Here is a 72,089-nt window from a genome sequence, read left to right as displayed (position 1 = left end):
ATTTGGGTCAGTCATATTCTTCAGGTTGCTTGGAAAAGGGACCAGATAAGCTGGCAGGAGCTCTGTCTTCTAGTGTTTCATATAATCCACTGACTGACACACGCAGTGTAGCTTTTCCATGCCCCCCTCCCCCAGAAGTTTTGTCTTGTGGGTCTGATCCCCAGCACTGCGGCAGGGTAGCAGAAGCCACAGCACAACCACAGATCTGGGAACAGACTAGGTTTCATGGGATAGAGCATAAAGGACAGATTACTTTAGCAACAAGGAGCAGGGCTGAGGAGGTATAATTAAATTCATAAATATAAATGCCAAACACTCACAAGAGTGCCTGTCTTTACAGCCAAGGTAAAAATGCTTCATGTTTGGCATCAAACAATGGATAATTCAGTACTCTCAAGAATAATATCTTTTCTACAGCTTGAACTAAGGAAATCTCTGCTTCAATTGGAGCTTGGTTCACATCCAAAATGGTGCTGGAGCTGTCTGCTCTGCATCAGATTTCCAGCTACAATCTCTTCAGAATTGTAGAATCTGGAGCATTTTGATTGGGAAATGCCAAAGAAAAACATTGTTTAAAAAAAAGGAAAAAAAAAGAAGAAACTTCTAACTTTTAAGTGTTGATCTTTTCTCTGTTTTGAAATGGAAGTCAAAAATGTCATATTTAAAGTTTCTCCTTTCAGAAGAAAACCTGTATAAATAGTGAAAGCTAACATTTTCTGACAAAGAAAAAATATTTCAGCTAGTCTGAAAGAGATGGGGTTTTACAGGGCCAAAATATTTCAACAGCCTTTCCTCTTTGGATGGAAAATGGGGCCTCCTTCCTAAGCCCTAGCCAGCCTAAAAGCCCGTGGCAAACTTAAATTAATTCATCCTTTTGCTAGTGGGGGAAATAAGAGGGGCAAAAGTTCTAAAGGGACATACTTGCAATGAACTAGGGTGTCTGTTGACAGAACTACAGAGATACATGGAAGCTCCAAACCCAAAATCCCTGCCTGGGCACAGGTTCCTCCCTGCAAGATGCCTGGCTGTGAACACCATTGATGCCCAGTAGCTGCACCTGTCTGTCCCTAGCATCCTCCCAGCATAGCAAACTCCTCCAGGCAGAGCAGAGCTGCAGCAGTGGCACAAAAATATTCCAGAGGCTGCCTGCCATAAAACATGCATTAAAATCTGAGTCTGGCAAATCTGCTTGTTTTGCAATTTGGTCGTCCTGACTACATACCCAATGGCTTTTCTTTAACCTCCTTTTCTAAAAGAGAAAGGAAAAAAAGACCAATCCCCATGAAAAATGTTTATTTCATGAAGCCATCCAAACTTTTAATTATCTTTCTTTTTCAGGGAAAACTAATAATGGCAAACCACAGAAAGATACACTACATGGTCTTGTCCTCTCTGATGCTACTGAGAGGAGTGGAACATGAAACTAAATAAAGATGTTTACTGACAGACTAATAAACAAATGGGCCCATTTTGATGTAACCTTGATGAATGGAGCATCCAGGTGTTTTCAATAATGGCAATAAGCACTACAACTCAAAGTATTTCTGATTCAAGTATAATGCATTATTAGGCCATTAGAGGCTGAGTATAGAGGGCCATTTGTGCTCAGCCCTATCAATAATGTTCCTTCCCAGCCTACATTTAGGCCAGGGGAATTAGTCATACGGATATTCTATTTAATAAAAACCTAAAGAAGACGCATCAAGAATCGCATTACATTTTAACAGGGTTACAGTAGTCCAGGAGGACCACAAGTTTAATTTTCATAAGAGCATTCATTCCTCAATTATGTCAAACATGAAAATGTAAATGGCAAATTTAATGCTAACAATATCCCTCAAAGCACATTGGCAGGTAGCAACCATTATGTTGAGTGAATGCTGCCTGCATAACAAGCAGCCCCAAACTAGACAGCAGGGGATTAAAATTGCCAAGCTGAGCTCCACTGATTACAGTTGCACGCTGCCGAAAACACCCTTTGTAAAATGCATGGGAACTAAGGACGGATTCTTTCCTCCCAAAGAATTTGCTGACTGTGCAGGAATCATATTAATATTGACCAAAGGTGGTAGCCACGCGATGTGATAGGAACCACCCTTTGGGTCCTTCCAAGCAAGCACAACGAGCTGCATTCATCCCCAGTGTAATTCCACCAAAGAAGAGGGATTTGCACACACAGATGCACTTTGCTGGCTACTTCCTTTTAAACAGGAATGGCTAAACGGGGAGGAGCAAGAGTGGATGGAGGTTGGATGCTCACATCTGGTTTCAGGGATGCAATCTGCAGCTACCTCAAATGATGCAAGGTGAAAAAGCAATTAAATTATTCTGCAGCTAAGCCAGAGGTGCCTCTGTAATATGTGAAGGAAACTTGTTGCTTTCAACCATACACACCACAGTGATATACAAATGAAGAGGATAACATCATATGTTGCGTGCTGCACCAAACTTCTGTCTCTGTGCAAGCTTCATTGCCATGCCACGAGTAACCTGGGACTCCAGCCCTGTTTCCATGTGAAATAATAACATTGGGAGTCGGATGTGCAGTGCACAAAGTACTGATTCCCTACCAGAGCCTTGAAGGGAAGACACATTCCTTAAAGCACACTGGGCTTTTAAATGGTGCTGCTGAATAAATGCAGCCCCTGCACTTTGTTGACATTCACAGTTCAGAAGAGTGAGCTGCATCCAGGCTCAGCAAAGCGAGCCATGCCAGGCGAGCTCTTTCCAGTTAACATTTCTGCTTGTGGAGTAAAAAGTAGGGTTAGCACTGCAGTTCCTCTTACTGAGGTCTCTAGAAGTATGTTTGTGCATTAACATCACACTGTGCTTATGTTTTTATGTTTTTGTGTGTCCTCTTGTTCACATTAGGGCACGTAAACAGATACGGGTGCATAATCATACATTTAATGAAAATATTAATGTATGTTTTCACACCCATTAATTCAGCCTCATTGCATAGCAAGGAAGACTTTTCATCATTTGCCAAGCAAAACTATATATATTATATTATATTATATTATATTATATTATATTATATTATATTATATTATATTATATTATATTATATTATATTATATTATATTATATTATATTATATTATATTATATTATATTATATTATATTATATTATATTATATTATATTATATTCATTCTAATAATGCATTTATTCAATTTTTTGAGGTAGAAAATGCTACTTTCTCACTTCATCTACCTGACGTCTCCAAACCTACTCAGAAAGCAAGGTTCCACTGAAGCTTAATGAGAACAGGATGCTTAACAACATCATAGTTTTCAGTAGCTCTTTTTTACATAGGTCTGAATAAAAGCTTGGGGGTTTTAGATTTCCCAAGTATCCTTTGGGGTTTTTTCCTCATAAAACTTCTAAAATTTGTGTGGAGGTGCAGATCTGTATTCTACAGAGCCATGCTACTAAAAGTCCAAATGCAGCAATGCTTTAGTTTAGGTGGGAAATCAGTAAATTATCATGTTGCTTGGTTTATACCTAGACACTAATGACCAAAAATCATGTCAGGTAAACCTACTGGCCCCCACTCCCTGTGAGATGGGATCTTACCCTATCCACCAGCAGGCAACAGAGCTGTGACAACTCCAGCTGAATCCTCAGTGGCTTCCAAGATGCCTGGGAAATAACTGGGGTCAGAAAGCAACAAAGAAACTTGGACTCGGCATACCATAGAAGTATATAGGTCACACACACACACACACACACACACACACACACATATATATATATATGTATTTTTTCCTTTTCATCTGCATCTTTATCTATTCTGGCTCTCTCTGTGGTTTTGTGCGGTTTTTTTTTTCTTTTATTAGACAACATTAACTAAATCTCTCCATGGGCCTTTCTTTTGACTTCTTTCCTTCATCCTCTTGATGAAGTCCCTAAATCACTGGGCTCCTGCAATCAACAGAACCTGCACTATCCTTAATCTCCCATCAGAGCTGTGATTCCTCAACAGTTCTCTCCTCCTGCCAAAATTCATTCTTCTACCTCTCCCCTCTTGGGTGGATCTGTAGCACTGTGCTGCTAGAGTCAACCCTGCTCCCAAACCAAAATATTGGCATTAGATGCTTTTGGAATATGAAGGGATGAAGTGGAATTTCCCTAGTCAGATTCTGAAATGCCTACTTGTCTTTTGTTTTCCACTAGCACTCTGGTTGTTGACAAAACATGGACACTTTACCAACCAGCTTGCTGCCCACAGGGAGCAGCAGCAACCCCCATCACACAAAATAAGCTGTCTCATGAGAAAATTGTTTCTAATGCTTAACTGTGGCACAAGAGAGAAATTTGGAATAAGCAAGCTACCAGAAGGATTTAATGTTGGTAGATTTATCTTTTTCACAAGTCAACAATAACAAGGAATGAGGTATAATAGCATAAGCAGGATTTTAGACATGTTAAAATATACACACTCATCTGATTTAACTTCCTTATCTCTTGGATGCCTTCCTGCTAAGAGGAAGAATGAGTCTGCATCTTGGCAAATAGAAATGGCAATGTTTTGCTTTGGATTCTAGCAGCTCAGAAGACAACTTCCAACAAATCTTTCCTCTTGCTACACTGGCATGGACACCCTCAGCATGCATTTAGAATATACTGAATTTCAGAGGTGATTAAAGAGTGGAAACAAAAGGCAAAAAAAATAAAACAGTTGAGAAAGTTAGTGAATGGAAGAATTTTGGAGGCAAATCTTGTTGTACAAGCCAGTCACAAAAAGATAAATTATTTTATATGGAGGCTTCATGAGTGGATATTAAGTTTTGGGAGGCTTCCTCAAATTTCTGGGGCCACAGAGAAATCCACTATATTTTTATTTTTTCTTGGCATAACTGAATATTTGGAGGAAGCTCAGTTTTCTAGCACTATAGAAGAGTTTGAACTGTCTAAACCCCGCAGATGTGTTTTCATGATGATTGGTTCTTGTTATTTCAGTCAATGTGCCCCAGCTTTCCTCAAAGGATCACTGCAGGAACCAGCCCAGAACAAGTGTTTCAGCGTGAGACCCTCTCTAGCCAGAGGCCATTGTGTCAGCACCAGGAAAGACTTGGTTTTCATCAGCCCAAAGTGAGGATCAGCTCCCACTTCACTTGTGAATTTCAGCAAAAAATGGGTTATTCCATGTGCCTTCACCAAATCCCAAAGCAACCAAGTTCTTCAGTACTGGAAGGACTTGCGTGCAAGCTTGCTGAACAAGCACTGCTAAAGACAGGGAGTCCTGGGAGGTCAGCACACCTTGAAACAGTAGGTCAGCAAGGCAAGTCAACACAGCCTTGACTCCCAAACACAAGCACCCACCTCTGAGCTGTTTTCACATACTAGAAATTCATTTGGAGACGGACGTGTTTTCTTTTCTGGGGTGGGTTATTTTAAGCCTATGTCAGATGCTGTCAGTCACCAGCCTAAGAGAACTGCTCAGACCCCTGGTTTGGCTCTCCACATCCCACGAGGAACTTCACAAGCAGCCCACAGCCGTATTGGCATATGGCTATCACCACTCCGCTCCCCAGACGTCTTAGAATAATAAACTGGTAATTGAACGGCGAGTTCAGTGCTGCTGTTTGCAGAGAGCCGTGACCGCTGAATGATTACGACAGCGGGCAGTGCTACGGAGGTGTTGAAAGAGTCTATTAGTCTGCTTAGTCTAGGGCAGTAAGGAGAGTTGATGCAAGCTCTCTGCAAACAAATACCCAGAGCAGGCAACACAAAAAGGGCAGCGAAGGGTGGGGGGGCTGTTTCTTCCATGGGAGTTGTTGTCAGAGATGTGTCATACTTGAACGGGTGAGATATGCACAGAACAAGGTGACCAGGGCTGGAAACAGAGGCAGGGAAGTTGTCCTCACACTCTGGTTGTAGCTCCTGCGACTGGAGCAAGGCAAAAGGAAGACTGTTGCTGTTTACTGCAAGGAGTCACAATTATTCTGTATCATAATGTTACTCTAAAACACACTATCTGGTACTTAAAATGACCCGTTAGATACCCAAGGGCACATGGCATGCTCAGGAAAAGACAAGGATCACCATATTCACAAGACAGAGAAATTTCTTGGCCTGGGCTACACTGAGTCACCCACCAACATTCCCAAGGATGCCCATTTAAGCCCCTGGCCTCAGCAGCCATGAGGCTCACAAAGACATTCCCAGCCAGGGGAGCTGCAAGACCCAGGCCTGACAGACATCCTCACTCCACCAGGGCTTGCAGCGTTGTATGGTGTTTCCAGGAGCTGGTAGTTCACGGCTGGTCCTCAGGACAGCCTTGAGCTCCTGGTGGCACTGCCACACACAGCATGAGGCAGATGGACACAACTCATGGCTCAGTCCCTCAACAATCATCAGGGCTAAAATAAAGTATTGACAGGATGTATCAGATTTGATCATGGATGCCTCTTGATTAATCATGACTTGGACAGACCATGGGTTCCTTTCAATGGCTGTAAGAGCTGCCTGTTGTGGTACAAATCTCCTGCCACTGAAAAGCCCTATTAAAAAACCCATTCATCCTTCCACAAGTACCTAACCCTCAAGCAATCTCTTGTATAATATATTGGAAACATTTGAAATACATTAAAATAACACGAGGGGCTTACTACATCTATTTTGGTGTTTTCAAGTAGATTCTTCTCTCTTCTTCATTTTTCTAATCAGGAGACCTATCTGACATAATTCAAAAGTTTGGGATTGACCTTGTTTGTGCTTATGAGCTCCTCTGTTGCCATGGCTCTAGGAAGGAGTTCAGGTCACCTTGCCCCCAGTTGTTTTGACATGAAAGCAACAAGACACCAAGAACTACTTTAGAAAACAGGGGCTTTAAAATACAACCTTATAAACCAAGGATTGGAAGAGACAGATCCAATGAAATCACATCTATCTCTTCAAGTTAAGATTTTAATTGGGAACTGCAGGTACTCAAAGAAAGGGTAAACCTTTATTGCAAAACCTGAAGTCAAACTCTGTCTGTTTCTGTCTGTGCAAAGAAAGTGTTGTAACTCAGCCCAAGCCAGATTTGACAAAATCACAGCATATCCCCCCATTTTTTCTCATAGGCTTCTCAAGAGCCTTTCACTGCAGTCAGCAGAGAGGTACAAATTTGTTCCAGATGAAGGTTGTCCTTTGAGGCATAATGGAGAGGAAACAAAGGCCAGTGCTGCCCAGTGACTTTCATGAGTGGGGAGGGAATCGAGCTGGCCCCAAACCCCAGGGTCAGCCACACCATCAGGGAGAATGAGCAGCGAGCAGCCAGGGGGATGCCTGGTGATGGTGGCAGCCGCCCAAAGCTGAAGCTGCCTGTAAAGATGGAGCAACATTGCTATGCTTCTTCAGAGAACAAACCATCATGGCTAAAATATGATTTCCCGGTGTAAGGTGCTCAGACATTGTTCCTGAGCGCTGTATCCCTCTCCTTTTTTTTTTTTTTCCTGCCTTGAGATTAGAGGGAAAAGACATCTCAGCCCAGCCCACTACAGAAGTCCCCATGCTACAGGTGCCAGGACAGCAGGCATCTCCAAGTGGGACTGCACAGCAGGCTGGTGCATCTGCTGTGACCCTCCTGGCACAGATGAGGCCCTGTGTTTCTCAAAACACGGGGTAATCCCTTGCTGCCCAAATGCAGCCAAGTCCCTGCCCTCAGGGGCTGCTTCTCCACAGCCTACCCCTCTGCCCGTCAGCCTGTGTTACCGTCCAGCAGGTCTGGTGGGCAGGCTTTAGTGCACTGCCTTGTGATTCAGCCTGCTGAGGATGTCCAGTGCCATAAGCTCATCATATGACTGCATGCTGTGCACATTGGGGTAACCATGTGGAAGAGCTCATTACAAGGCAGGAAATTAGAGCACAAGCTTGGAGGAAGCAATCTTTCAGCACGCAGCAAAGCCAATCACACACACTTTAGCAACTGTACCTGAAGTAGCAAAAAAAGACTGCTGAAGGAGGACCTGGATCAAATCTTTCTCTTCCCCTCTGTGTCCTCTCAACTTCTGCTCTTCTTGTAGAACAGCTCAGTGGAAGTCCAAGCAACGTTGTCCAAGAGGATGGAAATCTCCCTACACTGGGGTGTGGGCTCAAATTTAGGCATGAGGGTGGGTCATCCTACTAACTTCAACAGGATGGCTTGTATGCTTTTTATTAGATGCATGAAGGAGAACTTGGATGAGTCAGATCCAGGAGTTTCATACTTTCTCCAAGATCAAAGGCAGCGCAACAGCTCCCACAGTAGAACCCACATGGCTGCAGTTTATTTGCTTTACACTGACCTGGTTTGAGTGGGCTGAATTGCAGTCTGCAGGCCAAATTAAGCTCTCTACTTCTTGTGTTTCTTTGTGATTTTTTTTCTTTCTTAGCTTGTCAGCTGAACATGCTGATCTCTGACAGTGCAGAGACATGCAGACAAAACTCTGGCATTGTTTGCAAGTTGCTGTTATGCTAAAATACAGAAAAAAGAGAACAACCTGCAGTACAACTAAGGGAGATGTTAAGCGAGTTGAAATGTTTTCATTGGCACCAAGACACACCTCCATGTTCCCCTTCCACATGATTTAGCAAGACGGAGGAACTAACTGCCAGACAGCTGCTCCTTTTGACTAGAGAATCTGCATTTACTACTGCTGCTTGCCTTGAAATCTCTACATTAGTAGGAAAGAATAGTAAAATCTTTCTGAAATATATCAACCCTTGGCCTGCATTTGCAATCCAAATTATCACCAAAGAGTACAAGCATAACCCCCCCAACTGATAGAGAAACACTGGAAATAACATCACTGTCACACTCTACTGTAGATGGCTGCAAATAATAAAATAATATGAGCTTGCTTTTGGCCTACTAATTTTTCCAACACTCTCTAGGTCAAGGGGTGAAAACAGAGCTGTCAGATCAGACAGGGATCTCCATGGATCAGCTGTGACTTGAGGAGAGGATCAAAGAGCTCACAGTCTGCTGCCTAGCATGGAGCTGGGCAGCAGCAGTGCACAGCAGACCGCAACACAAACCTCTAGGAAAGGCACAGTAGCAACCATAGTCAGTGCACAGGCAAAATTTGATATCCCAGGAGCCATACAAGGATCCTGAAGGCTGTGGTGTGTCTCAGGGACAAAGGCAGTACTTGGCAAGTGACACTTTGGTCTCTAGCATCAGTCGGTGGCTGGCCTTCAGACCAGACTTCTGGAGACTGCAGAACTGGAGTCAGTGGAGGACAGTAAAAGAGCTAGAGGCACAGATCTGCCCTGTGAAGGGTGCCAGCAGCACTCAACGTGCAGAAGCACACGCTTATAATACATATTTCGGTTTCAACCCTCATATTAAATTCTTATGCTCTTTGGTACAGGTTGAAAAATAAACAGCAGCTGTATACAACAGGTACCCAGAACGTTTATGAGACATAAAATGATGGTTTTGCTCAGAAATGTTATTAATGAGGAAGAAATCTCTTGTGGGCTTCTTCTCATATCAGCAATTTCTAGTTTAAATTATTTTATTTAACATTCAACAGCCTTTGCACCAGGCTCCCTTACAATGTGAAGTACAAAAACCTCTCAAATGCAGAAGTCAAGCTAGTTTATTTCCAATGAATGTGGCACCTACTTGGGAGCCAAAAAGGCTCAAATGCTTCAAACTAGACCCAAGATCACTGTGAGAACATAACAGAGCAAGAGCTTGTGTCAGTGTGTGATCCCTCACTCCACCACCAGTGCCAGAAGCATTGCAGAATCCAGCTAATCCCCAAACATAACCAGAAGTAAAAACCACACGCTGTATTTTAGACAAAATATCAACAAGGATCAGGTTTGTCAAGTCAAAGGTTGTTGCACTGGTTGGTCACTTTTCCAGCGTTAATTCACTTTAACCTTTATCACCCCTGTTCACACACAGGTCAACTAAATAGCCAGAAACAGGGAAAGTTTTCCACTAACACACCCATAAATGCATTTTTCCTCTGAAGCAATGGAAAACTTTTAAGGCACTTAGATGCCATGATGATGAGCATGGCATTAAAAAATGTAGATAGATAAGATAAGGCAGGGGATTGTCTGGCAGGAGTCAGCAGCTGTAATTTGACATGATGAGAATTTCCCTTGTGCGTGCTGAGATAGGGCAAATGTGGCTGTCACATCTTCCATTAGCAGGGTAACAAATACAAAATATTCCTTTAAGAGAGTCCTGTAAAAATTTAGCTGATGTCTAGAGCCACCAAGAGAGTCAAATACTCCACTCTTAAATGAGAGACTAAGGAGTGAAAGGGACAGCATCAAGTGCTGACAGCTCATCAGAGCTCAGATGCTAAGTGAAAGTGAGATCAGAGCTTGGATTAGGACACTGCAGTAAAAAACACAGCACTGAGGAAGAGGCAAGATCATTAAGCATGAATTTCACAAAGAGGTAGAAGCAAAAATTAATTTTGCTTATGTGTCAGCTTCCTTCTCTCTAGCTATAAAGATTCACAGCAAAGAAAAATCATTGTAAAGTCACCCCTTGAAGCCAATTAACTCAGTTAGTCTCCTACATCACAGGAATATTTTGCTGTTAGGAACTTGGAGCAAAACAAATATATGGAAATAAAGCACAAGTGCAAGGAAAGGAAAGCCATGCTTTTAAAACACATTTGAAATATCCCCTCCTTGCACAGTGCATACATTTCTTGAGGCAGCCCTCTATTCCCATGTAGCACATGGCTGCATTGTCACAAGATAAATTTCACCAGTTAAAAGTGCACAGCCTTTTAAGTGCTTAGGTTAATTAAAATAATTCCAGCAGAGCTTGTTTTTTATGCCCAGGAGTCCCTTCGAGTTTAGTCACCCATAAGCCTGGAGCAAAGTTACCTAAACTATAGAGAATTTATCATAATTTGTTATTATTGTAATTAATAAATGTTGCTATGACCATCGCTGCAAATTTCTATGCCCTTCTCCAATTCATGCATAAGTCTTTTCCCACATATTCTGAAAACACAAACTCATTTTTCTACAATGCTTCTTTAATCACTGAAGAAGCAGCACCTCAGTAGTGACAGCCAGGATCTGTCCAAGAATGCAATTCAGGCAGATTAAAAAAGGATACACTCGTCCCTCAACAATGGGGCTGAGTATAAACACAGAACTAGAACACAGAACACACCAAACTAGAAACACTTTTCTGTTTTTTGTTTCCTATGTAATTTCTGGATAAGGCATTTTCTGTAGACAGTTTACAAGAAGACACGGGACTGTTTTGTTTTAAATGTCTTGAACAGATTTTAAGAGCTATTGCTAGAGCTCAAGTGCAAACAACTATCAGGAGCTTTTTCCTCCACATTACCTTATCATAACACATGTGAGCATGCACACATCACATGTCCTGGCAACTTCTATAGTGAGTGACAATTTTTTCCAACTTTTTCTCTTTGCTTGGTTTTCGACTATGAGGAAGAGCCCTGGACACTTGCAGCAGTGAGTATTTGTGCTCATTTTTCTGGTGCCATCTTGATTAAATGATGTCTTATAGTTTTCTGAGGCTCCAGAAACGGAGAGTGGGGAAGTGCTTACTACCTGGATATAGTGGAAAGCATCTGTGGTGCTTCAGCCAAGCTTCACCCAGGGGCTGCAGCCATCCCTCTGTCTAGAGCAGCCATACACATAGAGTTAAATAGTGAAAATTGTATTGACTTGAAGGGTCTCTAAATAAAACTTTGCCAGAGAACTCCCCCTGGCTGGCATTGGCATCTTAGCACCCAAGATGCTTGCCATTTGAAGCTCCAAACTCACAATAAATACAAATATGCAAAAACAAATACAAATTTATTTTTGTATTTTTGTATTAAAATAGAAATGCTTCCATGACAAAACTGAGGCAGCGTCTACAGTGGAAGCAGAGCGGAATACTAGAAAAAGGCTAAAGCTTTTATTTATTGTACGCATGCATGTATTCATATACATATATATGTAAGCAGTTTACATTAGCTAGAGGTTTTACTATAGAAAAAATAAATCCTATCTTAGTGGGGTAGAAAGGTCAAGGTATTTTAAATTAATTTTTCCACAATTTGTGTCTGACAAACTGATGCTGTCTAGGTAAGTACTGCTATCTTGGATGAGCTCAGGGCCAGCAAAACAAGGTGATAAGGAAGGGACATTGTCTCAAAACCAATAAATCTCCTTTCCAGATGGCATTTTTATCTAAGAGTGCCAAAAGAAGCCAGACAGGAAATTTGTGGACCTATATCATGGTAAACTCATTAAGAGTAAGTGAGTTTCTGAAAGACTAAAAGCAAGTTAATCTGGTGCCTCTGATTAAAAAAGGACCTCAGCACTTCAGCTCCATCAGCCTATTGTTTACAGTGCATAAAATAACTTAATCCACCAGAGCATCAGTCCTGTGAATATCTCTGGAGGAGATAACACAACTAGCTTGCATTTTAAAGAGGTTCCAAAATTATGTGCTAAAACTGATGTATTCAACAGTACAAGCTTTGAGGCTTCCCTGAACAGAATGAGAAGAGTCCTGCTCAGAGGATCTTCAAATAATTCCCAAGTTTAGTTTTAAGGTTAAGACATGAAAGCAAGGGGTGAGAGGGGAATATTAACGCACAGGAAGCTTCTTATAAAGCAGTCCAGTCCTTTTGCTATGCTTCAAAAAATGAGACCTGAAGTGGAGTTTGTCTCATAATAACGGACCAAAACAATACCAGGAATCCATGGAGGACAGAAGATCCCTGCTGTGGCCACAATGTCTACCTGTGTGAGGCTAGCAGGAGGGACACATCCCCCCAGCATGAGATGAGGCTCCTGCTACTGCTCAGGGGCAGGAGGTAGGTGTCACAGCTTAGCCCCAGCTCTCCCAAGAGGGTCAACACATGGAGATACTTCAAGCACTCAATTGCTATTGTAATAGGATCAACCATACCCACCTCTGAGTCTCCCTATTCCCACGGACAGCTATAGCTAGGTTTGACCTCAGCAAAGAAATACTTCAGATACATCACATCCATGCTCCAAATATGTGTTTGCAGCTAAATCAGCTTTTCAACTAGCTTCAGCTCCAAAACTGGTGACATCCAGAGTATGGTCATCACCTTGGTCTCCTCCCATTGCTCAGCTGTGGGATTCTCTTCAGCTCAAACAACATCAGCTCTCTAGCCAGGGCTAGGGAGACCACCAAAGTTAGAGACAACCACACTACAGCGGACATTTGTACCACTGAAACAAATCAGACATGAGCAACCCACCCTCTGATTCTCATAGAGATAAGAGGTTTAAAATTTACTGATACTATCATTGAACAGATTCAAACACTTACGGTAACCACCTTTCAAACTCAAAATCTTTATTTTTTCTTAGAAGAAGAGGATAAGCAAAGGTTTATTTTGCTATATCCTTTTAAGACAATAAAAGCCTTTTCCAAGTACTTTTGCAATTGTAGGCATAATGTATTTGTATAAGAAAGAACATATTGTTGGCATAGGCAGCATATTTTGTTCTTAAAACTAATATTTAGCTAATGCTCAGAAATGCATTTATGTAATCTGTGCTCTGTTACACTGATGTATTAATAATGAAATTGTAGCCCTCTAAGAAAGTAATGAACATTAACAATGGAAGTGGAATCAGAATCCTATAATGCAAGAAATACTGCTTGGTCAGCTGGACACAGAAGGTGCATCAGTGATTCGAGTAAGAACATGAAAGCACCATAAAGATAATAACTCCCATTGCATTTGCATAGTTAGTGCCTTTCAGCCAGACAGTGCTCTCTGGATTTTATAAACTGCAAGCTCTGGAGGTGCCAAGCTCATCATCAAGGATGATGAGCACCAGCAGATTTTGAGACCTCTCTGCTGAGTTAATTGTGTAAGATTTGTCTTTCGGACATAGCAGCAAATCTTCCTCCCAAAAGCCCAGTTCCTTTGGACTCCCGTGAAGCACCCTCATCACAAACAGGCCCATTTTCCAGGTTCTAGTCATTGTCCTGGATGCACAGTTTTGTTACTGCCTCTTTGACATTGGCCCATCCTGGGTGAAAAGTGTTTTTTTCACTCAGGAGCTGGTTCTGGCACGTTGTTCCCACCTACATATTCATAGGGGGTACCACAGAGATCTCTCCGCTGTGCCCCTGCTCCAGGGCAATCATAGGCTCAATGGCTGCACTCTCCCTTTGATGTGCCACTATTTCTTCAGGCTCCTGGTCCCCTCCACTATTCAAGAGCAAGAATTTTTCAGAAAAATTCTACATGATATTTTTCTCTGCAGCTTTGGCTTCTGGGATGTGCTTAGGTTTCCTTCCCATTAAAAAAACAGGGAGGAGAGGGGATCCTTGCTCTACACAAGTGGTTGCAAGCCTATGTACCTCCAAGCATGAAAGCATCTAGCTTAAAGGCTGCAAGAGAGAAGCATATGTTTCATAAAAAATTTAATAAATTAAAAAATTTAAAATAAATTATAAAAATTATAGAAATTTGGGGGTTTAAAACATTATAAGCACTATTCTGTGCTCAGTTGTATTGCTACATGCAGCCTTATAGACAGGGGAGCCCTTTAGTGTCTGACAGAGAAGTCAGAAGAAGAAACTGGAAGTGTAGTTAGCCAGTTAATAGTAGGTTGGAATTTCATTCATCCTTAGTTTTCTTGAGGGCAATATGGGCTTGTAAATAAATATAGTTTGAGAAACATCAATATTTCAACCAACCGCTACTGACCAAGAATTCAAACCACAAACCCTAAATACAGACATTCCTAATTTCCTGCTACAAGAGGTGAGTGGACTGTCTATGTCACAGATCAATAACCAGCAGAGGCATCTTTAAAAACAGTAGTGCTAAGTGAATCTTTCCCTACTGCACATGGTGTCTTGACTACAGTTTTGCAGTAGTCTGGCATTTACTGAAGACTGGGTGATTCCCCTCCCCCTGCCCTGAACAGATTTCAGTCTTCTTTGATTTTCCATGCAAGAGTGGCCAGGCTGAATGAGCAGATCTGTTATCAGCTGCAAGGAGTCTGGGCTTACAGCTGTTGACTGATACTCTCTGCAAGCCCCGCTCCAGTGCACCAGGTCTTGCTTCTCTTTGCTTATGCTCCTCAGAGATCCCAGGCTGAAGTTTTGCTTGAAGGAGCCTCTACCCTGGCGCTTGCCCTTCTCAGCTGCTTCCCCACTCCTGTGCAACAGAGGCAGGGCTCAATGACGCACAAAGCTCTGGGCTACAGTGCTGGATTTTGCCAAGTGAAGATATGGAAGAGTTTTATGTCCTAAGGTAAAACCATCAAAATATCTTTTGCCTGCAAAAACCATCCATGATTTTGAATCTTGTGCCTTTTTTTAGCAAGAACAGTGAGTACACACAACTAATAAAGCAATCAATAATACAGTTTACACTGCCAACATCTCTAGCAGAAGAGCAGTGTGTTTCAGATGTGCAGCCCATGACTTCTCTGAGACAATGCATTGCCTTGGTGGTTTGATTTTCCACATTCAAAAGTCTGTATTTCCAAAACAAAGATCAAGGGAGCAATTCTCTGAGAGAAAGTGCAGTGGTAGGAAGCATCTTGCTCACATACACAAAGCCAAAGCATTTGTTTTGTGTCAGGGGAATAGTTGTCAGCAGAGACCCTAGAGATGGTAAACTGAATTTTCTGTTCTGCATAGACTAATGGGAACTCAGCGTTAAGTCAAATAATGCCCCAAGATGGGGTGAGGTTGAAATGCAAGTTGTTAACAGGGAGAGGGGCTGAGGGTGCTTTCCCATTTGAAACATGCTTTTGCATTTTCCTTCCAGACTTGGAGGATTAGGGTGATAAAGGGATTGGATTTGCCAGGAGTATTTTAGCTGACTAATGCATGGAAACAATGCAGATTGCTCTTATCCAGTTTGTGAATTAATCACCAAGGTTTCTTTTTTCTTTTTTTTTTATTTCCCTATGAAATGGTTGGGAACTGTGCTGGTAAAGAAAATTATACCAATAGTTTTCCCAGAACTGAAGTTACCTATATAACCTTTATACTCAACTTCAGGCACAAGAAGAACAAATCCTCACCTGGCCTTTGGCATACTTGAAAAGTTAGTATTTCAATGCCACCATTTTAACTACATTTTAGTAGTCAAGGTGACAATGAAAAATGAAGTTAGAAATTGCACAACATAACTTATACGCAAACAGTAAGTCATAGAAAGGATATTTATAGATTTCAAAATAGTTCTTTGAAAACAAGAAGTGAAAGTGGTATGCTGATCTTTTAAACAAAGTTCAAATTACACACCACAGGTAGGAAGTGTTCACTATAAAAAAAATTTGACCTGGTCTTACTGAATCCAGTAAAATTTCCACAAGATTCAGAAGGAATGGAAGAATTCTCTTAGCGGTTCCCCTCTATAAATTTTATTGTCTTTGTTCAGTGGATTAGAGCTGATGGTTTGCACTTTGTTTCTCATTTATTTCAAGTTCCATCTCTGAAGCACAAAACACTGCTGCTGTATTGGAGTTGGCAATTATTTATTTCATGAGGAATAACCCACACGGATTGTCCAAAATAAAAGCATGGTCAACCTGGTATAAACCTATTCTGCAATCAGCATAGGTAAAAATATTTCTTTTTAAATGCTATTCCATAAGGGATCACATCTGTAAAACATTGCCACAGAGATGAGAGAGGATGAGCAGGGACCCAACATGTGCTGAGAAAAGGGGACAGCTGCTTCCTAAGCTGCAGCCAGGTCTTCTCATCATCCAGTCTCTGTTGTGCTGCTCTGAAGATCATGCCTTGAGGAAAGCTTCCCATGCTGGTTTAGCAGCATTTCTTGGACTGTTCACCCAACATAAATCCCTAACTTGCTTGTCAGGAGGAAGGCAACGGAAATTAGAGGAATACTGAGAGCCTCAGACCACCTACACTGCAATCAGCAATGCCTGCACAAACAGGGTGATGCAGCTTCTGAGACCCTGCACAGCCACCAATACAGGTGAAAAAGTTTTCTGATTTACAGTCTTCATTCCAACCTTGGAGCTTGGCCAATGGCTATCATATCCAAGAAGTTTGCTTCCAGCCAGGTGCTCATTTCACAGCTCTCCTGTGCTGCAAGAGCTGTCTAGTGTAAAGCTGACTGAACATTTTTTATTTCTTTATAGATAAGGTTTTCCACTCCAACAATATTAATATCATGATCTTCTTTCTTTTCTATTTACAGCCCCATGCTTCATTCTTACATAGCATCTGCAAGGCATTGACATCCAGAGCTTTGCACAGGAAAGAGCCCTCATGATCCATCTGTCTCTTGGGCGCTGTCCTGCAGCTCAATGGGGCCTTTGTGGGTAACATCAGCTAGAGACTACCAGAGAGCCTTGGACTGCAAGCGTTTAACACATCACTGTCCAGAGGACAGCTTTTTCTAGTTCATGCTGAGCCAGCAAAGATCTTTGTGAACAAAAGATGCATAGCAGAGGCTCCTCCAGTTTCCACTGTTGCATTCAGATTTGTGAGAACCACTCTGCTGCCCACCAATCAGTGCTGGAAGTGACATCCATTTTGGGGTTGTCATTGAACACCAGGTAACACACACTTAGAGTGGGAAGAATACTTGTTTTTTCTATCATCTGACCCTTGACCCTCACTAAAAGAACCATAAGTGGCAAAAAAATGCACCCAATGGGTTACACTCAAGCCAGAAGCAGCATCACAGGCACCAGATAAGCGCTGCTTGTGAATAAGGTATCCATTATATTCAACCTCATGATGCTGTGGCTAGATCTCATAAATAATGGACCTAAAAGTAGTTTCCTTTACACTGCTCTAGTTCATGTAACAAGCCTGTTTCCTTCTTGACTTGAATTGTTTAATCAATTCAATCTTTACAAATACATTTTTACACAAGCACAGCACATAGGTATAAATGAAAACAGGGGTCTCTGAAGTCAAACCCCTCAATTTTATCTGCTCCTAGAATATCTTTTCTTCATGCCTCAAATTCTTCATACCCTTCCCCTAATATCTTCTATCCATGAACCTTGCAGGTGCTAACAACAGCTGGACAGCCACTACAGGCATATTTCACAACATCTGTCATCACTGTTCCAAACTTTTTCAGAGGGGATTGTTGATGAGGCTGCAAGTCCTTTTCAAGATGATCAAGAAATATTATGGGCTCTTTGTATCCTTCAGCCTCAAGGAACCTCTTTGGTAAGAGCCCAACTACAGGGAGGTCTGCAGTCCCTGAGAAAGCCTTGAAAGCTTTGGTCTGAGAACACTTAAGAAAGCAATATTGTTTCCAAAGGAAAGTGCAAGCACATAGCTGGCTGATGCCTTTGTGGCATCATTGCCCTAAAAAGAGAGACACCACAGATCACTCAACATTTCTGTTCCTTGCAAACACTGGCATTCTGAGGGTGGTTTCCTCCTCTGGGGTGAAAACTAATGACTTTGATATACAATGCCAAAGGAAGAGACTGCCTGTTTTTCATGTGAGAAATATTTTGCTTTTATTTCCCCATAATGCAGAATCCTATCATGACTCCTGGAGTTCCCAAACACCTCAGGAAATCCTGCAATACCCCAGCTGCTCCCATGCAACCCATCAAAGCCAGAGGCGATTCATAGCTGTCCCTGCCCCAGAGCGGGCACTCCACAAGCATGCCACCCCATCCCCTACTGTGAACAAAGCTCTTGAAAAGCAATTTTTCCAGTCTAAAGAATCCATAGGTGTTTCCAAATAGCAAATAGTCCAGCCCAAAGGATAGAGAGTCCTGTGGATTAATGACATTCCAGAGAGGTTTCAAGAACAGAGAAGAGAGCAGTTCATATCCTACTGATTCAGGGCCACAGAAGGCAAAGGCTGCCATGGGTTATCTCTGCTTCACCCCACACAGAAATGATACCCAAGGACACATAACTTCCTATAGTAATAGAAAATAGGATCTCAAAACTGCTTGTCCAGGAGAACAAACTTTCTTCTTAAGGAGACACAGGCTGCATTTTTGGTTCAGTCCTCATGGATGTATGAAAGCACACAAAAGGTGTCTCTGTATTTCTCCCCTTGTGCCTCAACAGCAACTGGAATTTGTCCCACTGGTGCTAACAAAGTGGTAGTAACTTTTTTTTCAGTAGCAGATTGGATGATGACTGATGACAAAAAAATATGTTAGGGTAGGGGGAATTCAGCCAATGTCAAACTGGCACAGTGCATGAGCTGAATTTAAGCTGTCAGCCACATACTATTCTAATTCTTAAGCAATTATGAGATTTTTTTTTTTCAGCAGGCTGCTTCATATATTTTGGGGTCAATTTAAATCTTATTTTTGACACTAGTGGCAGGACAGATAGATCAAGTACCAGCCTCCTGTAAGCAGAATCAAGGACCATACATACTGTCTTCCAAACATAGCACTGAACTTTCCCCCTAGACCTCTGTGGTTCAGTTAAATGGAATAAACAAATAAGGATCTTTTAGCTGACTAACTGGAAAGTGTTTTCTCATTGTAATAAAAATATGCTGAGCAAGTACTGGAAACATAGAGGAAGTCTTTCCAGAGCAAGCTCTACATACATATTTCATCTTTTGTTTGACAGAGATAGGCAATTTAAAAGACCCTATGGCAGAGCAGCATACAACAGAGGAGCTTCATCTTTGGCCTGTCATTGATCTCAGCTGTCTATCCTTGCGCCTCTGTCATCAGTCACAGCATTCACATTACATGAGTAAACACACGTAGACTTGGCTCAACCTTCGTCCTGCCCCTCGACCTGCTCTATGCTAATGTTTTCCTCCTGCTAATTCAGTTATCTCATTCTCTGTGCCAGGATAGCTCCATTATTCCATACTCAGAGTACTAACTTCACAGTGTCTACAAATCCAGTGAGGCATTGCTGGAGGACACCAGCTGCTCTCAAGAGCCAAGAACTCACACAGGAAAAATTTTGCTTCAAACAATAGAGACCAAGATTATGCTCACCCAAGTGCTGGGGAGCAAATGGTTTGGGACAAGGAGGAAGGATTGGGAAAACACTATTCTTGCACATGCCACGAAGTGATGTGTCCCAGCACAGACAGGCTACAGGCAGCAAGTATTGATGTGGTCCAACTCGGAGACCAGACTCTGACTCTTGTACTATGCTAAAATCACCCTTTTCACATTCCAGAGAGTTTTGTACGTGCCTTGAATGTAGAGGCATTTTAACATACTCCTTTCTGTTGTTTACAGTATCACATGAGCCTCAAAAGCTCTTGACATTTTACTGTGAATCCTGTTGAAATAAGCATCGTCACACGTGCCATACAGAGCAAGGGACCCCTGCTACAATTCTGCCATGTAAAAAGCAAAGCTATTTACAAGGCACAGGGAATAAAGCCTTGCAAACATACTGGTCTTTATTCCAGCTTTAAAAAGAAAAAAGTTGCTTCAGATAACACTGAATTCTTGATGAATGAGCTAATAATCTGTAGGAAAACATCTCCTCAGTAACTCTTCATCCTTTAACTTATATGCCTGGTACCTGCTTGTAGGCATAAAACCAAAGAAGAAGTTAGTACATTCAAAAAGAAGACCAGTTTTCTAGTTAAATCACAGTAACACCACAAACCTTAAAATAAGCTTCAAAGAGAGTAAGGAAAACACAGTCCAGAAGTGAGAAGTACCACAAAATGCCAAGTTCTATCTTACAAAGCACTAACCAGAAGTCTTTAAACCTTCAGACGCCAGTTTATCCAACATACCATTCTGCTCTTCTCAACTCAGGATATGCAAGGATACTTAAGGAATGCAACCCAGATGTTTATGCTTTTTTCAAATTTAAGCCTTTCTGAAACACTAAGCCAAGTGAGATGGGTAGAGTTTTTCAGATACCAGACACCAGCCTGTTAATTACAAAGCAGATAGGCTTGTCTGGCTGCACTGAGAAAAGAGGGGAGCAGCCACTCATGCTAAAGAATACCGAAATGGAAAATTCAGAAGGTAGAAGCACTTGACAATATTTTTTCCTTCTGTGCTTGACTTCTAAATTGGATTGCAGTCCTCCATCCTCCCATCCAGAGAAGATCCTGTCCCCAAGTTAATTCTGGTAAGTTAAGTTCTGCTGCAGTTCCCAGCTGGTGTGGTCCACAGAGGAACCACACTGTCTACCAGCCATTGAGGCAAATGTGTTGCCAGAGGGATGCTGAGAAGGTGGTTAATATGAAACTCATATTCCAACACATTGCCCAGGTTTCACTTATTTCCAGGCTCACAGATGTGGACAAGCCAAAAATAATAAAGAGCCAGTGAAAATAATTACTGTCATTATTTCTGGGCAACCACTTTCCAATGTATATAATTTGGCACATTTTTGTATGGTACATGCCTGCAGATAGCCTTAGAGGTATTATTGGTGTTTGGACATGTGGAAGTAAACCAGATGCTTTGGCTTGGCCCCAGGTTCAGGTTTTTCTCCAAGTTGCCCACTTCTAGTAAAGGTTGTTACTAAAAGGGTGTTGGTGATCTTACTGTGACAAGCACAACAGAAGTGGACTACACTCCAAAATACAGAAACCTACTTAGGACAACATTCTCCACTGACTGAAGTTGTAGGTTCACGTCAGTGCTGCTTTGGATCCATTTCTGTCATGACTGCACCATAGAACCTGAGCACAGAATCTCCCCCTTTTCTTTTGTCTTTCAAGAGGCTCTACTCCAGCACAATCTTCCTGATGGAAGCATGCTGGAGCCAGCTCTCCTCCAGAGTCCAGTCCCTGCCTTCCTTCCCAGGGCATGGAGGGAGATAGACACTGCGTGGCTGAGTGCATATGCTTTCAGACTGTGAGTCCAGAACCTCCTTTTTCAGTGCTGATCAATTGATCTTATTGCTTCTCAACACCCAAGATACTAAAATTACCGCTCTATCCCACTGTTTTCCTTCCCTCTTTTCATCTGAGCCCTCTCCTTGAGGGATCACAGCTCCTGCTAGAGGCTCTATGTGCTCTAGTAATGCAAAAAACAAAGCAAAACAAACAAACAAAAAAATCAAACCAAGTTTTAAAAAAAATTTAAAAATAATCAAACCAAAAACCAACTACAACAGGAAGAAAGAGTAAAACACAGAAAAGTTTCAGGATTTTTTTCTATTACCTCTCTTACTGTCCTTTAAGGGAAGCCCTTTTCCCACTAGGCAGGTAATCCTCAGCAAGGTAACTAAGAATACAAAGTGCTAACACATGTAGTTAGCACGAGTTGGGGGGTTTTGGGGTGGTGGGGATTTTTTTGCGGATTTTAGGGGGGCTTTTTTTTTTCTGGAAAGGCTAAAACCACACTATTATTTTTCTTTCTCATAATAATCACTGTAATAAGAGCACAGCTCAGAAAATACTGAATTGGCATTTCTAAAGCTCTTGGCTGCTCCATTTTGCACTAGAAGAGCTATCTTCTTGGCATTGGCTTAGACAGCACAAAGACATAGTGCGTGTTGCATCACAAGCTAATAGCCAGAAGACCAACATTTATACTACTTTATATGAATGAGACATGAAGAAAAATAAAGTGTCTTATGGATAACTCAACAAGCTATTCATCTAACTGGGCCTTAATTTATTTGATCTATAATAACAAAATATTTCCTCCTTTATAATTTCATTCTTTAAATTCACCAGATGACAGAAGAATATTGTAAGCAGAAATTCTGTACTACAAACCACATTCCAGTGGTATTGAGAAATCACTTTCTTGTGGTGGAACTAGAAGCCTGTTCTTGGAGCTGCGAGGATTTCTATTTCTCTGATAGCTTTCTGTGTGGTTGAGATGTAGTGTACACTACAGAACAGGCCTTATTTTGGATGCCAATGAACCTCATGGGTAGTAAATCTTTTTTCTTAAGCAATTAAATTTCAGACTTTAATCTTTCATTCTCTTGATAGAAGTGGTTTCCTGGATCAGGCTGAACGCCAGAATATAATCTGCAAAACAAAGGTTGCCCCCAGCTCTAAACTACATTTAATATTTCTCTTTCACTGCAATCATCCCTGCTGCTTTCTTTTTAAATCTTTTTTTTTTTTTCTTTCTTCACTGCAATGTAAGAGATCAACTCTCAGCTGGGAAAGAGCGAGCAAGTTTTGAGACATGCTGTCTTAAGAGACCTGAAGCATCTACACACAGCAAATCTTGCCTTTTCTATTATTCATTGAGGCAAAAGTGCTAAAGCTGGAAGAGATATTCCCAGTCCTCAATGCCTTACAGCTGCCCTCAAAATCTCAGTTACAAACAACATTAATCTACAAGTCCATGTCCATTGCTACTTTACCCTGTCTACCCTCTCCTTTCATATCTAGGGGAAAAAACCCACCAAATGCTGGCATTCCAATTTGCCCCTTCTATCTGTAAATGAAAGCTTATTTATAAAAAAGAAGAAGACTAACTGCAAAGGTAATAGTATCTCTATTAACTAGAGGGTCCTGAAACCTTTTATTTAAGCAGTTAAATGAGCTAGAATACTAGAATGTACTTGTCCAGTAAGATACCAGTGCTCACTCTTAAGCCTACATTCTTCATCTGTACTGAGCAAAGGCAATTCAATACCAGTGGTCTTGCCACCTCCAGGGTGGGCTGTTTCCATTAGGAGGTGTCTGACAGGACCATATTTTGAAATAAAACAGAAGACTTGACTGGATTGAGACATGCATAAAACTGTGAACCTGAAACCGCCAGAGAGTTTGGATGTCCAGTAATACATTTTGCATCAGCACGGGCATCTCTGCCTATCAACATGGAAAAGACTTTCTGGTTATGGTGATTTGTTCTTAGCGGGACAGCTTCAGAGACAGTAATGAGACTTAATGGAGGGTGTCATAGCACTCAAGCTCTCTACTAAAAGTTGAAAAGGAATATTATACATACCATAAAATGCATTATATATTCCATTGATGTCTTGCACAAAATAAATACTTTCTCAATAGAGCTCTCCCTTCATTATTTTTAGAAATGCCTAGAATGTTATGGCATTTGGAAAGGAGTTTTCATTTAAAATACCACCTGTGAGATACCACTGCTCTCAGACTGAATGGCAAATCTCCCTTTTCAAGACTTCAGTATGTAGCTTCTACTCCTTAATACAGTTATGTATTGGTTTTTGCAGGTCTGATCAAGTAAGTGCCCAGCTGTACTTTTCCCTTCTGCTTCCATTGGGCAATAAAGCTAGCATGATTTGTGGGTGTTCAGCACTTAAATCTGATCCTGCAGACCTCTAAGATCTTGTTTGAGCCTTTAACCCTGGGATGATAAGATGTCCAGGATTACTTAGTCCATATAAATAACCTGCAATTCTTCTTTATGGCCCCTTGTGCAGCCACACAAAATATGGGTCTATAATTTGTCCAGTATCACACAAGGACAAGATTAACAGTCCTGCACCTGCTGTGGACTAACAAAAATCCTACAACACATTTCAAAACAACTGTAGGAAAAAACCTGCCCTCTCTGGTGCCCTTCCTAGACTATCCAGAAGCAGTTGCTGTGCCAACATCTTTCTTTGCCAAGTATCAGTTTATGCAAAATATTTTCATGACTGAAAACAACCAGAAAGATGATGGAACTACTTCCTAAATCAGAGCCAGGGAGTATCTCATCATACCTGTTTAAAGTCAGGGAAGGGTATCTGTTAGCACTATTGACTGGATGGGCTACTTAATGAAGAAGGGGGTATAATTAGATCAGAATGCTTAATTTATCACAAGAACCACCTATTGACTGCAAAAACTCAGCCACTGACAGAAGAGAATTGTCATATTTGCTTAATAATTTCAGAAAAATAAATAGCTGTCTGTAGCCCTCTCAGGTCTGAGAAAATGAGCAAGCAGCGCCTAAGCAGACAAACTCTTTGTTCAAGACACACAACACCTTTCACTTTGCTGTGCTTCTGCAAACTGGAGCCAGGGCATGATGTAATACTGAGTTATCAATTTGCTTGACACAAAAGACACAGAGAGGACAGTGAGAACTGCAGACTGACTGTGTTTTAAGAGAAGCATGTTTCCAAAGAGGTCAAAAAAGTAATTGGGCAGTAATACAATTGTGTGAGATGATATTAAAGCCTACGGTTATTCATTTTATTACATTTTGCTGCAAGCCACAGAACCAACGATCTATCTAGGTTGAAATTTATTTTGTTAAGATTAGAAATATGCAGAAAATGAACATTTCAGTGCCACCTTTGGTTTTCCTACCTAGGGCAGAGTTCAAGACAATCTAGACTAGGTTTCAAAGCTCTTGAGCCTGCAGGAATAGTGGGTCCCTAAACACACTGAAAATCCAAAGCAGGGCTGCTCCAGTGTTAAGTGCTAGCTTAAACATAGACTTTTCCTACACATCCCTAAAGGACCGCTGTGTTTTTACAAAAGCAGGAGCTCTCAGAGAACTGCTGTGGTGTGCTCCTGCAAGCTTCAAGCCTAAAACGTGCCCACACTACACTTGGCAGGAGAGTGAACAAACTCCTGTAAAAGAGCTTCACAAAATTCATCAGACAGCTCAAGTCTAGGTTTCTAATACTTCTGATCCTTGACACTGAACTATTCAATGGCTAGCACATGTGACCCATTTCACTATTAACTACTAGTACAGCCTCTCCCTGAAGCAAAACAAAAAGGAAAGTGACAGAAAGAATTGTGCTTAACTAAATTAAAATTTAGAAGGAGTTCTATTTAATAGCTGGTGCTTCTGCTGTTTGGCTGCACTAAATATTCAACATATTTGTAGAAACCAAAGCAAGATGTAAAATGTGACTCCATATCTCCATAAAAGCTTGACTTCAGATTAACTCAAACTTCATTTTCAAACACGTGTCCACCTATTCATGTATAATTGCATATCAGAACCATCTGCACCTCCTAAATTCCTATGTTCAGAAGGAAGGCTTGGATTAAGTGTGAGTTTCTTCAAATATATGTGCTTTTGAGCATTGCATTCACTAGAGGTTCTTCAAAGCTAATTGATTTCTTGACTTTATGGATTGGTTATGGCTTGAACCTCAAAGCAAAAGAGGAGCTAACAACTTATTTCCCCACTGATTAAATACACAGCTACTACTTCGTACAGCAGGAGGTCCACCTTGGTACATCTGTGCCCAAATCATGAGAAAGGCAGTGGCTGGCTGATGCCCTAAGACACCTTATGGTACCATGGTACCTGCCTTCAGCCCAGCTCCCAGGAAAGCCAAACCACAAGTTTTCCTGCCTGCATGAACTTGGCAGAATGTACTGGGGAGGAAGATTCTTCCAAATCTCACTTCCTCTTATACAGAAGAAGGTGAAAGACAGAGTTCATGCCAGAATTAGACTGTTCTTATGCTGTTCTGAAACACCACACTTCCCATCTCAAAGCATCAGGTGTGGGTGGTACAGATCATGTGACAATACCCAAGCATCTCAGCAACCTGTTCTGCTTTGACTGCAGAGGGCTGATAACTGCTCTGCAAATACTCACTGCTTGGGGCAATCAACACATTTACTTGCCCCAAGACAATCAGAAGTTACTCCCCAGAAGAGGCAGTAAACATGCCTGCATACTCGCAATGGTTACCTGATTTGTGGTGCTGTCTGAGACCACTATTACTTGCCACGGCAAAACACTAACAAAACCCACTGTTGGTAAAAGCCTAGTGAAATCACCTGGCAGAGAGGTACTAGAGTAATACTTTGCATTTTACTTCAATGCTTTTCCCAGATAAATTTGCAAGGGAGTGCTGTTTCCATTACAGATGTCTTGATTGTAGCTGCGCTTGTATTTCTTGTCACCCCAGAAGGATTTGGCCTCAAGAAGGGTCAATTCTCCAGAATCTCAAATAGATGGTTAGACTGACAAACTTTCCAGAAGCCCTAATGAGGCCAAACCCGCAGGTGCTGATAGGGAATACCTCACAGTCCTGACCACTGAACTCAGTGGAGCACAGACAACTGGCAGGTGGTGTGGCCAAAAAACCAGCATCACACTGGGCTCTGCTCTATCCTACCATTGACATTACATGGATTTACTCAGAAAATATTTGTTTCAGGTGGTATCATTGCAAAGAAAGAAAGTGGTGGATATGATAGATCAAGACAGAGATTAAAGAGCAAAAGTTTTCATATGATCACTTCTCTCCTCAGCCAGAATGCTAAAGCTAAATCTTATTTCCATGGAGGTTTCCATTTTATTCCCCTCACAAACCCTCTTGTCCTCTAAAACCCACATACATGCCATTAGGCAATAAGCTTAGGGATATCAAACAACAGACAATTAATGTTAACAACTGACTCAGTCTTCCTTTTCTTTCAGCAGTAGTTTGTGGTCTTATTGAGCAGACTTTAGAAGAGAAATAGAAGAAATTGAATACATACCAACTAGCAAAAAATAATACACCCCTAAAAGCATAACGAACCAGAAACTGGATGTGACTGCAGAATCTATATTCAACATGTATTCAATGCTTTACCATTCACAGGCACTTTCACTCAGTGCCAGCAAGGAGTAGAATGGCGGTAGACATTTGCCAGCTTCCATATATGTGTCTCCTGTTTACTCTTTTTTTTTTTTTTTTTTGTAAGTCGTTATGTCAAATGCCAGAACTTTGACATTGAGCTGTGGCTCAGTATTCCAGACCTCAAGAACCATGTCCAAGATAGAGTAGCTCTTACAAGGCTGTGCAAGATTATTTTCTTCTTTAAGGGTACCATCTAGAGTTAGGAAATGGCTATGCTGTCTATTGATACACATGATAGTCTAAAATTGTTATCAAAAAGTAGAAAGTAGCTACTGGAAATTATTTGCCATTATTAGACCCAGCAAATCCTCAGTGATCTACATTTCAACAAGACAGCAATAATTCCAACATAGTCTGAAAAATTAGAAATCTCTACGGACTACACAGTTTTGTCTTCTAACCCAATGGACAAGATGTAACAGCAATGTTTTTAACAAAACCAGTGAAAACCAGTGCTGAAGTTTCAGGAAGGCATTATGCATTGTAAAGAAAATATTTTGTCAAAATTTCCAGTCATCCTATTGCTTTTTTTTATAGGAAGCCAGTTATTACAAAGCATCTTGTTCATCTGAAGAAGATACTTTTCCATCCCCAAAGACTTTGTCTGTAACACAAATAACCAGGAATTGTTGGTACTCCAAATGCTGATGTACAAATTAGTACTTTCTAGCTGGCATAGATGCAACATCATTTAAAAAATAACAGCTAAGAACCTGCTTAGCAAACCAGCAGGCATCCAAAATTCTCATACTCACAGAATTGAACATCTCTATGTTCTCTAATCATCTCTATGTTCTCTAAGCATCTCTAATGTTCTCTCTCATCACTCAAGAGGGACATGTGAAAACTTCACTCAAAATATTTGCTACAACACCAAGAAGAGCATTCACCTTCTGCTCCTGATGGGTGGTGATTTACAAGTTCAGAGCGATGGTCTCATTACCCCACATAGAGAAAGGCTCTGTGTTCAGGCTTCTGCCAGGCTGAGCTCCAAAACTCCAAGAGGACTTTCAGTTCCCTGCACAATGGGAGGTCGAAACCTGAACCAAATAGAGGCTATTCCTGGCAAGAAAGCACTGAACTACACGGGGGAAATTGGTTATAAAGAATAATCATCAAGTGGGTGCCTGGTGTTTTCAAACCAGCATTTTAAATGTTGTTCTTTGAACCTGGAAGTCAACCTGAAACAAAAGTACATGCTGAGCGACACTGTGCAAACAGGCTGGGATTCATAAGTTACCCAAACCTTGTCACCAGGGCCATCAAATTTGATGTTCTGGGAATAAGAGCTAGGCAAGTACTGCTCTACTTGTACAATGATTTAAAGACAACAAGCAACACATTCAAGCAGCTCTGCTGAACCCTGATGTTGCACACATAAGTGCACCACCAGCAAAACCTTTACGCTTGTGTTTCAGGGAGGCAAGTCCTGTATACGCACACCAACTCAAAAATAACAGCATGTGTGTGGAAAGAACCCTTGCTAAGGCAAAACCTTTTCTCTCAGATCAGACCTTGATTCTCCTTTCCCCCCAACAGAGGAGTCAGCCAACTGTTTGGTGTGAAAACAAATTCTCCCAGTGTGGCCACAAGCTGAGCTAACACAAGAAACATTTCCTCTTGCCCAGCTTCTGCAGATGATGGGACTTGGTCCCAGGGCATTGTATTTTGTTTCAGTCTAGAGCTGCAGATCAGCCCAAGGCTGAGAATCCCACCCTTGCCCTGCTATGAAGGAATGAAGGAAACAGTGTTGAAAGGAAAGCATTTGCCTCCAAGAGGGAGGATTATTTTTAAGGACTAAGCATTTAGCTGTTTAGGGTACAAACCAAGCCAAGGAGTTTAGCCAGAAGTCAACTAGGGGAATAACACACAATTTCCCTCTGTATAATGTAATGGTTTTCTTAAGTAAGTTAGAAGAGGAGAAGCAATTTGGTGGTATTCTAAAAAGAGGCAGCTCATATTTTAACAGAGTAGTTCATATCTGATGAACTGTATATGCATTTATTTACCTTTGTCTTGCTACATTACTCAAATCCATCTGGGCAGCGGTTCTGCTCTGAAACAACAAATTGTGGTGCATACACACTCAGATTCACACTGATTTTATTAAACAGTCACAAATTTTGGCGAGATATGATCAAAGAGATCCAATTTAATGCTATAGCTTGAAAACCAAAGCTGGGACCCCATTCTTCAGTGTCCAGATAAGATCACCTAAAAATTTGATACTGTGGTACTTTCACAGCATTGCTATGCAAAGGTACCTGATCCTTAGGGACCAACTGTCCACAGCTATGGACAGCCAGATCCTCTCACACAAAGCTAGAGCATCAATTCCTGCACATGACCCTGTTACTGGGGAGAAAAAAACCCAACAAACCAACAGAGAAAACCCACACCAAAACATCCAAGTCCCCTTTCCCCAGTCTTTTCACTTTAGAAGCAAAAACATACAATGAGTTTGAAGATTTACATTAACCTTGTGAGGCTTTCTGGGAACTTCAAAGCACCATGGCTCTGACACAAAAAATGCCCAGATGATATACACCCAAAATTTGGAAGGTATTAAATGCCTAACAGGATACTCAAGAATGTCTGACTGTGTTACTCCTACACTAGAGTCACCACTGTAACCACAGCTTGGTGCAGGGGTATTCCAACATAAAATGCAGCTGAGTAACAGAATTTCAGCATTTGGACTTTGCTGAGCTCTGACCTAAACTCTGCTGGTTCCTGGATAAGCAGCTGACAGTTGAAGAACAGCTGCCATCTACTTCAAACACAGCAGCTGTTACAATCCAAGAATAACATAGATGGGTCTCAACCCAACTTCTATGAAGCTTTGAAGTCCAGCTTTGAGATCCAACTGGGAAAAGAATTGGCTCTGAGAAGAAGGATTATTTCTGAGAACAAAACTTTTAGCTGCTAAGAGTACAAAGTGTACAGCAATCTACGCAGATCTATGTGCTGAACTAGGAGAACAACAACCAACATCAGGAAGCAACATAGGCTACCCAGCTGTACAGTAAAGCTTTAGAACATCTACTGAGCAAGCCTACATTCAAACTTTTTGAGGGTCAGGCACTAAATTGCATAGCCCTTCCTATGTGTTAATTGAGTCATAGAAGCTGAAAAAATAATTAAGAACAAAGAAAAAGTAATGGGCCTTGTGCTTTCTAAATCTAGCCACTTCATTTTTTTCTTCCCACTCTCCTTCAAATAGCTAAGATTTCCTCTCCCGGTGTCCTGGGACATGGGGTGGGAAAAATGGGACAAATTAATTCACACCTCTAAAATTATGCTACTGTACCCAGCACCCACATACAGAGACTCACTGGACCAAATCAAGAGGCCCTGTTAGTGCTGGGATTTGCAGGCAGAAATCTTCATTGCTCATTCTAGCACCAGGCAGGAGCCTGGAGCTTTCACCAGTTTATTATTCCTGTTCCACAGTACAGAGTGTTTCACTGATGTATTTAAACAACCTTCAGTTAAAAAACAAAACAAAATAACCAGATACATGCTTATCACTATTAGGGGTGGGTTGTCAAACACCAGCTAGCTCTGTGGGATTGTCTCAGCCTGCAAAAGTCAAGGGAAAGGAAGGAGGGAACCACTCAACCAGTGCAGCACAGAAAACACAACTCCCAGGAGAGGAGGTAGCCCAAAGAGAGCTCACTAAAGACATATTTTAGCAGCTAGCACTACTGAACCAAAGTGAATGGGCCCCAGCACAGCTTTGTAAGCTGCTCTTTTCCAGGTACGAAGTTTTCACTAGCTACTCAAGGCATCAAGATGGGATGAGAGGTAGATATCCAGATGTCTTCAAGAGGTCTCAGCAAGTGATTCTAGCTTATGGATGCTGGCATCTCTTTTCTCCTTTCTCAGCCTCAAAGGTGTTTTGCGGCACATAATCTTTCCCTCTTTCTCTTCACTTTCACTCCCCTTTCTCATATCAGCATCCATGAAGGCAAATCAATTTTTCACTTACCTTTCAGCCACAGATCACTTGCCTTGTAGTCATACCAGTCCACCCAAAACACACGAACAGCATCCATTACAAGATGCATCTAGCTATTTCCACCTATCCTTTCTTACACAGCCCTCCTGTATTTTACTGTTGGTTCATGGAGCTTCAACAAGCTCAAAATTTGTATTTACCAACACAGTCCCTAAGGACAAGGATCTTCCTAGCTACTCACTATTCATACTTACACTAACTCAGACCAAACTGACCCAACAGCCCACTGCAAACTGAAGAACACTAAACCTTCTCCCACCAACCCCCAAGGCACACAGCCCTTCCCTGGGCACCTGCTGGGCCTGTGCTAATTCATAGCAGCTGTAGCTTGGAACCAGCTTTCTCCCAGCTGATGCTGCTTCAAGTCAGCCCATACAGAGACAACAGAACTTAGTAGATGGCATTAGTTTTTCTGATGAGTATGTTCCTTCTTCTGAGGAAAAACACATTGTTTTTCACGTTGTAAACCTTAAAAGGGCCTTTCCCTGATTTGCTAGGAAAAAAAGACTAAAAATCCTGCAGTATGGGGACCCTTGAAGGGAACCAAAGCAAGCACCAGTTCCTGCCCTAGGATGACTTGGTGTTCCCCTTTAATGGCAGCTCCACGTGGAAGGAACTACTGCCTTTCCTTACAAAGCACCAAGACAAAAGATCCCAAATCCTCTCTTTTTCCCAAAAGAAAGTGTTGTATACCACTCAGAGGTAAGGATATCCAAAATCCATCCTTGGATTTTGGATGAAAAAAGTTGAATCTACACCAAGGCAGGTATTTGTTTCTCACTGAAGCTGGCAGGATCTAAGTGTGCAAGTTTCTCTGAAGTTGACTAACAGAATGACCGAGCCCAGAAACACAAACCCTTGAAAGCCTGGTGGTAGAGTTTGGATCTGTTTGTAAAGCAGCACATACTTGCACTGCCCTGAGCACTGCCCAGCCACAAGGCTGTTATGCAGCTGCCAACAGAGTGCTCTAATAAACTGAAGAGGAGTTTTGAAATTTGCCACAGCTAAAGGACATCATCAGAAGTTTTGCTTAGCAAGGATCTGGATGACTGGGATTTAATAATGGATGATTAGAAAAGCATTGCTGCATTTCAACAGTTTGAATAGTGCCACTAAAGTCCCAGGGAGAGCAATTCAAGTTTGTGTGAACCAGTACCAAAGGAAAACTATTTTCATGAGCTGAAGATTGACCAGTCAGCTTTCACGTGCAGTATGAAGATTTACATTTGCCATGGTGGATAATGACTGATAGAAGAAATTCTCTGTGTACCAAGAAGTTACTTTTCACCTCTGTTTTAAAAATTATTTATTTATCCAAGGTTACTTCTGGGGAAAATTAATGGTTAGTCAATACATATTACTTAGTTGCAAAAATAATAAAGAACTTTTTAAAAGGAGAGAAATGAGAGTACCAAATTGACTTGAATTTATTTGACTTGAATATTCATCTCATATGGGAAGGCAAATGAATATTTATATACTGTAAAGTCAAGTGTCTAGCCACCAAAATAATGTCATCAAAAAGCCATCAGGAGAAAAGGTCTTATTATTTGAATAGATTTTTTCCTTCTGTGGTTCTTTCTTCTTTCAGTCTAAATAAACACTTGGGCTGCAGCCATATTTCATCTGTTGGAAGTTTGGGGAGGTGGCAGGCCCCTGTGTTAAAAGAGAAACTAAGTTTTTCTCGTGGTAAGGAGCAAGAGTAGGGCCCCAAGGAATTGAGGGAGAGGCTTCGCAGCCCAACATAATCACCCATTCAGACTGATTAAGATGAGACACTGTGGGAAGCTGTTTCCAATGTTCTCCAGATGCAGCCAGAGCAATAGTAAAGCAAGTAGTGGTAAGTACACTGCCAAAAGGAGCAGAGACCTCCACCCTTGCATGATATACACCACAGAACTCAAGATAACAGTGTCCAAGGGAACACCACCTGAAATTCCTTTAGCTGAGGCATCTCAAGCTCTTCACTGGAAATCAATAAACCAACTGTACAAAATATTTGCCTACGCATGCTTTAGGCAGCCACTTGGTTCTGCAAAGTCTCCATCTGTGAGATGCAGATCTCACTCTGTGCCTCTTTTCATTGCAGCAACAATTAGAGGCACTCCAAAATTCAGAAGGATTGGCCTCTAGCCCTTCTGGGAAGTGTTTGCACACCCAGCTTCAGAGGAGCAGTGAGCACCAACAGAGAAGTACAGGAGAACAGGGAGGACTGCAGGGCTGTGACTTCCCAGCTTGCTAGATTGCAGCTTCAACGTGCCCAGGACATCACCGGGGAGATGCTGCTGCCAAGCCAACAACAACAACAGCTTTGGAAAAACAACAATTGCCACATTTTCTTGTGATTCAAGATGGACTCAGCTGGTACCTACCACATGCCAGCCAAAACCTTGCTGCGACCTAGCTTAGGTTTCAGGTGAATGAGAGCTTGGGAGCTTAGAGCCATTGTGGATTTTTGTGTAGGATGACTCTTGGGGATTGTAGAACAAATGGCATTTTTTTATTGAAATTCCTACTTAATTAAAAAAATTCAATAGGAGTTTTCCTTTCTAGTGTCAGCTAGATATAAATGTTGTGAAACAAACCCTTCCAGACATCTAAGCAAGAGTGATTGATTCTGGATTTCAGAGCAAGCCTGAAACTGAATCCAGACATAGTTTTTCATTTTTAAGACCGATTGCCCAATGGCTCTCACATTCCTCTCAGTGGCCAGTCCATTGTTTGTGAGCATCCTCAGTAAAGCTGCTGTAAATAATTCACACAACCCTCAGCTAACCAAGGCTGAGATGGTACCACCAGGGCCACATGAACATCTCAAGCTATAGCTGTATTACTTTGCACATGATGTGAAATGAAAAATAAAGCCCTGAGCATTCCAGTCATACCAAGTGTGCTCCCGATAGCACTTTTAAACAAATCTCCACTGTTTCAGGGACAGAGCAGAACTGGAGTCTGTCTGCTTCGATTTAAATCTGTCCCTGAATGATGTCCATGAGTTAACAGGGAGAATTACAAGGGAAGGAACAAATAAACATTATGAAAAGAAAAAGAAAACCAGACTTTTTAAACACTCAGACGCCATGCATAGTTCCCAGGCTAAGCAGGGAATGTGTGTAATTCATATGTTAAGAAAAAAACCCCAATCTACTCAACAGTGCACAAGATCTAGCAGCTCTGAGGCTGTGTAACCTATCTGGGAATCAGGTATGGATTTACAGGGGTGAGGGGAGGGAGAGAGGAGAGCCCTGACTTGTTCCTGTGACCTGTGCCTTGCAGGGCACGTGGTCTCAGGCCATAAAACAGGGTTGTCTGTAGGCACACCACCCCCCCGCATGTGGGCTGGCCGACAGGTTGTCCTCTCCAGAGAGGTGAGAAACCACCCTGGAGAGTGCTTTTGTTTGTCAACAGGGGCAATACACCTGGTGGTATGGTCAAATGTAAAGAGCTTTAGGTAGCGTACATGAAGGGGAGGTCTAGCTGTTACTGGTTTTTAGGACCATTTCTGCCTTTGCTTTCTACTGCAGCCAAGGGAAAGACTTGTGCCTTTTGTATGTATGTGCCTCAGTTAAAGCCATTCCAGTTTTTGGACAATGGCCCCATGAACCTCTCTTTGTGTCCACATTTATGATGCAGGACAAACAGAAAGTCCATGTAGACCCACTCTCCACCAGCAGCTCAAGTCTGCGGCCACCAGTCACAGGCTGGTGTTAATGTACAGTGCTGAAACATAGCAAGTCCCCAACAAGTGACAGTAGGTTACTTTAATGGTATCTAACTTGTCCCACAAAAAGCCATCTAGGTTCCCATTTGGCCCAGATATTGTATTTATGTGGTTCAAATTTATGCCCACGTTTAATGCAGGAATGTTAGAGACTAAGTGTAATTTGTGTTTGTACTTCTAATAGCTATGTAAAAAATACTAGACAAAGACAATAAAAGGAAAAGCTTTCCCCTGTCTCTGTCCTCAAACTCCTTTTTAGCTTAACCCAATTTTCCAAGTCACTTAGAGGCCTTTAAATAAAATGAAATCCTAATGATGTCGCTGCCATGAATAATTAATTGTACCAGTACAATCTCTCAAACAAAATCCATTCTCATTAGATTAGAGGTTTTCTCAAGACACACGAGTTCATTATGGCATTTTTACATCCTTCTTGTCTCTTATGTTTCTTTGGCTTTCCTTATCTGTGTCTTTTCTTATTTGTGTCTGAGACACAGAACTCCATCACCTCAGTAGCCTCCAAAGCAACATTCCAACACCCAGGGAAGAGAGCTCTATACAACCAGGCACACGGTGGCAGGAGTTTGAGAGTCCTGTCTGCAACTTCTGGGCAGCCCAGTGGGGTGGGGACACTCCTGTTTCCAGAATACAAAGACTATTTGAAAGGTTTACCCCTGTCTGCTAAAAGCTCTAAACTTTAAACAATTTAAGCAGTATGGTTCAAGTTTAGCGTGAAATCTTTGTTAAAGCTATCCTCAGTGTTTTAAGATACAGGACATTAAAGAGCATTGTGATTATTCCGCTATTAGTAACCAGGCATCTACCTTTTTCTACCCAGCTTTCTATTCAGATTATTAAGGCTAACGGGTGAATTAAGGATAGAGGATCACAAGCATTGCACATAAGAAGTGATTTGTCTATGAACATTTTGGTAGGCAAAAACTTCCAAGACACTGAGAGCTGCATTTATTCAAAGACCAAGGAAACTATTTTAAAGTATAATAGGAGTCATTCACAGTATCCTTAGTAATAGCCTTTGACACAAAGAATAAATCTTCTGATCAGACATGACCCAATTTAAACTGCTGGCATCTAGTATGTTTTTTTCTTAAGCCTCTGAAAGTCCAGACTCATCCAGTGGAATTTTCTTCTTTTGAAAGTGACAATAGTATAAGGAATGAGAGCTCCCTGAAGTCTTCAAAGCAACTATTATTAATCTTGTGGAAGAGGCATGAAAATAAAGTCCAGCTCACCAAGAGTCTTCAGGAATCTGATTTTATTTTTCACAGAGGCAAGCATTACTTTCAGTGCTGCGGACAGATTCCAAGTCTGATAACTACACTTCGTCCCTTACATGTGCCCTGAGAGTTCAGTGGGATTTGGAATCAAAATGGTTTGAGTTGGAAGGGACCTCAAAGATCATCTAGTTCCAGCCCCCTGCCATGGACAGGGAACCTTCCACTAGACCATGTTGCTCAAAGCCCCATCCAACCTGATTTTGAACACAGCCAGGGATGGGGCATCCATCTACCACTTCTCTGGACGCAGCAAAGAATTTCCTTCTCATATCTAATCAAAACTATTCTCAGATTAAAGCCATTCCCCCTTGTTCCATTGCTACATGTCCCTGTAAAAAGTTCCTCTCCAGCTCTCTTGTTGGCCCCTTTTAGGTGCTGGAAAGCTGCTCCAAGGCTCCCCAGAGCCTTCTCTTTTCCAGGCTGAACAACCACAGCTCTCTCTGCCTGTCATCATAGGAGAAATGCTCCAGCCCTCTGATCATCTCTGTAGCCCTCCTCTGGACCTATTCCAAAAGATCCATGATGTTCCTGTGCTGAGGACCCAAGAGCCAGAGTCCATACTCCAGGTGGGCTCTCACAAGAGCAGAACTGAGAAGTATCACATCTCTGCATCTCTGGACCTGCTGGTATGGCATTGCTGCATCAATACATTATTGTCCTGCTACTTTGGATGCTTCCTTACAAAATGCAAACCCTGAAAGAACATGCTGGTAACAGGGTGCTGGATCAGAGAACTGAAAGGGAACTCCCCTGTAAAAGGATTCCTTGAGCATCACCTTACACCGACCTGTGGTCTTCACCCCCATCACTCTTCTTGGGAAGATTCCACTTCCATGGTTAGTAATTTTATCCTGTCCCAAATTTACTCTTGGAAATTACAACCATTTCTCTTTAGGCCAGTTTTGTCCTTCATGCCAAAGAGCTGCTCTTCCTGACAGAGTTTATCTCCTTGATGTGTTCATAGGCAACATTCATTATTTCTCAGTTTTCACTGTCTTAGATGATTTAAATTCTTCTGGTCATCCAGGTGTCTCTTTCCTCCACACCATTCCACTGTGGAGATTATCTGTGGTGAAAATGAGAGAGTGGAACTACATACAGCAGTGTACATTAACCCCTTGAACCATGGAGTTAGTAATTCCTACCCTTATGCCAATTCCTCATTTGAGGTACCTTAAGACATCAGGATTGTAGGTTTTTTTTCCTGGTTACTTTGCATCTATAACTCCCTGTAAACATCGGATCATGCACCATGTCCTACATACTCTTCCTTTTCTGTTTCCAAGAGCTATGCTTTTGCTTTGTAAGAGTAATTCTTGTTGTCACCATCCTCTTCATACTGCCGGTGTCTCATAACTTCATGTCAGTACCAAGTTTCAGTGGCACTCCAGAGCCTGGTCACAGACCACAGACGTGCCCTGGCTAGGAGGACTGTGACCAGGACACATAACCTACCACTGGAAAAGGCCACGGGGGACAGGATGCTACCCGATTACCATCTCACTGCCCAGGGTAATCTGTCCTTAGAAACACTGCTAGTTTTTATGCAAGATCATTAACTGAACTACTCAGTATGAATTCTTCTCCTCGGGGCTATGTTTAAAACATGTCTCCAGCCCTGTAATCCCCCTGTCAGCAAAGCTTCCCATTATCTCTTCTTTATCTAGCTTTTGTATTCGTCCTTATCTTAACCATCTAAACTAATAAATTGTCTCAAAGGACCGTAAAATCTGGCCTGCCAGACACAACGTTTCATGTTTCAATTGTCTCTCCAGCACTTCTTACAAAGATTTTGTCTATTCAAAGTCAAGGCAAGTTCTGTACTTCTGATGTCAGCAGCTCTGAGACACCTCTAACAACAATCCTTGAGCTCATTAGTTCCCCTTGATCTGTTCATTCCTACTCACAAAGTTTGGTCTCCTGAAATAAAGCACTTTAGTGTGATTTAACAACCTTTTGATTTAAAAGAACTCCATGGGCATTAGGTCAATCCGAGCAGTTGGTTTCATTCTGACAATCGTTCATTCTTTGCTGCTGGAGTCTGTAGTACTGATATCAGATTACCATTATGACTAGTGAAGAAATCTGCAAATTACTGGGCACAAGACTATCTGCGTCCTATCAGTCCTAGGTACTGTTTTCCCACCTCGATTTTACAGATGAAATTTAATTATAGAAACCCACCCATTTGTAAATCTAAGATTGAGTATTTGCAAGCAGGATTCAAAGCATTATACCAGCAGATTTTTTCTTTCACCATTCTTCCCATAAATTTTTAATCCAAAGTGTGTTCATTTGACTAGTGTTATGCCTTTTTCCTGCTTTGTCATACTGCGAAAAGAGAATTATCAACACCTTTAGCTTTATTAATCTGTCCTGAACAGTGCACCTCTTTGAACACCCAATTTTCTTTCATGATCTCTGTTCCCAAAGCGTCAACTCAGCTTCCTTGCAATCCCACTGAGGTCCTTCACCAGTAGTTCATATGACTTTATTGTGTTAATTACACATTTGTGTTAATACCCTGCTGTCCTTGACATGACAGTTATCTTTTAAAAAAACTGAAAGGTTTGTATATTTATACATTATACTGCATATACACTGCCTTGGTGGAAAATGTGACAGTCTAGGACCCATAATTCCTCTTCTACACAAAAACCATCTTGCAGCAGATTCTGCTGGTGTATGTGAACAGGCTGTACCAAACTGAGCAGTAGCTCCTTGGATATACATGTGACTGAAGGTGAGTGCTTGCATGTCTATGAATATACAGAGTGAGTAAGTCTGTTATCCCTACAAGGAAGATCACTATAGCTATTAAATTACAATGGGCAAAAACATTAGTGTAGCCATTAAAATCAAAATCAAATTGATTTTTGAGATGACCATTATTCATGTATGCAATTCCAATTTTTCCTCTTAAAAATGGAAAATTCTATACAGGCAGAAGGGCAGTGCAATAAACTCTATAGAAAACTTAGAAAATCAGGATAATTCACCCTTGATGTTCTTTGACCTAATTTCTTTACCTTCCAGCACCACAAGGGCTCAAGAATATGAAGTAGTATTATCTGCATTGTGGATACCAAGGCAACAGGCTCTCTCTCAGCTTAAGGACAAAGTAAAATCTCATGGCATCAACAAAGCTCTCTGAAACATGTTTCAATGATGCCAGTTGTGCTCTCAAGTATCTGATTTGAAAACTCACTTGTCTTTGTGATTTTACTATTGTTTGTACTGTTGGGACAATGCAGACCCTCCGCGATAGACAATTATCCTTGGAGGGAAAGTTAGTTTGGCTAGTGAAAAAAAATCTGATATTATTTCCCTTCAATAAATATTACAATTCTACCTCCTTCTTTAACAAACATAAGGCATTTCAGAATGTTTACAAACACACAGAAAAGAGGAAGAGACCTTCCCAACAGTTTTTCCTCACAATGTATTCCCTGAGCTTCACCATCTGTTTTTCGCCACTGCCCATCTTCATGCTACACCACCCTCCCAGAAGTAAAGAAATGCTAAAACAAGAAAAGCAAACTTTAATTGTGTGGTTATCACACTAATCTATGCCTCACGTTTTACACGTGGACGTTGCTTAAAGTGCAGTCACAAAAAGGAGAATTAAATCAGTACTGAGAAAAATAAAAGGAAATTGTGATCACCGTACACACAAAAATAAGCCAAGGAAGAGAGAAACTGAAGAATATATGATATATTTCATATACAAGTAAAATCATGCCTGTCTGTAATAGCTCAGATAACTTTGGGGCCAGATCTTTGTACGGTGCAAACAGGTCCAAATCTACCCAGTTTATTAACTGGCTTCATATGGTGTGCAAACACCAGATGAAGAAGAGGGACAACTCTTTTAGGGTTCTGCCTACATTTTAGTCTTACATGTTTCCCTAGAAATTTGAACCCAACATGCTGTCCAGGCCAGTTAAGTACATTGAAGATGTGCATTCACAGTCTTGAACAGGACTTTGGAACACTAACTGCAGTACCATGAGACAGGATCTTTGACAGCAACATCGCTTTAAGATATTGCTGCTGGATCACAGCAGCTGAGCTTCTCATGTGCCCTTGCTGGGAAGGAGACCAGAGAGCTGATCCAGCCTCTGAAACTCCTTATGAGCTGGCTACCTCTACAAAGCTTCAGCCCCTGCCTATTGCTGTGCTGTGACACTGGGTAATGTCACTGGTTTTACATCTCTTCACATCCTGTCACCTGGCTTAGTAGAGGGCCTCAAAAGCCCTCGAGCCGAGGCCATAGAAATTGCAGCCCTCGCTAGAGAAATGCAATTGGCAAAGCAGCAGTAGGAAGGTATCAGTTGTCCTCCACAGCAGTGCCTGGGAATGATTCAGATGACTTAAGACAAATGTTTGCTTGAGCAATTAAAAAAAAATACTTCTGAAATGGAAATGGATCCATACATCATAGCTTATTTGCTAGGAAGACCCACAATGTCTTAGCATTACATCTAACTGGTAGGAAAATTAATTTAAGACATATCAAAGCCAAGTCATGTATAATCATTTTAATTAGCATTATTCATGCTGTAACTTATGTATTGCACCACATCCTTCTGGCCACAGGGCAAAAAAATTCTTTTAAATCAACAGCATTGGAAAACTAGCCTACAACTCAATAAACTGATGATTCCACATTTCCCAGAGCCTTCTCTGTGTCACATAATCTGGAGGCTGGGTATTTTCAACCAGATGAAGATAGCAGGGTGCCTAGGTTGTTACAGCACTGCTTCACCACGCAGCAGCATTACCACAAGCACCCGAATGGGAGAATCTAGCGGCTCGGGAACAGGCAAGCTACAGACACGGCTGTTTGGAGGCATGTTTGGAATACGAAGCCCTCGAGCCAGAGAACGGCTACAACAATGGGAGCAATTTGGCAGCTCCCTCGCAATACTTCATCCTCTTATCTCAAGCAGGACTCGTGGAGTGAGCGAGCCCTCATGCCAGCCGCAGGAACTCACCGTGGAGTGAGCGAGCCCTGATGCCAGCCCCAGGAACTCACCGTGGAGTGAGCGAGCCCTCATGCCAGCTGCAGGAACTCACCGTGGAGTGAGCGAGCCCTCATGCCAGCCGCAGGAACTCACCGCTGCTGAGGGCACCGCAGGAGGCTTCGCGCTAGGGATACGCATTTTTTGAAGGGAAAGCCACCGAGCTTCAGCTATCTCCTGAATGTGGATGCTACACTCCTGCTAGCAATAAGTCTTGGTAACAGTGACAAGAAACACCTCTATAAACACTGAACCTCTGCTCTGCACGTTCACTAACCACAGTGACCTGCTGCCGTGGGACCAGCACACAAGCGAATCCAGGAGCACCGTCCGCTGCCCGAGCGGCACTTGCAGCCCCGTGCCTCCGCCGGCAGCAGCGCAGCAAAGGGCTGGGCCGCAGCCGACCCGCGGTAGCCCGAGCCGCGGCAGCCCGGGCCCCGCGGCCCCCGAGCCCCCTCAGCCCGTGCGGCGGCGCCACCTAGCGGCTTGTTGGAGCAGCGCCGCCGCCGCCCCGCGCGGGCTCCGACCCTGCGCTCAGCACCCCCGGTCACCCCGTCACCAGTGACGTGCTCTTGTTTTGTCGATTACTCATTTCCTTAATTATCTCTGGCTGACAAATTAGAGCGTCAAGTGGCTTACCGGCTAGACAAGCGGCTCATTTATTTTTACAGCAGCGTATTTTCACATTGCTGCGGTTATTTCATGGCTACGGTTTGACCTTGCACCAAGTTACTAAACACTCCAAGAAAGCCACCCAAATATGATAACTTTGACACAAAGACCAGGTTTTGGCTTTCCTTTCCAAGCAGCAGTTAAGGTCAGCAGACTTCTTAAAGCCATAAAGAAAATACATCTGCACATGCACTAAAAAGTCCCTCATCTCTTAAAACCAAACGCATCCACAACCCAATTTACACTTGTCATATGAGCACCTCACACCGAGCTTCTCCCTCTAGATTTCTGCAAAGCTAGGGAAAAAAATGTCAACAGTCTTTCTGTAAGTTTTCCCCTGCTTTAAACAGACCTCACCACTGTGTGAGCAAACTCCAGTTGCAGCTGCCCTGGTATAATCTCCCTACTCTAAAAATTACCAGTAATCTTACAGTTTATTTCTAGGATGGCTAAAACAATGCAAAAATCATCCACCAATATGACTGACACGCATTAAAGGAAAAATAATATTTATTGTTATATAGCAACATTTCCTCATGTTTTTAAAACAAAGTCTAAACCAAGCACAAACTAATCCTGATAAAGAGGAGAAAAACTGTCTTGGTAAAGAAATGGAAATGCTGCTCCATGGGAATTCTCCCACTAGACACTGTGCTTGCCTTGCAATTGCAAAAGAAGTTGGGAGTCCTAGCCTCTTTATGAAGTTCCTTCAGGTGCAATATGTGCTTCCCTCCTCTCCAATCACTGCTACGGGGTTGATTGTCCTTTAAATAAGTCTAAACTGACAAGCATTCACATAAGTCACCCAGCTGCCTCCAAAAGCAAGAGCTTGCAGACAGCTGCAAGTGAATAAATCCAGCCAAGAAGCTGCAGCTGAAAAGGTGCTCCAAATCCAGCATTCTTGCAGAGCCACCACTATGCAGAATAGCCAAATACCTTTTTTTTTGGAGGGTGGGAATTACGATGAAACCTTGTATCATCTTGTAAATTGGACAAGTTGCAGACGTGAAATAAATGAAGGCTGTGAGTGATGAAGTAACTCATTCCCAGTTTGCATCATCCCACCTATACTAACACTGGAATCTGAAAGAAGAGCACCTTAGCCACAGGAACAGCCACGCTGGCATTAACCCCCTTAACTTGAATGCCAGCATCATCAAAGCTTTCCCATGGCACCCTGGAGGCTCTGGCAGCTGGCTGGCACCAGAGTAAAGGCAGGCCCTCAACCTTACTAACAAGGGTGCACCCAGCTGGGCTGTAGTTGGGTCCACAACCGCCCACCCAAATATAACCAAAATTAGGTCGGAGTTCACACTCACTGGGATAAATTCTGAACTGCTTCCTGTCAACAGCAAAGGCTGCTAAATACAAATTACACTAAAAAATAGTATGTACAAGAAAGAAGCAACAGAAACATGACTAATCATACCATCTGATGGAAGCACCTGCTTCATTTTGCATCAGCTATTAAGATTACAAACATCACTGACAATGATTTGGGTTTTTTTTTTCCTCCTTTCCTTCTTTTTTGCTGCAACAATAGTAAGAAGGTAGTGTCGCAGACTGAAGCAAACTTTTCCTGGAATATCAGGTGGTGACTTCTCTATGAGTGACTTGAATTTAAGGGCAACAAGAAACAACTGGAAAGCCGATTCTGCCTCTCAAGATCTCCCAACCAAGCAGTAGCAAGAGATGGCAAGCTCACAATAGGAGAAAAAAAGATCCCTTTATCCACTATTTTTTATCCAAGAATTCTCCAGTTTGACTTCATGTTACACTTGTGTCCCAGTTTCAGCCGGGATAGAATTCATTTCCCGTTTTAGTAGCCAGTACTAAGAAGTGCTGTTTTGGACTGAGTGTGAGAACAATGCTGATAAGACACAGATTTTTCTTTTGGTGCCAAGCAGTGCTTACTCTAAATCAAGGTCTCCTCAGTTTCCCATGCCATGCCCAGACACAAAAAGAGGTGGTAATGAAACATGGCCAAGACAGCTGACCTGAACTGGTCAAATTAACATTTCAAGCATAGAACATCGTGCCCAGGATATAAACTGGGGGAAGCCGTCCCAAATGGTGTCATGTGGAGTTCAGGGAGAGGCTGGGCATTCATCAGCAGGCGGTGAGCAACTGTATTGTGCCTCATTTTTCTTGGGTTTTCTCTGTACCCTTTTTCTACAATTAATAGTATTATCATTGTATTTCAATTCATCTCAATTATTAGACTGCTCTTATCTCACCCTTTTTTCCCAATTTTCCTCTCCATTCCATGAAGGAGGGAAGAAAGGGGGAAGGAAACAAGCAGCTGCATAGTACAGTTGCCCACTGGGGTTAAACTATGACAACTTGTTAAGGCAACAGTGGCACTGATAAATTCAATGTAAGCTGGGCTTTAGAAGTCAATGCATATGTATGTATGCATAAACAGGAGTTACAAAGTATTTTTCAAAATACAGTATTAAGAAATCATGCTAAGGAGTAGCTGTGTGTTGCTCTTTTCATACACCAGCTCCATCAGCACTGCTGATCTGTGTCCTCACAGCAGAAGTATTATGGAGAGAATGTGCTTAACTTGTCTGTTTCTGATACAAGTCTCTTACATTAACACACCATGAAGGTATTGCACATAATGCCACAGATTTGTTGTTATCTTACATTTAGAGGAATCTAAATGCATCTGTCATTTCAGGTCTTCCTGAAATGAAAAGAAAAGAATCAATTTTAGTCACTTTTTCTATATGCAAAGTTGTAAAAGTACCTGATTTACAGGTCAACGGGGGCACATCAAATGGTGCTTTAATCCTCACACCTTTTGATACATTTCATGCCACAGATTTAACACAGTTCTGCATCTAGCTTTGCCTAGAGCCATGTACTACATAACTGCGTTTTGGTTTGGTTTATGCTATTGAACAGTTTCTACAAGCATATACTAAGAAAAAGCAACAATTTTCCTCGGGTTCTAATTTCTCTCCCATCATCAACTGTTATACTTCATATGATCTTCAATTCTATACGCAAATTGCTCAGAAAACATGCAACAACAACCTTGTCTAATTTTCACTACGTACTTTCCTTTTCTAAAAACTGTACCTTTCTTACCTCAATCTGCTTTTCAATGCTTGGTTTATTTACTCATTATCACAACCTTATTTTATTTTCACCTCTGCCAGTAGCTTTCCCCTGCCTCCAACTCTTTGGTAATGCTCCCTACCTCATTGTTATTTCTCATTCACTTTCCTCCCTAACCATGTATTTGCTTTTCCTTGCTTGTATCTTGGTAAGTTGTGGAAACTGGGAGATTTAATGATCTCATGGAAGTGTGGCCTCTGTGATGCATCACTTCTGCTCTGTGTTCTGGTTAAAGCTCGCAGAACATCTCCCTCAACGTCCAACCAACTACCAGAATCTCTCATTTGACTATTTCAACCTTGTGAAACCCATCAAATTTATCCTTGTCTAAATACAAATCAGCAGTGACAATTCTACACCTTTTAACCAAACCATGGGTAACAGCATATGAGCAACTTTTTTAATTTAGTCTGCTAACAGCAGAGAGCTGCCACCAACTGCTTCCTACAGCATGGAAAACAAACCAACCTGAATAACATTGGTAAGAAGCAACAAACAGCTGCTGATAGCTGGATGCTGTCAGGTCATAACTGCACAGCTATGCTAACACAAGGACAAAAAGAAATATAGTAAAAGAAAAACTTTGGTAGAACTGAGAGGGAGAACACACATGTCAAACAGATGAAACTTCTTCAATGTATGCCAGAAGTAAGGCCTATTACATACAAGACACTTGTGACACTCTTTTAAAAACATAAGTTTTTGTAGCATATCTTAAACTTTTAGTCAAGTTAGACCCATCTGCCAAACTAAAAAAAAAAAGTAACTTTTCATGGACAAGGTCTACCCATTTTATGTGTATCTAGTAAAGAACCTAAACTGAGAGCAGCTTTCTGTAGTAAAAATGAGAAGAAAACATCATAATTAAAAATTATGTATTCATCATTGCTACCTATACAGCAAATAACATAACTGATGCTTTTAACACTTACATTTCTATTTCTCCTCTGACAAACTTGTGAAAATGAAAAGGTTTTCTTTGGGTTTAAAACTCTGCTGCATAGCAGTTTAACAAAAGCAAGCGAAAAAGAAATCCCTATTTATAACTCATTCAGAATACTCAAGAGCTTTCCCCTGTACTTGAGGTCAGACAGGCTTTACTTTGGTGGTACTGTAACAGAATCTTTGCAGACATTTTTAAGTTAGAGAGCACACAATAACTTCAGAATTAAGAACAAAAGCAAATGTACCTTCTTGACTATGATTAAAGAAAGCAACCAAAAACTTGACATAGCACTCTGCTACTCTCTCATGTACCATTTTCTTTCTCAGTTTTAATTAGGTTAATGAAGTTAAAGAATACAGACAGTCTGCTGTTGAGAGCATACTCGTAACTGTATAGACGCTGCTACAAACACATCACTTTGGTCAATGTCAGTAATGCCACCATGATAACTTTATTACACTCTCAAATTAATCATATCCTCATCCTTAAGGAGGCACAATTTAGCCATTTGCATTCAAATATGCATATAAACATCCAAGAGAGTTACCATAACAGTTTTTATTAAAAAACCTAATGTACATGTTTTGCCCCAGCACAGCTACATTCTCCTTAAAAAGTACTGTATGTATCAAACATTTAAAGGTTTATCCCATCACTGCCAATTGTCTTTGAAGAGCTGTCAAATACCTCCAACTTCAATGAATGTCAGTACAGTCTCAAGAAAAAGCTCGCAGCTTTTTAGATGAAGAAGCTTACTACGTTCTGACATGAAGACAACATGCCATTAACAAGTAACCCTCATGTTAACTGCATTCTCTCAGGAATTATGTAAGTTCCAAATCCCATGTGAGAATTCACACCCTGCATCAAACACAAGATTCATTATTCAGGTAGAGAGCATTTGGAAAGGTCTGTCAACATTCATACTTTTAACAGCTCTTTAAAGAGGTAATGGTGCAGCTTACATACAAGCTCTTTGCCTCAGAGTAACACACATCTGAAATTAAAATAAAACATGGAAGACCAATATCTTTACATTTTATTCTTCAGAAAAAGAAGAATCTTAAAGAAAGCATTTAGTAGTCCACTTGTGCTTAAAATATTCAATGCATGAGAAAGCCAAAAGAAAAAAAAACCCACGTTTTTGTACACCATGATCAAAAAGATAACATTATAAATTTTCAGAAATTGCACTGTATTTAGAACACTCTCTAGAATCTGCTCCACTTCTACGTATGGCTACTGAGGCTGTCTGACACAGTTCCTTTTCCACTTTAATTGCCAACCTGTGGAGGCCCTTCAGGGATCAGTGATGTGAAGAAAGTTGTGATAAAGGACCAAGCAGAAGCCATGAATCCAGGCTGCTGCTCTGTATTGCCATCTTCACCTGCATCTTCTCCGTTGTCTTCATCAATCCCATCATCCATAAGTCGCTCCTTTAAAAACAGAAATTGAAGCAATTCAACTGCTTCTTTTCAGAATTTTGACATAAGGTAACCAGCAGTATCTTCCTACATTAAGTGACTTCTCTCAGAACAACCTCCTGAAGTAACTAGCATGAAGAAAGTCTGTGATTGAAGTAGAGACAATCAGTAACTGTCAGAGTGGAGAAATACAGAATTTAAGCAACAGGCACAACCTGAGGACAATGCTGAAAGCCTTCTGGTTAAACCAACTGCTTTCCACAAAAGCTGGCTTTCCGTCCAGCACACTTTACAATATAATACATAGGAGTCTCAAAAGACTGCCCTTACTCACCATCTCTTCAAGATCAGGATTATTTGCATGTTGCCCATCACGGTTCACTTCTGCATTATTGGCTGCCTGTTGTTGGCCTCCCTCTTGCCTAAAGGGAAACCATCCAGCTTGGTGTCTATGTAAGAAAGCAGAACAGTTGAAAACCCCTCTTTTGAAAGAAACAAAAAGATTTTTCTTCTACAGCTAACTACTGCAGCAAATTCTGCAAGTATTTTCAAATTAATGAGGTTACATCTATTTTTCTAAGTAATTCATCCTCCTAGACTGAATGGCTATTCTTCAATGTCTGCATTAAGGTCTTGCTGTGCACAGCCCTCAGTTCCAGAAGATAAATAATGCACCACAATTAGGTGATTAAATATGTAGAACATGGGTCTCCTCCCCATTTTTAAGCACTGAAGTAAGTTTTCAAAGCCAGCCTTAATTTTCTTGGTTTAAATTTAATTTGCTGTGGAAAAAAGCAATTTAAATTTCATCTAATGCTTGAACCACATCACCACTGTAAATAAAATATGCCTCTCCTATGTTTCCAAGCATCTATGTTCTGATTTCAATTACCTTACCCGTATGAAAGAACAGTCCTAGTTAGAACTAAGACTACAATGTAAGGAAACTCTCGGTGAATGACATCAGTCCAAAATACCAAGGATTTACTTCTGTTTTCCACTTCTCTTGTCATCATTAAGGTATCTTCACATGCAAAAGGAGGTGATGACAACAGTACTGGTATTTCTCAACTAAACACAGAATGTGCTTAGGTATTTATGACGGGTAGTTTAAAAATTTTTACATCTCGGTAATTCTACCAGATCTAGTACCCCACTATTATAGTACCATTACCTTAACTCTGCCTAAGAAAACTTACTGCACACACCCCTATACATTACTTTGGAAATACATGTAAGCTTTGCTCTGCAATTTCATATCCTAGCAGTAAGTTTATGCAAGTATATGCTTGACCGAATGAGCTTCATCCCCCTACACCTCTGCTTTCTAAATTTTCATTCCAAAATGCTACATATCAACAATACTGATCAATTAATATCAATATGTAAGAACATTGTGTTTCAGGTATAAGAGGTATCCAATCCAGTGTAAAAACATTTTGAAAATTACTTCTTCCTTCACAGTTTTTCTACTTGTTTAAATTTGTTTTTTAAACAAACACATCCTACTGTAAAGGAGCAGTGTGTAAATTTTTGCATGTGGCTAATTTTTTATTTTAAATGGAATAAACATTAGCACCATACTCCACATCTCAGATCTGCAGCTATACCCAACTGTTGTACTCACAAATAAACCAGCAGCATGGCTCCCATTACCATGACAAACCGACTGAAAGAAGAATAGAAGTATACAATGCTCAGAAGAATTGCTGCTCTAGAGAATGTGTACATCCAGTCCAGCCAGTCCCGGTTGAAGTCCTCTTCATTCACTACTGGGCCACCCTGTGCATTCATCTGAACATTTTGGTTTACAGGCCTGTTTTCCTGGACGGCTACATTTGGCACTGCTGCAGGCTCATTTGCAGGAGCGTGTTCTGAATTTACAGCCTGGGCAACTGCAGATCTCGCTGGCTCAGTGCTGGAAGTCACTTGGGCTGAAACAGCAGCTTGGCTAAAAATTTAAACATAAACCTGGTTTGTCAAAAAACATGCACCGTAATTACTAAGCCTGTCTTCTTTGCTACAGTTCCAGATGTAATACACATCAAAACAAACTGCATTTTCCCTCAGAGTTTTATTTACTAAGATATTAATTTAATTCTAATGCAAGACTAGATTTCATAATTTGCTGGACAAAACGTACTATAAAACAGAGCTAGACAAAATAAACACTGACATTTTGATCCTGAAAAAAACATTTAATATATTCTTTTCACTAGTGTAGCTCAGTACTAAGATAATGCAGACTTACTATTGCATGTAGTACTGACGTACATACATCTGTTGCCACCATATCATCTGTAAGGGACTGAATGCAGGATACATAGAAAATCCAGCAGGAGCACCTTGGCCTGGAAGCTGGTTGCCTATGTTGCTAGAAAATGATTTAAAGAAAAATATTCAGCTCTGAATTGTGGCATTTAAAAAGCGTGCTAGTATTAAAAAACAATTAAAGTAGCATCTCTCCTCTCATTTGTTCCCCTAAAATAACACACTGAAATAACATATAGTGAGATCATCCAACCCATTCCAAAAAAGCACTACATTTTCATTAAAGAAATGAATAAGCAAAGTTATTTCCATAGAAAGACTATTTGGTTTTGTACTTGGTATGTCACTAGCTGCATCTCTGGGACAAAACAATGCTGGAAATTTTTCAAGACCGTGCTAACTGCAGAAATTTTTTCATACAATTCCTTTCAAATTCAGAGGTCATCCTTAAAGGTCTACAGGGGGTCTAAAGGGAAAACCTACTATCTTCTATAGCTTTCTTTTAGAAGCAATACCTGAAACATCACTGTGATCAGAGACCTGAAGAAATAACATAAGCAAAGACAACAAACTAATCTTTCAGATACAGCTTCTGAAGATTGCAACTAAGAACATTGCAAAGGATTTACTTCCCCCCCTTCAATATTTTGAGCATATGTGATTCTGATTCACATGCAAGAGAGATAAAACTCCTGTACATAAGTTTTGTTTGGTTTTGTCTGCTATTAGACTTCTTATCCTCTCTTACCTCCTAGAGCATATAGCATGTTTTGGCAAGATTTCCAACTCTTTCCCAAAAGATTTTGATGTAGTGAACTGCAGTAAACCAGGACATCTTTCAGGACAGCATGAGAGTATAAAGCATGAAGAAAAGTTTATTCAGACTGCAGGTAGCAAAAGCTGAGACTGCTGTAATTGTACTGCAGACTACACCTGTTCCCTAAGTAAGGCACTCCCTGCAAAGATATCACCAAGAGATTTCATTAGTCTACCAGGCATTCAGATATACACGACATGCCCAGAAAGAAAGATGGGAGGAAGACATTAAAATCTTTTTTCCATGTTACACATAAGTATTGCACTGTAATTCTGGACAAGAACCTGCCACGCAACTCCATGACCTCTGCTAAAACTGTTATGTTTGCATTTAGCCATAACCTGTTTTGACAACAGTTTAGGGGGGAAAAAAGGCAAAAGTATTTTCCTGACACCAAACACAAACTGAGACAGTCATAGGCATTATTCAAGGCTTATTTCAAATACTGAAAGGATTAACTAGCAGCCCTGCTGATGCTATTTATTTATGCATAATTAATATGTTGAAACAGCAATGCCATGGAGCTACTGTTGAAAAACATTAATCACAATTTACAGTTGCAAGCTATAAGAATGTGTTTTTCTATCCCTGGAACTGGCATGCACTTGGAGAGATAAGACTACTCCAAAATTCACAAAACATTTGACCTCAAAATGTAAAGATGATTTAAATATTCTACATGAGTGTCATTAAGCACTGTGCTGAGACAAATCACTGAGCAGTGTCTCAATTTTAAGCAGGTAGAATATCAGATGGGGTTTTGAACCAGCAGGATCATTCACTTCCACTTCAGTCAGCAAAAATCAGTACTACTCAACTTGCCCGGGTGAGTTCTGAAGGAATTTGCCACTTCCTTCTCACATACAGATTTTAGGGTTCTTCCTTGTAACTGCTATGTTGACCTCAAAAAAAGTTGAGAGGCCTTAGGCTAACAGCTTGCTCTCACAGATACATCTTTTAGAAATATTACTGGATTTGAGCCTCGCCTTTCTTTCAAACTCTTTTGAAAGCTGCTTTCTTGATGTCTTAAAGCTTAATGGCAGATTAAGTAGCCAGTCAAACAAGACAAACCACAGAAGTTCAGTTATGTCATGCTCTTTTCTTTCACATGATTTCTTTCACATTCAAATGTTGTGGTGGTTTCTAATTTTTTTTCCCCAACAGTTTTTCTAGAAGACATGACTTTTTGAGAAGAAAGACTTCATTTTTCAAGACCTGGATCCATTAATTGAGCAAAAGTAGACTGGCTTACAACTGGCTTCTGGCTTAGAATGCTAACTAGTACAGCAGTATTTTCTTTGCTCATCAAAAACCAAATGGAGGCAGAGGTTATCAATTATACAGCTATTACAGCTGCAACGATATTAAGTTAGCTTATGAAATTCAGAAACAACTCTTTACTGTAACAATGTATTTCAGTGAAAAGAACCTCCACAAAGAAGAGGATCTTCTCAGCAAAGCAAGGCAGCTTGCTGTTCAAGGAAAAAGTAAAGTAGCACAATACTTTCTCCTCATCTTTTTCCAAAAGGAGGAGAAAGAGGTAGGAAGCAGAGTGTATCAAAAGAATGGCAGCAACAGTGTAAGAACAAAGAAGCAAACAGGATCTGTATAGGCATTCCAAGACTGGAGAACAAAGCAGAGCAGACAACAGAAGAACAGTTGGATAAACCAGGAAACAGTTCAAATGGTAGAGGTAGCTTCAGAATATTCTGAAAAGACACACAGTGCTCCTCAGGATGGCTGAAAAGCACAAAACTACTTCTTTTGGTCTACGAAAGACACCCAAATGAACAAACCAGCACTGAATCTGAAGGTACGGTTATGACAAAGATACTGCTCACCACGAGTGAAAAAACAAGAATTTTTATTCAGACTTAAAAGCCTGGAATATCAACTTTAGGTGGCATTTCAGTATCCTCTGCTATGATACCTGCTACTTACTTAGAAGAAAATATAGAGCAAAGGTGACTGATGCAGCAATGTATTTATGGGCTAGGATATATACTGCATGCTGTTAGCATGTCATTTTGTTGTTTGCTCTCAAGCATTACTGTGTGCACAATACAAAAGCATTTCACTAGATGGGCCACCCACACTTGACAAATGATTTCATTGCCGTGATGTCTCTTATCTGTTTACTGCTTCCAAGCGCTCTCCAGTCTGAAATGTGAACCCTGTCAGGGCTGTGAACCCTGTCCCATGTGTTCTGTTTGTACCTCTGCAGCACAGTCCCCCAACAAAGTCCACAGGAGCAGACAACGCTGTGCTTGCTCCCCACAGCTAAAGAATCACTTGGTACATACACAAACTACTTCCCCAGTCCTGCCTCAAGTTTGGAGTTCTTAAAAACAGCTTTTGCAAAAGCTTAAAAGCAACATAAGTTTTTAATTTTTCCCTGTAATACTTCAACAATCTGAACTAAATGCTATTTTCCCAAAGTATGTTCAATTCTCACACTGTAGCTTTAAGCCAGGAGCTGAAAAAAACATCAAAACTGTAATTTAATCATCTAACATCCACACTACTTAACTGTACAAGTCAATCAAGTATTGCAAAATACCCAAGGAAACCAACTCTTACATAAATTTTCAAACACCTGGTGATCTTTCCCCATCAGTAGTGCCTATATTTCATCATGCAAGAATAGCGAGAAGAAAAATTGTTTGGTCATAAAAATAAAAGAAAAATCAACAAAGTAACACCAGATTCAGCTATGAATCTTCATTTTCCTAACAAGTCTTGATCTGCACATAAATTATATTAAAGCTAGATCCCACTGCCCCAAATTATGTTTAAGTGACTGCTAAAAAAACAGAGGGCATTTCTTACTGCTGGAATACAAGCAGCAGTGCCTAAAAGCAAAAGCAGATGCATCTGAAAAGACTACTGAAGCTACTGAAGCATTAAAAAGGGTTCTTAAAGAAGCAAGCAGACTCCAGCAGGCACTGGGCACAGATTATTTCAAGTTGAGCAGAGCCAATATCCAACAGTCCACAAAGATCTAGTTCAAGTTTTGACAGCATTCCATTAAAATACTTCCAAAAAAATAAAAAAAGCCTAGGATTATTTAGAGTTCGTTTATTTTGGCATTACTGTTCAGATTAGGAATGCACTCCTGGCAGCCTCCAGTCACTTGCTCTTACTACAGTTCTGTTTGCACCACCGAATGCTCCTGGAACACCATCTGGATTCCTTCTGGATTACACAAAATTGAAATACATGATTTGGGTGCACTGCCAATGCACCACAAACACAAGCAGGACCCTATTCCAGGTAACCAAGCTAGAAATAGTCCAAGTAGGACTGAAACCCCTGGAATATGTACAGTCATGTCCGGTTCTCAGCACTTTTTTTAGTCCACAAATCCACTCCTCTCAGTCCACATTACATGCTAGACATAGCAAGTCACAGACTTAGTATTTTTAATGTAATTTATTCCTTCTTTCCAAGACAGCAATGTCTCCCAAACTGACACAAATTAATTCAGCCTAAAGACTAAATAATGGTTCTGCTGCCTTTCTGAAGTCCACAGCCTATTCAGTTCACCACACTTGACAAAAACTCACTCAGAATATGTCTATGTGAAAAGCTAATTAGAAAAATGTTAAAGCTTCTTACAGATTAGTCATTCACATGACACATAATAAATTGCTTCTGGAATTAATTTACATTACACCAACAGCAGTCTTGACAGTCAACCTGGTGTCACCTAGCTTTGTCAGAAGGGCAAGCATGACCAAGTCTGTGAAGATGCATTCAGTCAGAATAACACAAGTCTCCACCCACTCTTGCCAGCAGATAGTACATTTCAGATAATAGTAATTTAAAAAATTATATATTAACAAATTCATGATGGAAACTAGCAAGAAGAGTAAAGTCTAACTTACTCCAATGAGAGCATGTAAGTTAAACTGAAACTTTACTAAGTTTTAACGGCTCTTGGCATCTGTTTTCTTTCCAGCAACAGAAGCAATGTTACTGTTAGCACATTCATATTTTAGGGGTTTTTGTTTCAACATTCTCCAAAGCAGGTTTCTAGAATCTATACAGTACTGGGAGAACACCTTGTCAGAAAGTGCTCCCTGAAGAAATGACAGCTATTATCTCAGAACACACCATCTTCCTGTTTTTCCCTTGGAAGAAGCTACTACTGCTGCTACTAACAACAAAAACATGCTTAAGCAGCTGCTAAGGTTACACGGCTTAAAATTCTTAAAGCTGATGGAGAAATTAAGAATTACATCTGTTATGTGTAAAAAACTAGAAACCATCATATTTAGTGCTGACTGCTAAAATAAAGGACAGAAAAGACAACCAGAAGTAATAATTCTATCAGTTACATTACTAACTACATCCACAACACATATTAAAGCTGCACTTGTCCAAGAAAATTAAGGGCAGGAAGCATAAAGAAAAGATCAAAAATCAGCCTGAAGGGGAGCACCAAGCGCAATTCTTCTTTGACTGACTCTTGGCTAAAAACACTAATTTTCATATGAAAACTTTTCTAATGCAACTTATGCTTCCAGGTGAACTAACCAAATGGTTTTCCAGACTGTGAAAGAAACTTAATTGCAACTGAACATTTAAAGCACTGTAAAGAGTATCAAAGAGTGAGCATTGCTTCAGTATCACTTACCCTTGCATTAAATAAGGGAACTGGTGGCTTGGCATGGGATTGCTGTGTGCTTGCGGAACATTACGATGCCTCACTCCATCTGCACTAGTGTTCAAAGACGTAGAAGAAGCTTCTTGATTTGTGGGCGAGGCAGCAGTTGATCCAGAACGATCTAAATTCTTAAAAATAAATAAAATCAAGGTTGTGGATCTTTGGCATAGTTATAAGATTTACCACTGTGTCTTAAAAAAACTATTCGCTTTAATGTTTTGTCACAAGTTTTACTAAGAGTGTAAACACTGGGTAAGTCTTCTGTGGTTTTACTGGTTCTGGCAAGCCTTAGTAAAAACAGAAATTCAAAACTGCACTCAGGTGCAAGAGCCGGGGGGGGGGGGGGGGGGGGAAGAATTTTTCAGAAAGACTCACAGAAAGACTCAACACTTGATAGTTTCCAGAGAAAACCACAAGTCACTGGGAATCATAGTTTCAAAAAGCTGAAGCAAACTCAATTGAAAGACTATTCAGCAGGAACAAAAAGTCTACTGGCTATTGTCAACAGAAGTAATTGCAACTTCAGGATATGACTGTCTTCAGAGACAGTGGCTTAAAACACCATACCTCTACCTATATCTTTAGTTACCTCTTCTACTGTTCACCCTCTTCACTGTGCCAGCTGCCCAATCCAAATTGCTGCACTCCTCACTGGAAGGGGGTTATCAGTGGGAAAAGGGAAACAGCTAGGAACTACTCAGGCTCCAAGGAACACAGCTGAAACTAGTTTCAGACCACTGATACCTGGCTTCTAAACTGTCACCATAACAAAATTACAATGGGGCCGTGTAGATGCATTATTTCAGTTGTAATAAATCCCCAAATCCTGTTGCTAAGAATTACTGTAGTATTTACTTAGTAAAAAATCCTCTTTAACTTTGACAACTCAGGAAGTGAGGAGGTGCAATTACTTAAGACATCTATACCACAAAGAACACAAGAAAAATTTACCACTTGGGGGGGGGGGGGGGGGTAGGAATAAAAATAAAAAACAAACAGAAGGACAAAGGCCATTCAAACTTTGGGTTTAGGCTGTTTCCTCCAAAGTACTATGAACTTAGCACTTTGCAAACTGCCTGCTTTAAGCAGCCATTAATACAGTCATTCAAATACAACACTGACAACGGATGTACACAGCAATAAACACTTGCCAAGCAGGCCCCCTTTGTCCTGCCTGTAAACAAATATAAATAAAGCCTTTGAAAAGATTATGTAGCCACAGTCTCCTCTCTACCACTGCCTAAACTGCTCATGTTTCTGACTGTCAGTCTGACACCGGCCCTATCAACAGGAGAATGAAGGCAGACAGTATCAAAGGGCATTTCCCATATGCTGACAATCCACACACCTCAGATGAAACACACCTACACTGGTTTTGTATATATCCCTTTCTGACTAACCTTCAAGGGTTGCCTAGTGATACTCTCAATTCTGGAAAAAAAAGAGCTACCAAGTTCTCAACAAAAATCATAACTGCCTTTAAAACACAATACAACCAAAGACCACCGTCATTTTTGGAGGGTGTGAGGAGGGGAAGGCTCAAAACACCACAAGCAAACATGTTCTGTAAACAATTTAACTAATCAAAGTGTTAAGAACACCACTTGCTACTTTTGACTGCCTTACAGATGCTATGACTAGCTCCAAGTTCATACACGAATACTGGCCAACTCCTGTCAAACAAACTTGGCCAAGTTCCACCTGTATCTCATGACAACAGCAATATTTTGACTAGTCTCTCTTAAATTTTCCCAAAACTAATCTCAACTTAGTTTTTCTAAAATTCTGAATACACTCGGCAATTTCTGCCAAAGATACGGAGATATGGAGAGAAAGGAAAGCATACTTTGCAATACAGTGTTAAAAAGAAAGAGTAGCTTAGAAAAAGTAGTGCTTTATCATCTAATAAACATAACTATTACAATCTGAAAAAAAGTTACCTTTGTTTAGATAAAATTACATCCTTAAATAATCAAGTCTAATTGTACAAATTCATAAGGCATGCTCTACTTACAACACACCATTTTACAGACTCTTATAAAAAGTTAAAAGAGAAATTAAAGGCAAGTTTTCTTAGCGTAGAAGGAATTCATGTCCTGTGTATGAAAAAACTCACTGAGCTACTGCCGGAGGTTGACGCTCCATGACCTTCTCTACTGGTGCTGGGTTTTGGAGAACTTGGGGGTGTCCGAGATGTACATACCAGGTGAACCATATGATATTCATCTTGCTAAAAATTAAAGAAATCAAAGAGCTAAAGCAACAATATTGGAGAAACTTATAAGTAAAAAAAAAGTCTTTAAAAATTCAAAGTTGTAAGCTCTAAAGAAACATTATACAAAAGAGAACATAGAGCAACACTTGAGTCCAGCACAAGAGAATCCTACTGTTTTGCAACAAATATTTTCTTAGAAGCTGTCCAAAATAACATATGGAACATTGACTTTACCTCAGTTTTCCCTAAAACTGTAGCACACCAGAACCAATGGAAGAACCCCAGGTAAAGCATAAGGAAGTGTATCACAAGCTTTAACTTTTATTTTGGAAAAATCTCACACCTTTTACAGGGCTAAGTTTACCTAAAATGCTTACATTTGCACTGAAGTCTATGAAGAGTGTTATTGAATGGAGACATCAGGGTTCATGAAAAATGCAGGCACTGGAATTCCACAAGCAGACCAAGACAGAAACAGTGTGCCAGCCATTGCATGTTAGGCTTGAGCCAAGCTTGGCTCAAGCCTGACATGCAAATGAAGGGCCCCTGCAGATATTCCATGCTCATGGAATGCTATTCAAAGTGCTAGGTGGGGCTTAAGTATTCCCAAATATTTGAAAATGAGGAAGCAAATGCATGCCACAACTTGAAGCCATGTAGCAAGGCCATGCCAATTCTGCTGGAACATGCTCACCCCAAATCTGAAGGCCATAACTTCAATCTGAAGCTATTTCACTGTACCAAATTAAAACACTCCCTTACATGGCCATAGCAACACAACAGCTATGGCTGCATATTTAAATTGCACACTGCAGCTTCCTCAGTAACTAAATTTTAAACAAGAGGAGCAACAAAAACACCTCTCTATCCTCTTCTGAAATCAGCATGGTGCAGGCAAGCTGCCATTTTTAATGAGATGACATTCAGAAAATCTGCATTTGGAGGGCTATATAACTATATAAACTATATATAAACATGCTATAACAGCCATTTACCCATTTTTATGGTTTTGATCTTTAAGAATAGAGAAAACTAGATAAATGCTTTTATAGACCACTGTGCGTTACTGCTAGCATAGCCAATGCACACTCAGCCATTTAAAGTCCTTCCATGAACTGGCCCCTAACCCCAAGCACAGTCTCACTGCTACATTAAGCATAACTTCTTACCAGTCAGTGAGAGCAAGGATCAGAAAGCACTGAACACAGGTGATCAGCACTTTGGCCACATGAAAAGCCTTGAACCTAACTAATCACCTTCTTCCTAGATAAGAATTTATGCCCCTGGGAAAGCCAAGGAAAGCTAGACATACCACTGGTTAGCCAGCAGCATACAGCTTTATTTATGGGGCAGTTTATTTTAACATACTCCTATTCATATGTAATGTGGTGTTGAAGTTGTGACACTCTTCTAGCACTCTTCACTGTGCTAGAAGAGTGTCACAACTTCCAGCCTTGAGGCATTTTGTATCGGTGAAATAACTGGTTAGTACCAAGGAGCAAGCATCACAAAGCTAGACTCAGTGATTTTTTTTAGTTAGTCCTCAGATAATACTAGGAATTTATAGATAATCCAGTAGGAAGATTTTGGCAGAGAATGAGACTGAATTTAAGTTTAATCATATTTCTCAAAAAATTTTCTCAAAAGCTTTAGCACAAAAACTCCTCTTCTTCCAACACAAATTTCTAACTCTGTGCTTAAGCCTGGTATGCTTTCAAATTCACTGAATTTCTTTAATTACACCCAAGGCCTGTAACGGCCATTATGACGCTAAAGCATTATGCCAGTGCTCTAAAGTCAAGAGCAGCCCCGGTATAATAAAGGAAGCCATTAGTTACAAAGTTTCTCCTCTAGCACATAAAGTTTGAAATGCTAAAGTTTGAATTTCTAAAGCCACTGTGCAGCAAGCAGGCCAAGTGAATTTAAGGAATCTGGATTTCATTTTGTACTTGGCAAGCAAAACTAAGCTTTGAGATAAGTTTCGTAACCATTTCTTGAACACTTAAGCGGCACAAGGCATACACTGGTTTGCAACGGTCCAGCTTCAATTTTCTAGTAAACCTATACATAGCAAACTGCAAACATCTTCTTTGGTAATAAATTTAATCCCATTTAATAAAATCTATTTCAGAATAAAGATTATAAAGTGTTAGTCTGCTGAAGCAATACTCAAGACTCCTCTGCAGCTGTTTCTCCATCTAAATACTGAAGTTCAGGTGCCCACTTTCCCTAAAGCACCATCCACGTTTGGAGACTTTTGGAGAAGTTTTAAAATGTGACCCACACATTCTTGCAGCCTGTAGATTAATTTTTACCTCAATACATTACAGAAAACCATCCTTACCGACAGCCAGGTACTATATTATGGAGTTTATCTTTTTCACAGGATTAAAAACTGTACAAGGACCTAAGGCATTTCCCAAATAACAGCTATTGATTCATCCTGAGCTGTTTACAAATAATTTAGACATCTCAATATAATGCATCATGTTTCTGGTCACCATCAAAATGGAAACAAAAGTTGTTTATAGTCCACCCTACATATCTTGTTCTACATATTTTTAAGAACTTTCCTAACTTAATGAAGTCCTTATTACTTGGTATCATCAATCTATTTCAGCCAGTTTGAAAACCAAGTGCATGTATTCAAAGACTTCCTGCATGAGATGTCACACATATTCAGAATTGGGATCTAAATGTTGACTGAAGAATCCAAAATTAGACTAATAGAATTATTTGTTCCAATAGGAGCGAACAAAATTTTTTAAAAAGTAGGAAATGAAAAGAGCAAGAGCCAACTAAGTTTCAAACATCATCAGGAATGGTTAACAGCTGCCAAATCAAAACTAAGACAACAAACAGCCTTCCCAGGAAATTATTCAGGAATTGAGAATTCTTGGTTCTCTATAATTAATATATTGCTCATTACTCTTTATCTGCTCATACAAGTGCCATTGGATTTAAACCTCTTTGGGAATTTAAATGATGTCCCAAATCAACACAAATATGCTGTATAATTCCATTTATCTGACAGTGGTAACTGTCCAAAGAAGTCAAGGCCAGGTTGGAGCTCTAAGCAACGTGGTCTAGTGGAAGGTGCCCCTGCCCAAAGCAGGAGGTTGTAATTAGAAGATCTATAAGACCCCTTTCAACACAAATCATTCTGTGATTCTATGATACAACGTATAACTTGCTTGGGACGCAGCACAGCCTACTTGCTCTCCCACCAACTGGAAACATGCCTCCTCAATCCACAAGTATCGTAATCCTACACACAAGGCAGACTTGAAAATACATTTTCCAGAACATAGCAACATTATATGGTTACATCTCTCAATACAACAATGAAAATTTTAAGTAAAACGAAACAAATTGAAATTTTTATTTCCCAAAAACAGGGTTTGATCAAATATTGTATGGTTTTGATATAAAGCTTACTTTTCTGAGAATATCTTTCAGCTGCAGATGATCAGGAAGCAGTCTGCCAGAATACACCAGTCTCTGATCCTTTGTAGACTAGGAGATGGGGACAAAGAAAGGAATTTAGCTTTTTTCCTGCTGCACAGGTATATAGCTGGAGATAAAAGGAATTTTCTCACATGCAAATGTTAAGTCCAATCACCAACAGACAGACTTAAAAACACTTCAGAGGCTTCACAAGTCCAACTCACAAATTACTTCTGAAAAAGAATTATGCTATTAAGCTCTCAGCAAGAGTGCCATAACAATTAACAACACTTAAGGGTAAATGCTTATCAAGTAAACTTTCAATACATTCAAAAATTGCTGTATTTTAGTGATTTGTTCTTTACCCTGCTCCTGATCCCAGTCACCTTCTGAAAATATAGATGGAGAAGTGGCTGGGGCAAAGAAAGTTAGCAGAACAATGGAATGCCAATTAAAATACAGAGAAGAGCACACATTTCAGTTTTTTCAACAAGGACTTTCTGTCATTAGTCTTTGCCCCCACCATCAAACCCCCTGCAGAAAAAAACCAAAAAGACACAAAACCAAAAATAACATCATTACAAAAAACAAGAAGGAAAGCATTAAAAAGCAAGAATGAGCAAAAGTGGGTTTTTTTGTAAGGTAGCCTTCCAACTTGGGTAAGCTTTTCTCCTATTCTTACAGTTTCACAGTTTAAAACAATCTAGTATTGTAAACAAAGACTTTATTTCTTTTTTTATAACAAATTATATACTGTTCATATTTTAATAACTGTGGACTATCCCCCACAATAGAAATAACAACAGAATTATTTTAAAGGAAACTATTTTAGGTCCCTATCTACAGTAAGATGTCCAGTATGCTAAAACAAGGAGCATACTCGGTCAAACAAAATAAAGAAAAACAAATGCTAAACAAAGAAATCCAGCCTAACACCAGTGGAACAAACATGCATTATCAGCATGAACTATTTGAAGAATTTCCCGGTCATACAAACACCAAGCCTTACACCTCTCCTCTTCCTATCACAGCCATCTGCTGCCCACTCTGCCGTCTCGTCTCGTTCATGCTAATACTAAGACAAATAGCTGAGCCCCAGATCTCTGTGATTAGGGAAAGCTTTCACAGAAGTTTTGACTTTTTTTTTCTTGCAATAGCCTTCTACAGATCCCAAATAATTTAGCAGAATACAGAAATGTTACAAAACTGTTTGGGTTTTTTTTTTTTACCTGGAAAAGAATGGTCATATCATTAGAACAAAACAGAGATATGCAAAGCAAATAATGCTAATAAGTACTCCTTAAATCTGAAGCTTTACTATTTTCCCAAAGCCATACTAGCCATTCATGATTAAATACAAATTTTTACAAAAAATAACCCGCCCCATATTGTGCAGAACTGTTTATCACTTCTATTTAAGAGTCACTTTCTCTACTGTTCTGCACTTTTCAGTATTTTTAATTATTGGCCTTGGACAGTATTTTTATGTCTCCCAACAAAGGGAACTAGCTATTTGCAGCTCAAATTGATAAAATACTACAATACATTCAACAACAATGCTGTACTATTTCTATTTACATTTAAAACAACGAAAAAAGCCTGACTCGTGTCAGTAACTTCTTTTGAGGTATACCATTTGGTTGCTTCCTTCAAGCACGAACAGGCTACCAGCAGAATGCAAGCTTGCATTCTGTGTTTGGGAAAGGACTGAAAAATCAGAACTTAAGCATCAAGATTAAAGAAAACTTTAATTTCCTGTAAATTAGAGACTTGTTGCTTTAGACTGACCAGTGCAATCAAAACAAAAATTTTAAGAATCCTTGTTTCTGAGTCCTGAGACAGATTATCTGGAGATTAATAAGAACAGATAAGCACTTAAAACAAGGAAAGCCCAAAAGCAAAAACCCCTCAAGCTCCAAATATTTAAATCATCATCCAGCATAGCACTAGAGTGTTGCTTTGCCTGTCTCACTCTAATGGGGCTTTCTACATGGTCACTTTCAATTGTTCTCTTCAGTACCTCATGAACCAGCCTCTCTTGCATCCCCACTAATTAAAAGATCTTCTCAAACAAGACACAAGTTACTTTTAAATATGACTATTACACAGAGGTGAAACTGGCAAGATTAAAACAGCCCCTCAAAGCTTTCACAACCTTCAGTAATGCATTTCAACTCCCTAAAAACCACAAGTGAAAAGGTTAAACATATGTTGAATACTTTAATGGGGAAGATGAGGCCTTAAACCCCATGCTCCTCTCTTCATAAATTAAACAACTACCTGAGAACTAAAGGATTATCACTTGCAATTCTCAGGTTGAAAGCCTGCAGTTCTGAAAAAGATTTTTTTTTTAATGCAGATGGAAGAAGAGGTAATAAATGTGGAAACACAGTAGTTCACATATATGCCAAAGTAAATGGAAAAGGCATTCAACTCATCCTCTGCCAGAGGAAATTCACTACCACACCTCCTGCTTCAAGAACAGGACGCTCACTGCTAGCTAGAACACTGAACTGTGATAGAAAAACATTTCAAACCACATAATTACAGTAGCCCCATTTTCAAAAGAAAGCACATGGCATGAGAAAAAATTATTCTAGAACCTAGAGTGAGATGTAAGACAGTTTGCAGATCAAAACCCAAAATGTATGCATTCAAAACTAAGAATTTCAGAGCTACTGGTTAGGAATTTTTTCCTCCATTTTTCATGCAAGACTTCTTTTGCAATGCTTAGTCCAAACTAGCTATGCCCAGCACACTACCAAACACCAAACCTAAGACAGTGTGGCAATGTTCTGTAGGAACACAGGTGATCTCTGAACTATACAGTTGCAGTCACCAGACAGGTATTATTTTAGTTCACTAAGCCTCTCTCCCATTCTTCCATAGCTAATAAAAATCCAGACAACCATATCTAGTTAGAACTGTTGGCAAATGCTAGATGACAGGTACTGTGGGAAATGGGAAACAGCAGTTTTAAATTACTGCTTATGGGTGTATCAATGCAGCAGTTAATGCACTGAAGGTAGGGTCTGCCAGACTGAGACACCCAGGCTGATTTTACAAGAGCCTTGTGTTATTCTACCTAAGTATTTCATTTAGGGACATTGTAACTGCAGTACTCTAGCTGCGAAAACTGGTCCATATAGGCAACAAAAGTATTGACAAATGTGAATCTTAGTTAAGACACACAAACATAATTTAACACTCTTCTGAACCTATTTAGCTTATTCAAGTGCTTTGCAAAGTGTATCAACTTAGATAACAATGAAACCAATCTAAAACTGCCTGTATTTGAAATTTATATGTATTTAGGCAAGTAATTTACACAAATTAATCTGGAAAAATCCCAAACAACACTGCCTCGAGACCTAATTTCTCATTTGCCTATTCTAATCACCTCACTTTCTAAATACTCTTAATAAATTGTAAATTTAATTAGGATACTTCCAGTTATCATAATTTCCTGATTAATTTACAGATGCACATAAAAGAATGAGGTTCAAATCACATAGAAAACTTGAAATACTGCGTACAGCAGTGACAGCAATTGACTTCTATTTTACTCCCTTCAAGAACACTCCAAGGCCTGTAGAGTCTGTGTTCTGATGTATTCCCACCACCTTAAAATAGCATTGTAATAGAAATTATTTCCAGGAACTATCATATTGAGGGAACAGAGAAATCAAGTTTTTAACACTGATCTGGTTTAAAAGGAGAAAAAAAAAAAAGTGAGGGGGAGGGGAGCTCCTAAAAGCAAAAGGACTTACATCTGAAAAAAGCAGTAGCACTCAAAATATATCAAGCCAAAAACATACTTTTTGATTTTACTATACATAGGAGCCATCCTATTAAACACCTTTCACCTTTCCCATGTTATTACTTTAATTTGAAGGTCCTGTGAACTAAAAATACTGTGTTCAGTTATTACTTTAACTGCAAGTGCAGTAAATCCAAATTAAATTGGAATTACTGAGATAGTTCTCGTTAAAGAAACTCCCCATTCTTTAACCCAGAACAAACGTGGGTATGCTGAACTAATCATGTAGTACTGAGAGGCATGTTGAGGAATCTATTTTCAACAGAAGAAAGATGCTTCAGGAAACTGAAATTTAACACCATACTGCTGTTTAAAGCCGACAGTGCAACATGCAAACCTCTTGTTCATTATGGTTCTTTTCTGTCAGGCGCTGAATTTAGCAGGATCATTCATACGATGAGTAAGAAAACTAGTGTTTCACAAACACGTCACTGGAGGAAATTCTAGCGAGGAGGACAAAGTAGCAATCAGCTGGAGTGGTATTTTGTTTTCCACAGCAGATAGGCTCTTTCAGCAGAGAATTAACCACAGCAATAACTATATTCACAAACTCTCACAACTGTTTAACAGATGTCAATGTACCAAGTTGTTGGCTGCTTTTCTTCTTCTTTCTCTAAAAGGCAGAAACCCTTTTTGAGACAAAGCAACCATTTTACTTTTCTATGTCCAACATGACAGTAATGACAGTAATGACAGTAATTCTTCTACTGAACTAGGTGAAAAATAATTTAAAATATAAATGCCACCTTCTTCTGGTGTGTTCTAAATCCTGGTTGTAGGCCCCATATGCTTCTGCAGTTCTCATACACTTCTCTGGAACAAATTTTTAAATATACTGTTCTGCACAACTGCCATTCTACACATATAGAGTATTATCACCTATTGTCTATGCTTTTTTCATAGCCCCTTTTAACTGCCACATTTACAATTTAAAAGGAATTCAGATATAAACGGTATTTCCCTCAGAAACAAAAAAAGCTATAGGTATTAAGTTTCAAAATACAGTCACAGCTGTCATACAAGTTTGTATAACACCTGACAGCAGAATTTTCAGCACAATCTCAAGAAAAATGGCTTTTCAAAGAAGTAATTTTGGGGGTTATTCAACTACCTAATTTCGAATAATTTTATGAATAAACATCCATCCGCCCCACACCTCAGTGAATTCCCTATACTTAACGCTAAGTATATCACTTGGACTTTAGAACAGACAGAACTCTTGGCCAGCGCACTTAGATTTACAAAAATCAGTCTCAAATTCAGTTAACTGAGATAACTAAATCTCAGTTCCCAAATAAAAGATAAGTGAAGCATTAGTAAGCATCTTTAGCGATATCGCCTTTCAGTATGCTACACTGCGATCTTGTCACACGACGTAAAAGAGCAGCTTCATATTTGCTACACTGCCAACTTCCCTGAAAGCAGAGGGCCGGCCATCGCCTTCACGCGGGTCATTCTCCGGCAGCAGGGCTCTTGTTTGTTTATTTAACAAGGCTCAAAAGGGAAGTCTTGACCGCCGGTCCCCAAGTCGCCGCAGTGCCAGCCTTAGCGACAAGGCGAGGGAAAAGGGCTGGCCAACAACTCACCGGCTTACTGGGGTACACCTTGGAGAGGTGGGACTTCAGCTTGCCCACAGTCCACTCCAGAAAGCAGCTGATGGTCTGGTCGGTGTATTTCTGGTTGGGGGCCTTGATGATGAGGGTCACCGGGTGCTCCACCACGCTCTGGTCCATGCTGCCCGCGGGGCCGGCCGGCCCTGCCCCGCTCTCCTCCTCCTCCTCCCCGGGAACACGACCCGCGAACCTTTTGGGGGGCTCCGGGCGGGTTCAGCGGCCGGGGGCGAACTTCCCGGGGGAGCTGGGGGAGCCCATCCCCGCGCTGGCGCTCCGGCAACCACAGCCACAGGAGATCACAGCCTCGTCCACCACGCCCAAGGAAGAAGAAACAACGCGGCTCCCGGAACGCGCCCGTCCAGGCCGAACCCCTCCGGCCGCTGCCGCCGCGTAAAATGGAGGCCGGAAGCGGCGCCGCCGCTGCCCCCGCCCCCCGCCGCTCCCGCCCAGCGGCACCCGGGGGCGCCCGCGGGCCGCAATGGCGGGCGGGGGCTGTGGCCGTGGGCCGCGGTGCGGGGTGTGGGTGTTCGCCGGCTGCTCGGGTCGCTGCGCTCATTCACAAGAAGGTCTCAGCGACTGGAAGGCTTAAATGCTACTCAGCATGGGAATTAAAGCTTTGCTGCTTGTGTGTCTTGCCTCCGTCACCGTTGCGTGGGAATGCCGCAGTGTCGTTAGCCCAAATGTCCTTGTGAGGTCAGGAAATGCTATTTTATAACCAGATTGGAGGCCACTGAATCACAAAGAATCACCAAATCACAGAATAGTTTGTGTTGAAAGGGATCTTTAAGATCATCTGGTTCCAAGCCCCTTGCCAAGGGCAGGGACGTCTTTCAGTAGGACCGGGTTGCTCAGAGCCCCATCCAGCCCGGCCTTGAGCAGTACCCGGGATGTGACATCCACAGCTTTCCTGGGCAACTTGTGCCAGTGCCTCATACCTTCACAGTAAAAATTCCCCTTCTCGTGTATTTAATCTAAACCTACTCTCTTTTTGTTTGAATCCATTCCCCCTTGTCCTGTCACGACATGCCCTTGTAAGTAGTCCCTCTCCAGTTTTTTTGTAGGTTCCCTTCAGGTACTGGAATGCTGCAATTAGGTGACCCTAGATCAAACTTTCTCTTCTTCATGCTGAACCAACCTGACTATCAGCCATTTTTTTCTAGGAGAGCTGCTCCAGTCCTCAAATCGTCTTGGTGGCCTCCTCTGGACTCGCTCCAACAGGTCCATGTCCTTCCTGTGCTGGGACCCCAGAGCTGATGCAGCCCTGCAGGTGGGGTCTCACCAGAGCAGAGCAGAGGGACAGAATCCCTTCCCTTGCCCTGCTGGCCACGCTGCTCTGGATGCAGCCCAGGACACGTTTGGCTCTCTGGGCAGCAAGTGCACATTGCTGGGTCGTGTCCAGCCTCTCATCCATGAGCACCCCCAAGTCCTTCTCCCCAGGGCTGCTCCCCATCAGTTCATCCCCCAGCCTGTGCTGATACCAGGGGTTGCCCTAACCCAGGTGCAGCACCTTGCACTTGGTCTCTTAAAACTCATGAGATTCTCATGGGCCCACTTCTTGAGCTTCTCCAGCTCCCTCTGGATGGCATCATGGCATCACTCAGCTTGGTGTCATTTGCTGAGAGTGCACTCAGTCCCTTTGTTTGTATGGAGTTATTAAATAACACTTGTCTCAATATGGACCCCTTACGTTGCTCAAGAATTCTGTCTAAAACCATAAAATAAGCTTCTGAATTTCCAGGTTAGCACTGCAAACTTTTAATCATCAATGTGGTTTTTCAGTTGCTGGGAAGAAAATACTTTAAAGGATAACCATCAAGGTGGATGGATAAAATGACAATGAATAAGGGAAAAGTTCAGTTCGTTATACTTCTGCTAAATTTTTACAGTCAAAGTTGGCCTCATTAACTTGGCAAAAATTTTTAAAAGGTTACAAAAACTCAAATTGTCTCTTGAATGAGCAAACAATGTTTCCTTCTACTCCCTTCTGTCATCAAACACTGAATGTAGCTACAGACAGCTCAAGAGTTTCAGACAGGTTTGATTTTTCCAGTAGATAGTGTCCCTTTAATGCCAAAGACTCAGACCTTTAATTAAGCTGGAGAGAGGCAGGAAGAAGTTTGCTAATGAAGAGAGGACCATAAGGAACTCCAGCTTCTGAAGGGAAGGATAAAAAGAAAAGCCTGAAGGAATATCATTAGCCCCCAGGACCTAATTCTCCTGTTTAAATAAAACACGGATGCAAACAACTAATGTTAGAATTTGCAAAAGCAGAGGAAACAGTCTTTATTTTTATGTTTATTGACTTTTAATTACCTTTCTGTACAACCACACCTTCGCAAACCTCATGTTTGAGATGGGGCATGAGACCTCAAGCATGTTCCTACAGCACCTGTCTTTGAGATGGCTTATCAGATTGTAAATGTGGACAACTGGTACTTGATAGCACCTTCAGCAACAACACTTGACATGCCCATACCAGCTTCCCAGTTCCCTCCCTTGTGCTGTAAGAGCAATTGTTTGCTCTTGAAATTCTGATCATGCTATCACTACCAGAGCATGTTACTTGGAATTCCTGGGAATTTCCAAGAATAAACTGGAATTTCCAAGAATAAACTAGACTTTCCGAACACCTGGCAAATACTTGTACATAAGGCAATGGATCAGCTAGCTGATCATGGGCACTTGGAAGGATTAAGATGCAAAAATCAAGGCAAATGGTCCATAGAATTTTTCATTCAGAGGGGTTGCAATTTTATTGCTTGACAATTTGATGGTCTGTAAATACACACCGTATTTCTACTGTGCACATTTTAACTACTCTACAAAATTTCAGAGTTGAGATGACTGAGAAATCTCCTGAGTTAGAACCTGAGAACAGTAAGATCTCTTCTGTGGTGGCATTTAGAAGCTGCATGGTGTGCCAGCTCTGTGAGCAGATCCCTGCACTGTGCACAGGCCCACGGGGGGCAGCATGACACTTGCAACAATCTTATTTTAGGACTAAAACTTAAAACCTTGTAAAAATGGTTCAGCATTAATTTATGCTCCAGAAAATCAGACTCATAGAATTATGGAATGATTTGTGTTGGAAGGAACCTTAAAGATCATTCCAAACCCCTGCCATGGGGGCATAAATGTCTTATGAATATAGATTGTGAGGTATCATATCACACCAAGAGTCCATTTGATATTTTAATATGCAATAAATTATGTCATTATTCTTAATACTTGTCTGGCTTGACATACCTCGATGCATCCACAGTAATAATTTGCATATTTCTGTCGTCTGTGACATCTCTGTAGTTCAGAGGAAAAATTGTGACAAATCTTAAGGAATGCCAAAACTTTTCTTTTTGTAAAGGAATTAATGCATTAAAATGTTATAAAAGACGGAAGGATCATCTTCTGACTCTTGAAATGTCTAAAGCAGGTACCTGATTTGAGAGTTGGGCTTTCTTATACAGCCACTAGCCTGTCCACCAGGAAATTCATAACTTGTGAGATCCTGCATCTCCAGGCTCTTAACTAAGGCACAGAAGATACATGTATAATTAAACTATTAGAGAACATCCAAAAGGGGCCATGAAGATGGTGACTGAGGGGGAATGAAGATGGTGGTCTGGAGAGGGAATCCATATGGAGGGTGACTGAGGTCACTTGACTTGTTCAGCCTGGAGGAGACTGGGGGGGAGCCCTGATTGCAACTTCCTCACGAGGGGCAGCACAGGGGCAGGCACTGGTCTCTTCCCTGTGGTGACCAGTGGTAGGGCCTGAAGGAACAGCATGAAGATGTGCCAGGGGAGGTTTAGGTTGGGCAACCAGCAGAGGGTAGTTGGGTGCTGGAACAGGCTCCCCAGGGAAGTGGTCACAGCACCACCCTGACAAAGTGTTTGGACGACACTCTCAGGCACATGGTGTGACTCGGGGTGTCCTGTGCAGGAGCAGGCGTTGGACTCAATGGTCTTTGTGGGTCCCTTCCATTTCAGGGTATTTTGTGATTCTGTGATTCTAATCCATGCTGATATCCATTTATCATGCTGGAATAGCTCAAGTTCTCAAGTTATTGGCAGTAAAATACCATCTCTGTTTCTCCATTATTTTTATTAATTTATTTATCTCCTGATAAGGTAGTATACAGTCTAAAAACTTGGATCATTTCTTTCTTTCATTCCTCTGCAGAAGCCAGCAGGGCACAGCTTAGGCGCTGTAACATGAAGGAAAATCACAGCAGTTGCAAGCTGAGTTACAAGCTGAGTTGCAACTAACAAATTCAGCCTCTTCTGTTATTTATACTAATAGTAGGGGTCATGTGAAATGTCTGACCTGTATGTGGGATGACAACCAGAAAGAACTTGAGAATCTCTATGCTCAGACACATCAGTTTTCTCCAAGACTTTTTAAAAACTCTGCCTTACCATGAAACAATCTCAAGGATTCCCACATTTGTTCTCCAGAACAAATGACTTTGAGAAAATCAGTATTTCAGTTCTTGCCAAGATTTTTTCTTACAAATCACAGAATTTACATTTCAGTTAATTTTTTTGAAAACTTGATTGACGGGGAAGAAAGAGTGAGTTTGTGCTGTTTTTGCTCCGTTCAGTTGTATACAAGCAGCCAGAGTGGTTTATTCCTTAAGAAAACTAAGGGAAAGGTCATGTTCACATGGGTTTTCTCACTCTGGAAGTGTGTATCATCTCCTCAGTACTAGAAATATTACAATTCCCAACAGTACTATAGGAATTTCCATAATGGATTTCCGTCAGGAAAAATGTCTCTGTAAGCCTTTTTGTTGCCATATTAATAGCACTGACAAACAGGTTTGACTACATCTCTTTTGACAAGAAGTATGCGATTTGTCAGTGATATTTCTGATATTTCTGTAAGCAAACAAGCTGAAATGCATATGTTTTTAAATATAATAATGGGCTTCTCAGTTGGTTTTTTTTTGTCAGGACCCATGAACTTATGTTTTCTGTATGTACCAGTTGATCCTTCCTCTGGACTTTTAACTCAGTGACCAGTTTCCATCAAACATCACAAGAGGTAGAAGTCAGATATTATTTGAAGGCTGCAAGAGCTATGGGGCTATTAGGAGAGAGGGAGAGAGAGAAACTTTACAAATGTATTCACTGATAAGAAAGCTAATAATCTTTCTCCTTTCTAGCCACCAGAGAATTCAAATGGAGCAGACTGAGAGGGAAATACAGAATTACTTGTTTTCACTTGCAAATCATATAAAGAAGAGACAGTTTAAGGCCCTACAATTCTGCAAGGGGTGGCAGGCGAACATTTGTCAACATGGAAATGGGCTTCTGAAAGAAAAAGAAAAAATATTTCAAATACTTAATTTAAAACATTGCTAAAATGGCCATTGGAAATCTATCAAAACTGGCTATTATCATGGGTTTTTTTAGAAGAGCATTTGTTTTTTGTAAAAAATACTATTTCCATTTAGCAAATTCCTTGTCTTTTTAAATTCCAAATAATTCTAAGACACTATGAAGAAGAATTGGAGACAAATCAGCATTTCTACAAAGAATGATCTCTTGCAAAGCAGT

General features: G+C 40.8%; 1 protein-coding gene across 4 annotated transcripts; it reads right to left on the bottom strand.

Moving 5' to 3' along the window:
• Positions 1–46,683: 46,683 nt before the first annotated feature.
• Positions 46,684–66,910, bottom strand: HERPUD2 (HERPUD family member 2). Of its 4 annotated transcripts, XM_084218476.1 has the most exons (9): positions 66,505–66,610; positions 61,251–61,331; positions 61,090–61,167; positions 57,553–57,666; positions 55,407–55,564; positions 49,931–50,053; positions 49,307–49,630; positions 48,014–48,128; positions 46,684–47,691 (listed from the first exon to the last, which is right to left on the bottom strand). In XM_084218476.1, exons 4-9 carry the CDS (start codon positions 57,649–57,651, stop codon positions 47,530–47,532), a joined length of 981 nt encoding a protein of 326 aa, XP_084074602.1. In that variant the 5' UTR covers positions 57,652–57,666; positions 61,090–61,167; positions 61,251–61,331; positions 66,505–66,610; the 3' UTR covers positions 46,684–47,529. The 4 variants fall into 4 exon arrangements, with proteins under 4 accessions (XP_084074602.1, XP_084074600.1, XP_084074601.1 ...); XM_084218474.1 differs by lacking the exon at positions 61,251–61,331 and having other exon boundaries at positions 66,505–66,910; XM_084218475.1 differs by lacking the exon at positions 61,251–61,331 and having other exon boundaries at positions 48,014–48,101; positions 66,505–66,910.
• Between the last annotated feature and the right edge of the window lie 5,179 nt (positions 66,911–72,089).

Source organism: Fringilla coelebs, assembly GCF_963513975.1.
Source record: "Fringilla coelebs genome assembly, chromosome: 1".
Taxonomy (NCBI): Eukaryota; Metazoa; Chordata; class Aves; order Passeriformes; family Fringillidae; genus Fringilla; species Fringilla coelebs.
The sequence above is the reverse complement of the archived record's forward strand: the minus strand, read 5'-3'. Positions and strand labels throughout refer to the sequence as shown.

Coding starts and splice junctions, on each gene's coding strand:
- HERPUD2 (XM_084218474.1), bottom strand. CDS start 66,651: ATGGACCAGAGCGTGGTGGAGCACCCGGTGACCCTCATCATCAAGGCC. Junction 50,054..55,406: donor TTCCCTTATTTAATGCAAGG/GTAAGTGATACT, acceptor ATCATTTTCTAG/CAACATAGGCAACCAGCTTC. Junction 49,631..49,930: donor CGTCAGTACTACATGCAATA/GTAAGTCTGCAT, acceptor TTAAATTTTTAG/CCAAGCTGCTGTTTCAGCCC.